This window comes from Triticum urartu, chromosome 7 (assembly GCF_003073215.2).
Source record: "Triticum urartu cultivar G1812 chromosome 7, Tu2.1, whole genome shotgun sequence".
In the NCBI taxonomy this organism is placed as follows: domain Eukaryota; kingdom Viridiplantae; phylum Streptophyta; class Magnoliopsida; order Poales; family Poaceae; genus Triticum; species Triticum urartu.
In genome coordinates, this window is record NC_053028.1 from 128,390,019 (window position 1) to 128,462,107 (window position 72,089).

The following is a 72,089-nucleotide window of genomic DNA, read 5'->3' on the forward strand; positions in this document are numbered from 1 at the left end:
CCTCTCGGTAATGCACATCACTATAAGCCTTGCAAGCAATGTGACTAATGAGTTAGTTGTGGGATGATGCATTACGGAACGAGTAAAGAGACTTGCCGGTAACGAGATTGAACTAGGTATGATGATACCGACGATCGAATCTCGGGCAAGTAACATACCGATGACAAAGGGAATAACGTATGTTGTTATGCGGTTTGACCGATAAAGATCTTCGTATAATATGTAGGAGCCAATATGAGCATCCAGGTTCCCCTATTGGTTATTCATCGGAGATGTGTCGCGGTCATGTCTACATAATTCTCGAACCCGTAGGGTCCGCACGCTTAATGTTCGATGGCGATTTGTATTATGAGTTATGTGTTTTGGTGACCGAAGTTTGTTCGTAGTCCCAGATGAGATCACGGACATGACGAGGAGTCTCGAAATGGTCAAGAGGTAAGGATTGATATATTGGAAGGTTAAATACAGACACCGGAATGGTTTCGATAAGGTTCGGGGATTTTTCGGAGTACCGGGAGGCTACCGGAACCCCCCGGGAAAGTTAATGGGCCTAATGGGCCATAGTGGAGGAGAGGAGGCAGGCCACGGGAGGTGGCTCCCCCCCTTTCCCTATCCGAATTGGACAAAGGGGAGGGGGCGCGGCCCCCCTCTTTCCTTCTCCTTCTCTCGTCTTTCCCCTTTCCCCCTCTCTGTTGGAAGGAAAGGGGGGATCCTACTAGGAACGGAGTCCTAGTAGGACTCCTCCCTCTTGGCGCGCCCCCCTTGGGCCGTCTCCTCCCCCCCTCCTTTATATACGTGGGCAGGGGGGCACCCCAAAGGCACAACAGTTGTTTCTTAGCCGTGTGCAGTGCCCCCCTCCACAGTTTACTCCTGCGGTCATAGCGTCGTAGTGCTTAGGCGAAGCCCTGTACGGATCACATCACCATCACCGGCATCACGCCGTCGTACTGTCGAAACTCTCCCTCGACCCTCTACTGGATCAAGAGCTCGAGGGACGTCATCGAGCTGAACGTGTGCTGAACACGGAGGTGCCGTACGTTTGGTACTTGGATCGGTTGGATCGTGAAGACGTTCGACTACATCAACCGCGTTAACCTAACGCTTCCGCTTTCAGTCTATGATGGTACGTGGCCACACTCTTCCCATCTCATTGCTATGCATCTCCTAGATAGATCTTGCGTGATCGTAGGATTTTTTTTGAAATTGCATGCTATGTTCCCCTACAACCCTGGCCTCCTGAGGTCCCCTGTCGAGGGGGTGAGCTAGCAGTGAAGACGTAGTGGCATCATCGAGAGCCTCACGAGGCCCTCTCGCAAGGCAGCCTCCCGAGGCACCCTCCCTGAGGCAAGCAAGTCAAGGGATGTTCAGCTCGATCGCGCGGCCCCGTGCCCACCACGTGGGTGACGCGCGCAACGCGATCGGCGGCAGAAGCTGTGCCAGCAGGCGCGGATGAAGAGGATTTCCCCTTTTGTGCTAAGGGAGCAAGGTGCATTCCAACTCCCAAAGCAACCCCCAAAGGTTGCCCGGTCAGTGAAAGAAGACCAGGACGACGAGCCGCAGTGCGGTGGTCATTCTCAAGCTCACCCGCGCGTCATGGATGGTAGCTTTGCAGTGAATACCACTTTTAGTCAGGATAGACTGTGCCCTTGTCCCCTTTCAAACTTGCCGTTGTGTGGCAATCCTTCTCGCCTGAGGTTTTCGGGGGAAGAGGACCAAGACAATATAAAAGGAGGGCAAGGTGCCACTGTAGAGGATATCGAACCGTCAACCACTTGAGCCCCAACCTTTGTACTCTCTCTCTCTCTCTTTCTCTCTCTCTAGCAATCCCAACCAAGCAGGAGTAGGATTTTACACTGCAAGGTGGCCCAACCCTGGGTAACCGCTGTGCCACCGGTTCATCCTAGCTAGCTCGCTCTCGCTATAGTCACACCATGGTTTGATTGTTGGTAAGGACAAAGAGGCGGAAGGAGCTTACCCCAGAGTTCGAACCTTAGGGTCCCCGGAGCCTGGTTTCCGACAGTGGCACACGATATTGCAAAATTCTTCCTTCCATCTGAATCTAATGAGATTGTAGAAACTTACTTTGAGTTAATATATGGTGGTTTCAAAAAAAAATATGTTATAAGCACTCCTATTAGAGAAAAAATCAATGTACTTATAATGTCAAACTACAAAATCCTCATTTGACAGAGAAGGTATATGAAGACCCAGAGACTGCATGTGCATCAAGAAGATAAAAAATGATGCTTGACTATTTCTTCATCTCATTTCCTTGTATTGGGAACAAATAATTCAGAAACCTATTTCAGCCTTAATCTATTCCTTTTATCTGTAATTTTGAGGATTGAATTCCCACTAGTAACAAGTTGTCCCTCCAAACATTTACATTTTATCCAATTTACAACCTCAAGATAACTCCTTAAGCAATAATAAGTGGGTGTATTTTCCTTTCCCTCACGCAAATGTGGCTAGGGCAAAATTCTCCTCTGCTCCAAGATCCACCGGCTACCCCGTGGATTCTCCTCCCCTTTGCCTGCCGCTTCAGCGGTTGGTGGCACAGAGGGGAATTCTGGTGCCTCGGCTCTAGCTAGTATCTTATGTGAGAGTATCTCCAACAGTGGCTGCAAAAAACGCGCGCGCGGTAAAAGGAGGTGTTAGCGCGTGCGGGGCGGTTTCGCGCGCTCCAGCGGTGGCGGGAAACTTAGGCGCGCGCGAAAAAGCGGCCGGTGTGCACTAGTTTTGGCGCAGGGCCTTCAGCGCGCCTTATAAATGCAGCGCTCGCCACACGCCCTCCTACCGCTCTCCACCTTGCCACGCACCCTCTGCCGCTCTCTCCCCGCTCCCTCTGCCGCTTTCTCACCTTGTCGCCGTCGCGCCACCATGCCGCCGCGCCGCCGAGGAGTTTTGGGCTACCACGACATCCGCACGCGCCCCTCCGGCGCCTTCTCCGTCGTGATCCGGTTCGGCGACATGCACCTCGGCCTCAGCACCTTCGACACCGCCCATGAGGCCGCCCGCGCATACGACGCGGCGGCGTGGTGCCTCCGGCGGCCTCGTAGGGACATGAACTTTCCAAAGGTGCCGACGCGGGAGCTGGCGCCTCTCCTGTGGCTTATCACCGACAAGGATCGTCGTGACAACCGGAGGTGGGAGCGCTGTCTCGGCCTTGCCGAGATGGACGGGGAAGCCTTGGCGCTATGGCGCGAACGCTTCCGGCGGGATGTTTGTTGGGGAACATAGTAATTTCAAAAAAATTCCTACGCACACGCAAGATCATGGTGAGCAACGAGAGGGGAGAGTGTTGTCTACGTACCCTCGTAGACCGGCAACAGAAGTGTTGACACAACGTAGAGGAAGTAGTCGTACGTCTTCCCGATCCGACCGATCCAAGTACCGAACGTACGGCACCTCCGAGTTATGCACACGTTCAACTCGGTGACGTCCCTCGAGTTCCGATCCAGCAAAACGTTGAGGGAGAGTTTCGTCAGCACGACGGCGTGATGACGGTGATGATGTTCTATCGACGCAAGGCTTCGCCTAAGTGATACGTCTCCAACGTATCTATAATTTTTGATTGCTCCATGCTATATTATCTACTGTTTTGGGCAATATTGGGCTTTATTATCCACTTTTATATTATTTTTGGGACTAACCTATTAACCGGAGGCCCAGCCCAGCTTTGTTGTTTTATGCCTATTTCAGTGTTTTGAAGAAAAGGAATATCAGACGGAGTCGAAACGGAACGAAATCAACTGGAGAAGTTATTTTTGGAAGGAAACACACCTGATGGACTTGGGCCCCACGTCAGAAGATACGGGAGCTGACTACGAGGGTGGGGGGCGCGCCCACCCCCCTAGGGCGCGCCCCCTGCCTCGTGGGGCCCCTGTGGCTCCCCTGACGTGCTTCTTCTGCCTATATAACTACATATACACTAAAACTTCCAGAACAGACAATAGATCGGGAGTTCCGCCGCCGCAAGCCTCCAGAACCATGAAAAACCAATCGGGGCCCCTTTCTGGTACCCTGCCGGAGGGGGATCCATCTCCGGTGGCCATCTTCATCATCCCGGCGCTATCCATGACGATGAGGGAGTAGTTCACCCTCGGGGCTGAGGGTATGTACCAGTAGCTATGTGTTTGATCTCTCTCTCTCTCTCGTGTTCTCTCTCGTGTTCCATCTATGGCACGATCTTGATGTATCCCGAGCTTTTCTATTGTAGTTGGATCTTATGTTTCTTCTCCCCCTCTACTCTCTTGTGATGAATTGAGTTTCCCCTTTGAAGTTATCTTATCGGACTGAGTCTTTTATGAACACTTGATGTATGTCTTGCCGTGCTTATCTGTGGTGACAATGGGATATCATGTGCCACTTGATGTATGTTTTGGTGACCAACTTGCGGGTTCCGCCCATGAACCTATGCATAGGGGTTGGCACATGTTCTTGATTCTCCGGTAGAAACTTTGGGGCACTATTTGAAGTACTTTTATGTTGGTTGGATAAATCTGAGATTGTGTGATGCATATCGTATAATCATGCCCACGGATACTTGAGGTGACAATGGAGTATCTAGGTGACATTAGGGTTTTGGTTGATTTGTATCTTAAGGTGTTATTCTAGTAAAAACTCCAGGGTTGTTTGTGACACTTATAGGAATAGCCCAACAGATTGATTTGAAAGAATAACTTTGAGGTGGTTTCATACCCTACCATAATCTCTACGTTTGTTCTCCGCTATTAGTGGCTTCGGAGTGACTCTTTGTTGCATGTTGAGGGCTCGTTATATGATCTATCTATGTTATTATTGTTGAGAGAACTTGCACTAGTGAAAGTATGAACCCTAGGCCTTGTTTCCTATCATTGCAATACCGTTTACGCTCACTTTTACCACTCGCTACCTTGCTATTTTTACATTTTCAGTTTACAAAAACCTATATCTACTATCCATATACCACTTGTGCACCTATACAATTTACCATCTTCATCCTACGCCTCCTACGGATTGATAAACCTTAGGTCATCCACTTGAGGGAAATTTGCTACTGTCCTATAAACCTTTGCACTTGGAGGCCCAACAACGTCTACAAGAAGAAGGTTGTGTAGTAGACATCACTAAGCACCGCTACGATATGACCGAGGTGGAATATGGTGGAAGGGGGCACCGCACACGGCTAAGGAACGATCACGAGGATCAACTTGTGTGTCATGGGGTGCCCCCTTGCCTCAGTATATAAAGGAGGGAGAGGGGGGTGTGGCCGGCCTATGGGTGCGCCTGGAGGAGTCCTACTCCAACCGGGAGTAGGACTCCCCCCTCTTGCCTTGTTGGAAAAGGAAGGATGAAGGGAGAAAGAGGAAAGGGGGGCGCTGCCCCCCCCCCTTCCTTGTCCTATTCGGACTAGGGGGGAAGGGGGCGCGCGGCCTGCCCTGGCCGGCCCTCCTCTTCTCCCTTATGGCCCATGTAGGCCCAATAACCCCCGGGGGGGTTCCGGTAACCCCCCGGTACTCCGGTAAAATCCCGATTTCACCCGGAACGTTTCCGATATCCAAATATAGGCTTCCAATATATCAATCTTTATGTCTCGACCATTTCGAGACTCCTCGTCATGTCCATGATCACATCCGGGACTCCGAACAACCTTCGGTACATCAACACACAAAAACCCTAATTACGATCGTCACCGAACTTTAAGCGTGCGGACCCTACGGGTTCGAGAACTATGTAGACATGACCGAGACCCTACGGACCCTAGTTCAATCTAGTTACCAGCAAGTCTCTTTACTCGTTCCATAATACATCATCTTGTAACTAACTTATTAGTTGTAATGCTTGCAAGGCTTGAGTGATGTGCATTACCGAGAGGGCCTAGAGATACCTCTCCGACAATCGGAGTGACAAATCCTAATCTCGAAATACGCCAACCCAATAAGTACCTTCGGAGACACCTGTAGAGCACCTTTATAATCACCCAGTTACATTGTGACGTTTGGTAGCACACAAAGTGTTCCTCCGGTAAACAGGAGTTGCATAATCTCATAGTCATAGGAACATGTATAAGTTATGAAGAAAGCAATAGCAACAAACTAAACGATCAAGTGCTAAGCTAACGGAATGGGTCAAGTCAATCACATCATTCTCCTAATGATGTGATCCCGTTAATCAAATGACAACTCATGTCTATGGTTAGGAAACATAACCATCTTTGATTAACGAGCTAGTCAAGTAGAGGCATACTAGTGACTCTGTTTTTGTCTATGTATTCACACATGTATTATGTTTCCGGTTAATACAATTCTAGCATGAATAATAAACATTTATCATGATATAAGGAAATAAATAATAACTTTATTATTGCCTCTAGGGCATATTTCCTTCAGTCTCCCACTTGCACTAGAGTCAATAATCTAGATTAACAGTAATGATTCTAATACCCATGGAGCCTTGGTGCTGATCATGTTTTGCGCATGGAAGAGGCTTAGTCAGCGGGTCTGCAACATTCAGATCCATATGTATCTTGCAAATTTCTATGTGTCCTTTATTTGCTGCTTCCGAAGCAGCTATGTACCCCGCTTCACATGTAGATCCCGCCACGACACTTTGTTTAGAACTGCACCAACTGACAGCTCCACCATTCAGTAAAAACACGTATCCGGTTTGCGATTTAGAATCGTCCGGATCAGTGTCAAAGCTTGCATCAACGTAACCATTTACGATGAGCTCTTTGTCACCTCCATATACGAGAAACATATCCTTAGTCCTTTTCAGGTATTTCAGGATGTTCTTGACCGCTGTCCAGTGATCCACTCCTGGATTACTTTGGTACCTCCCTGCTAGACTTATAGGAAGGCACACATCAGGTCTGGTACACAACATTGCATACATGATAGAGCCTATGGCTGAAGCATAGGGAACATCTTTCATTTTCTCTCTATCTTCTGCGGTGGTCGGACATTGAGTCTTACTCAACTTCACACCTTGTAACACAGGCAAGAACCCTTTCTTTGCTTGATCCATTTTGAACTTCTTCAAAACCTTGTCAAGGTATGTGCTTTGTGAAAGTCCAATTAAGCGTCTTGATCTATCTCTATAGATCTTAATGGCCAATATGTAAGCAGCTTCACCAAGGTCTTTCATTGAAAAACTCTTATTCAAGTATCCCTTTATGCTATCCAGAAATTCTATATCATTTCCAATCAATAATATGTCATCCACATATAATATCAGAAATGCTACAGAGCTCTCACTCACTTTCTTGTAAATACAGACTTCTCCAAAAGTCTGTACAAAACCAAATGCTTTGATCACACTATCAAAGCATTTATTCCAATTCTGAGAGGCTTGCACCAGTCCATAAATGGATCGCTGGAGCTTGCACACTTTGTTAGCTCCCTTTGGATCGACAAAACCTTCTGGTTGCATCATATACGACTCTTCTTCCAGAAATCCATTTAGGAATGTAGTTTTGACATCCATTTGCCAAATTTCATAATCATAAAATGCGGCAATTGCTAACATGATTCGGACAGACTTAAGCATCGCTACGGGTGAGAAGGTCTCATCGTAGTCAATCCCTTGAACTTGTCGAAAACCTTTTGCAACAAGTCGAGCTTTGTAGACAGTAACATTACCGTCAGCGTCAGTCTTCTTCTTGAAGATCCATTTATTCTCAATTGCTTGCCGATCAACGGGCAAGTCAACCAAAGTCCACACTTTGTTCTCATACATGGATCCCATCTCAGATTTCATGGCTTCTAGCCATTTTGCGGAATCTGGGCTCACCATCGCTTCTTCATAGTTCGTAGGTTCATCATGATCTAGTAGCATGACTTCCAGAACAGGATTACCGTACCACTCTGGTGCGGATCTTACTCTGGTTGATCTACGAGGTTCGGTAGTAACTTGATCTGAAGTTTCATGATCATTATCATTAGCTTCATCACTAATTGGTGTAGGTGTCACAGAAACCGGTTTCTGTGATGTACTACTTTCCAATAAGGGAGCAGGTACAGTTACCTCATCGAGTTCTACTTTTCTCCCACTCACTTCTTTCGAGAGAAACTCCTTCTCTAAAAAAACTTCGAATTTAGCAACAAAAGTTTTGCCTTCGGATCTATGATAGAAGGTATACCCAACAGTCTCCTTTGGGTATCCTATGAAGACACATTTCTCCGATTTGGGTTCGAGCTTATCAGGTTGAGGATTTTTCACATAAGCATCGCAGCCCCAAACTTTCAGAAACGACAACTTTGGTTTCTTGCCAAACCACAGTTCATAAGGCGTCGTCTCAACGGATTTCGATGGTGTCCTATTTAACGTGAATGCAGCCGTCTCTAAAGCATAACCCCAAAATGATAACGGTAAATCAGTAAGAGACATCATAGATCGCACCATATCTAATAAAGTACGATTACGACGTTCGGACACACCATTACGATGTGGTGTTCCGGGTGGCGTGAGTTGCGAAACTATTCCGCATTGTTTCAAATGTAGACCAAACTCGTAACTCAAATATTCTCCTCCACGATCAGATCGTAAAAACTTTATTTTCTTGTTACGATGATTTTCAACTTCACTCCGAAATTCTTTGAACTTTTCAAATGTTTCAGACTTATGTTTCATTAAGTAGATATACCCATATCTGCTTAAATCATCTGTGAAGGTGAGAAAATAACGATATCCGCCACGAACCTCAACATTCATTGGACCACATACATCTGTATGTATGATTTCCAACAAATCCGTTGCTCTCTCCATAGTACCGGAGAACGGCGTTTTAGTCATCTTACCCATGAGGCACGGTTCGCAAGTACCAAGTGATTCATAATCAAGTAGTTCCAAAAGTCCATCAGTATGGAGTTCCTTCATGCGCTTTACACCGATATGACCTAAACGGCAGTGCCACAAATAAGTTGCACTATCATTATCAACTCTACATCTTTTGATTTCAACATTATGAATATGTGTATCACTACTATCGAGACTCATCAAAAATAGACCACTCTTCAAGTGTGCATGACCATAAAAGATATTACTCATATAAATAGAACAACCATTATTCTCTGATTTAAATGAATAACCGTCTCGCATCAAACAAGATCCAGATATAATGTTCATGCTCAACGCTGGCACCAAATAACAATTATTTAGGTCTAATACTAATCCCGAAGGTAGATGTAGAGGTAGAGTGCCGACCGCAATCACATCGACTTTGGAACCATTTCCCACGCGCATCGTCACCTCGTCCTTAGCCAATCTTCGCTTAATTCGTAGCCCCTGTTTCAAGTTGCAAATGTTAGCAACAGAACCAGTATCAAATACCCAGGTGCTACTGCGAGCATTAGTAAGGTACACATCAATAACATGTATATCACATATACCTTTGTTCACTTTTCCATCCTTCTTATCCGCCAAATACTTGGGGCAGTTCTGCTTCCAGTGACCAGTCTGCTTGCAGTAGAAGCACTCAGTCTCAGGCTTAGGTCCAGACTTGGGTTTCTTCTCCTGAGTAGCAACTTGCTTATTGTTCTTCTTGAAGTTCCCCTTCTTCCCTTTGCCCATTTTCTTGAAAATGGTGGTCTTATTGACCATCAACACTTGATGCTCCTTTTTTATTTCTACCTCCGCAGCCTTTAGCATTGCGAAGAGCCCGGGAATCGTCTTATCCATCCCTTGCATGTTATAGTTCATCACAAAGCTCTTGTAGCTTGGTGGAAGTGATTGAAGAATTCTGTCAATGACGCTATCATCCGGAATATTAACTCCCAGTTGAATCAAGTGATTGCAGTACCCAGATATCTTGAGTATATGCTCACTGACAGAACTATTCTCCTCCATCCTGCAGCTGTAGAACTTATTGGAGACTTCATATCTCTCAATCCGGGCATTTGCTTAAAATATTAACTTCAACTCCTGGAACATCTCATATGCTCCATGACGTTCAAAACGTCGTTGAAGACCCGGTTCTAAGCCGTAAAGCATGGCACACTGAACTATCGAGTAGTCATCAGCTTTGCTCTGCCAGACGTTCATAACATCTGGTGTCGCTCCTGCAGCAGGCTTGGCACTTAGCGGTGCTTCCAGGACGTAATTCTTCTGTGCAGCAATGAGGATAATCCTCAAGTTACGGACCCAGTCCGTGTAATTGCTACCATCATCTTTCAACTTTGCTTTCTCAAGGAACGCATTAAAATTCAACGGAACAACAGCACGAGCCATCTATCTACAATCAAACATAGACAAGCAAGATACTATCAGGTACTAAGTTCATGATAAATTTAAGTTCAATTAATCATATTACTTAAGAACTCCCACTTAGAAAGATATCCCTCTAATCCTCTAAGTGATCACGTGATCCAAATCAACTAAACCATGTCCGATCATCATGTGAGATGGAGTAGTATCAATGGTGAACATCAATATGTTGATCATATCTACTATATGATTCACGCTCGACCTTTCGGTCTCCGTGTTTCGAGGCCATATCTGTTATATGCTAGCTCGTCAAGTTATGAAGGAAATATGCCCTAGAGGCAATAATAAAGTTATTATTTATTTCCTTATATCATGATAAATGTTTATTATTCATGCTAGAATTGTATTAACCGGAAACATAATACATGTGTGAATACATAGACAAAACAAAGTGTCACTAGTATGCCTCTACTTGACTAGCTCGTTAATCAAAGATGGTTATGTTTCCTAACCATAGACAAAGAGTTGTTATTTGATTAACGGGATCACATCATTAGGAGAATGATGTGATTGACTTGACCCATTCCGTTAGCTTAGCACTCGATCGTTTAGTATGTTGCTATTGCTTTCTTCATGACTTATACATGTTCCTATGACTATGAGATTATGCAACTCCCGTTTGCCGGAGGAACACTTTGTGTGCTACCAAACGTCACAACGTAACTGGGTGATTATAAAGGTGCTCTACAGGTGTCTCCAAAGGTACATGTTGGGTTGGCGTATTTCGAGATTAGGATTTGTCACTCCGATTGTCGGAGAGGTATCTCTGGGCCCTCTCGGTAATGCACATCACATAAGCCTTGCAAGCATTGCAACTAATGAGTTAGTTGCGAGATGATGTATTACGGAACGAGTAAAGAGACTTGCCGGCAATGAGATTGAACTAGGTATGATGATACCGACGATTGAATCTCGGGCAAGTAACATACCGATGACAAAGGGAACAACGTATGTTGTTATGCGGTTTGACCGATAAAGATCTTCGTAGAATATGTAGGAACCAATATGAGCATCCAGGTTCCGCTATTGGTTATTGACCGGAGACGTGTCTCGGTCATGTCTACATTGTTCTCGAACCCGTAGGGTCCGCATGCTTAAGGTTACAATGACAGTTATATTATGAGTTTATGCATTTTGATGTACCGAAGGTTGTTCGGAGTCCCGAATATGATCACGGACATGACGAGGAGTCTCGAAATGGTCGAGACATAAAGATTGATATATTGGACGACTATATTCGGACACCGGAAGTGTTCCGGGGAAGTTTCGGATAAAACCGGAGCACCGGGGGGGTTACCGGAACCCCCCGGGGGGTTAATGGGCCTCATGGGCCTAAAGTGGAGAAGAGGAGGGGCTGCCAGGGCAGGCCGCGCGCCCCCTCTCCCCCTAGTCCGAATTGGACAAGGAGGGAGGGGCGGCGCCCCCCTTTTTCCTTCTCTCCTTCCCCCTCTCCTACTTGGACAAGGAAAGGGAGGGGAGTCCTACTCCCGGTAGGAGTAGGACTCCTCCTGCGCGCCTCCTACTAGGGCCGGCCGCACCCTCCCCCCCTTGGATCCTTTATATACGAAGGCAGAGGCACCCCCTACAGACACAAGTTGATCCACGTGATCATACTCTTAGCCGTGTGCGGTGCCCCTTCCACCATAGTCCTCGATAATATTGTAGCGGTGCTCAGGCGAAGCCCTGCGACGGTAGTGCATCAAGATCGTCACCACGCCGTCGTGCTGACGGAACTCTTCCCCGACACTTTGCTGGATCGGAGTCCGGGGATCGTCATCGAGCTGAACGTGTGCTAGAACTCGGAGGTGCCGTAGTTTCGGTGCTTGATCGGTCGGGCCGTGAAGACGTACGACTACATCAACCAAACGCTTCCGTTGTCGATCTACAAGGGTACGTAGATCACACTCTCCCCTCTCGTTGCTATGCATCACCATGATCTTGCGTGTGCGTAGGAATTTTTTTGAAATTACTACGTTCCCCAACAGTGGTATCAGAGTCTAGGTTTTATATGTTGATGTTATATGCACGAGTAGAACACAAGTGAGTTGTGGGCGATATAAGTCATACTGCTTACCAGCATGTCATACTTTGGTTCGGCGGTATTGTTGGACGAAGCGGCCCAGACCGACATTACGCGTACGCTTACGCGAGACCGGTTCTCCCGACGTTCTTTGCACATAGGTGGCTTGCGGGTGACAGTTTCTCCAACTTTAGTTGAACCGAGTGTGGCTACGCCCGGTCCTTGCGAAGGTTAAAATAGCACCAACTTGACAAACTATCGTTGTGGTTTTGATCCGTAGGTAAGATTGGTTCTTGCTTAAGCCCGTAGCAGCCACGTAAAACTTGCAACAACAAAGTAGAGGACGTCTAACTTGTTTTTGCAGGGCATGTTGTGATGTGATATGGTCAAGACATGATGCCAAATTTTATTGTATGAGATGATCATGTTTTGTAACCGAGTTATCGGCAACCGGCAGGAGCCATATGGTTGTCGCTTTATTGTATGCAATGCAATCGCCCTGTAATGCTTTACTTTATCACTAAGCGGTAGCGATAGTTGTAGAAGCATAAGATTGGCGAGACGACAACGATGCTATGATGGAGATCAAGGTGTCCCGCCGGTGACGATGATGATCACGGCGGTGCTTCGAGGATGGAGATCACAAGCACAAGATGATGATGGCCATATCATATCACTTATATTGATTGCATGTGATGTTTATCTTTTATGCATCTTATCTTGCTTTGATTGACAGTAGCATTATAAGATGATCTCTCACTAAATTTCAAGATAAAAGTGTTCTCCCTGAGTATGCACCGTTGCCAAAGTTCGTCGTGCCCAGACACCACGTGATGATCGGGTGTGATAAGCTCTACGTCCATCTACAACAGGTGCAAGCCAGTTTTGCACACGCGGAATACTCAGGTTAAACTTGACGAGCCTAGCATATGCAGATATGGCCTCGGAACACTGAGATCGAAAGATCGAGCGTGAATCATATAGTAGATATGATCAACATAGCGATGTTCACCATTGAAAACTACTCCATTTCACGTGATGATCGGTTATGGTTTAGTTGATTTGGATCACGTGATCACTTAGATGATTAGAGGGATGTCTATCTAAGTGGGAGTTCTTAAGTAATATGATTAATTGAACTTAAATTTATCATGAACTTAGTACCTGATAGTATCTTGCTTGTTTATGCTTGATTGTAGATAGATGGCTCGTGCTGTTGTTCCGTTGAATTTTAATGCGTTCCTTGAGAAAGCAAAGTTGAAAGATGATGGTAGCAATTACACGGACTGGGTCAGTAACTTGAGGATTATCCTCATTGCTGCACAGAAGAATTATGTCCTGGAAGCACCGCTGGGTGTCAGGCCTGCTGCTGGAGCAACACCAGATGTTATGAACGTCTGGCAGAGCAAAGCTGATGACTACTCGATAGTTCAGTGTGCCATGCTTTACGGCTTAGAATCGGGACTTCAACGACGTTTTGAACGTCATGGAGCATATGAGATGTTCTAGGAGTTGAAGTTAATATTTCAAGCAAATGCCCGGATTGAGAGATATGAAGTCTCTAATAAGTTCTATAGCTGCAAGATGGAGGAGAACAGTTCTGTCAGTGAGCATATACTCAAAATGTCTGGGTATAATAATCACTTGATTCAGATGGGAGTTAATCTTCCAGATGATTGCGTCATTGACAGAATTCTCCAATCACTGCCACCAAGCTACAAGAGCTTTGTGATGAACTATAATATGCAAGGGATGAATAAGACTATTCCCGAGCTCTTCGCAATGCTGAAAGCTGCGGAGGTGGAAATCAAGAAGGAGCATCAAGTATTGATGGTCAACAAGACCACTAGTTTCAAGAAAAAGGGCAAAGGGAAGAAGAAGGGGAACTTCAAGAAGAAAAGCAAGCAAAAGTTGTTGATCAGGAGAAGAAACCCAAGTCTGGACCTAAGCCTGAAACTGAGTGCTTCTACTGCAAGCAAACTGGTCACTGGAAGCGGAACTACCCCAAGTATTTGGCGGATAAGAAGGATGGCAAGGTGAACAAAGGTATATGTGATATACATGTTATTGATGTGTACCTTACTAGAGCTCGCAGTAGCACCTGGGTATTTGATACTGGTTCTGTTGCTAATATTTGCAACTCGAAACAGGGACTACGGATTAAGCAAACACTGGAAAAGGACGAGGTGACGATGCGCGTGGGAAATGGTTCTAAAGTCGATGTGATCACGGTCGGCACGCTACCTCTACATCTACCTTCGGGATTAATATTAGACCTAAATAATTGTTATTTGGTGCCAGCGTTGAGCATGAACATTATATCTGGATCCTGTTTAATGCGAGACGGTTATTCATTTAAATCGAAGAATAATGGTTGTTCTATTTATATGAGTAATATCTTTTATGGTCATGCACCTTTGAAGAGTGGTCTATTTTTGATGAATCTCGATAGTAGTAACACACATATTCATAATGTTGAAGCCAAAAGATGCAGAGTTGATAATGATAGTGCAACTTATTTGTGGCACTGCCGTTTAGGTCATATCGGTGTAAAGCGCATGAAGAAACTCCATACCGATGGACTTTTGGAACCTCTTGATTATGAATCACTTGGTACTTGCGAACCGTGCCTTATGGGCAAGATGACTAAAACACCGTTCTCCGGTACAATGGAGAGAGCAACAGATTTGTTGGAAATCATACATACAGATGTATGTGGTCCGATGAATGTTGAGGCTCGTGGCGGATATCGTTATTTTCTCACCTTCACAGATGATTTAAGCAGATATGGGTATATCTACTTAATGAAGCATAAGTCTGAAACATTTGAAAAGTTCAAAGAATTTCAGAGTGAAGTTGAAAATCATCGTAACAAGAAAATAAAGTTTCTACGATCTGATTGTGGAGGACAATATTTGAGTTACGAGTTTGGTCTACATCTGAAACAATGCGGAATAGTTTTGCAACTCACGCCACCCGGAACACCTCAGCGTAATGGTGTGTCCGAACGTCGTAATCGTACTTTACTTGATATGGTGCGATCTATGATGTCTCTTACAAATTTACCGCTATCATTTTGGGGTTATGCTTTAGAGACGGCCGCATTCACGTTAAATAGGGCACCATCAAAATCCGTTGAGACGACACCTTATGAACTATGGTTTGGCAAGAAACCAAAGTTGTCGTTTCTTAAAGTTTGGGGCTGCGATGCTTATGTGAAAAAGCTTCAACCTGATAAGCTCGAACCCAAATCGGAGAAATGTGTCTTCATAGGATACCCAAAGGAGACTGTTGGGTACACCTTCTATCATAGATCCGAAGGCAAGACATTCGTTGCTAAGAATGGATCCTTTCTAGAGAAGGAGTTTCTCTCGAAAGAAGTGAGTGGGAGGAAAGTAGAACTTGACGAGGTAACTGTACCTGCTCCCTTATTGGAAAGTAGTGCATCACAGAAAACTGTTTCTATGACACCTACACCAGTTAGTGAGGAAGCTAATGATGATGATCATGAAACTTCAGAACAAGATACTACTGAACCTCGTAGATCAACCAGAGTGAGATCCGCGCTAGAGTGGTACGGTAATCCTGTTCTGGAAGTCATGCTACTAGATCATGATGAACCTACGAACTATGAAGAAGCGATGGTGAGCCCAGATTCCGCAAAATGGCTTGAAGCCATGAAATCTGAGATGGGATCCATGTATGAGAACAAAGTATGGACTTTGGTTGACTTGCCCGATGATCGGCAAGCAATTGAGAATAAATGGATCTTCAAGAAGAAGACTGACGCTGACGGTAATATTACTGTCTACAAAGCTCGACTTGTTGCAAAAGGTTTTCGACAAGTTCAAGGGATTGACTACGATGAGACCTTCTCATCCATAGCGATGCTTAAGTCTGTCCGAATCATGTTAGCAATCGCCGCATTTTATGATTATAAAATTTAGCATATGGATGTCAAAACTGCATTCCTGAATGGATTTCTGGAAGAAGAGTTGTATATGATGCAACCAGAAGGTTTTGTCGATCCAAAGGGAGCTAACAAAGTGTGCAAGCTCCAGCGATCCATTTATGGACTGGTGCAAGCCTCTCGGAGTTGGAATAAACGCTTTGATAGTGTGATCAAAACATTTGGTTTTATACAGACTTTTGGAGAAGCCTGTATTTACAAGAAAGTGAGTGGGAGCTCTGTAGCATTTCTGATATTATATGTGGATGACATATTACTGTTTGGAATCATTACTGTGTAATCTAGATTATTGACTCTAGTGCAAGTGGGAGACTGAAGGAAATATGCCCTAGAGGCAATAATAAAGTTATTATTTATTTCCTTATATCATGATAAATGTTTATTATTCATGCTAGAATTGTATTAACCGGAAACATAATACATGTGTGAATACACAGACAAACAGAGTGTCACTAGTATGCCTCTACTTGACTAGCTCGTTAATCAAAGATGGTTATGTTTCCTAACCATGGACGAAGAGTTGTTATTTGATTAACGAGATCACATCATTAGGTGAATGATCTAATTGACATGACCCATTCCATTAGCTTAGCACCCGATCGTTTAGTATGTTGTTATTGCTTTCTTCATGACTTATACATGTTCCTATGACTATGAGATTATGCAACTCCCGTTTGCCGGAGGAACACTTTGTGTGCTACCAAACTTCACAACGTAAATGGGTGATTATAAAGGTGCTCTACAGGTGTCTCCAAAGGTACATGTTGGTTGGCGTATTTCGAGATTAGGATTTGTCACTCCGATTGTCGGAGAGGTATCTCTGGGCCCTCTCGGTAATGCACATCACTAAGCCTTGCAAGCATTGCAACTAATGAGTTAGTTGTGAGATGATGTATTACGGAACGAGTAAAGAGACTTGCCGGTAACGAGATTGAACTAGGTATTGAGATACCGACGATCGAATCTCGGGCAAGTAACATACCGATGACAAAGGGAACAACGTATGTTGTTATGCGGTCTTGACCGATAAAGATCTTCGTAGAATATGTAGGAGCCAATATGAGCATTCAGGTTCCGCTATTGGTTATTGGACCGGAGACGTGTCTCGGTCATGTCTACATTGTTCTCGAACCCGTAGGGTCCGCACGCTTAAAGTTACGATGACAGTTATTTATGAGTTTATGCATTTTGATGTACCGAAGGTTGTTCGGAGTCCCGGATGTGATCACGGACATGACGAGGAGTCTCGAAATGGTCGAGACATAAAGATTGATATATTGGACGACTATATTCGGACACCGGAATTGTTCCGGGGAAGTTCCGGATAAAACCGGAGCACCGGGGGGGTTACCGGAACCCCCCGGGGGGTTAATGGGCCTCATGGGCCTAAAGTGGAGAAGAGGAGGGGCTGCCAGGGCAGGCCGCGCGCCCCCTCTCCCCCTAGTCCGAATTGGACAAGGAGGGAGGGGCGGCGCCCCCCCTTTTTCCTTCTCTCCTTCCCCCTCTCCTACTTGGACAAGGAAAGGGAGGGGAGTCCTACTCCCGGTAGGAGTAGGACTCCTCCTGCACGCCTCCTACTAGGGCCGGCCGCACCCCCCCTTGGATCCTTTATATACGAAGGCAGAGGCACCCCCTAGAGACACAAGTTGATCCACGTGATCATACTCTTAGCCGTGTGCGGTGCCCCCTTCCACCATAGTCCTCGATAATATTGTAGCGGTGCTCAGGCGAAGCCCTGCGACGGTAGTGCCTCAAGATCGTCACCACGCCGTCGTGCTGACGGAACTCTTCCCCGACACTTTGCTGGATCGGAGTCTGGGGATCGTCATCGAGCTTAACGTGTGCTAGAACTCGGAGGTGCCGTAGTTTCGGTGCTTGATCGGTCGGGCGTGAAGACGTACGACTACATCAACCAAACGCTTCTGTTGTCGATCTACAAGGGTACGTAGATCACACTCTCCCCTCTCGTTGCTATGCATCACCATGATCTTGCGTGTGCGTAGGAATTTTTTTGAAATTACTACGTTCCCCAACAAGTTAAACCTGAGTATTCCGCGTGTGCAACTGTTTTGCATCCGTTGTATTTTAACGTAGAGCCTATCACACCCGATCATCACGTGGTGTCTCAGCACGAAGAACTTTCGCAACGGTGCATACTCAGGGAGAACACTTATACTTTGATAATTTAGTGGGGGATCATCTTATAATGCTACCGTCAATCAAAGCAAGATAAGATTCATAAAAGATAAACATCACATGCAATCAATATAAGTGTTATGATATGGCCATCATCATCTTGTGCTTGTGATCTCCATCTCCGAAGAACCTTCATGATCACCATTGTCACCGGCGCGACACCTTGATCACCATCGTAGCATCGTTGTCGTCTCGCCAATCTTATGCTTCCATGACTATCGCTACCGCTTAGTGATAAAGTAAAGCATTACAGCGCAATTGCATTGCATACAATAAAGCGACAACCATATGGCTCCTGCCAGTTGCCGATAACTCGGTTACAAAACATGATCATCTCATACAATAAAATTTAGCATCATGTCTTGACCATATCACATCACAACATGCCCTGCAAAAACAAGTTAGACGTCCTCTACTTTGTTGTTGCAAGTTTTACGTGGCTGCTACGGGCTTAGCAAGAACCGTTCTTACCTACGCATCAAAACCACAACGATAGTTTGTCAAGTTGGTGCGGTTTTAACCTTCGCAAGGACCGGGCGTAGCCACACTTGGTTCAACTAAAGTTGGAGAAACTGACACCCGCCAGCCACCTGTGTGCAAAGCACGTCGGTAGAACCAGTCTCACGTAGGCGTACGCGTAATGTCGGTCCGGGCCGCTTCATCCAACAATACCGCCGAACCAAAGTATGACATGCTGGTAAGCAGTATGACTTATATCACCCACAACTCACTTGTGTTCTACTCGTGCACAACATCAACGCATAAAACCTAGGCTCGGATGCCACTGTTGGGGAACGTAGTAATTTCAAAAAAATTCCTACGCACACGCAAGATCATGGTGATGCATAGCAACGAGAGGGGAGAGTGTTGTCTACGTACCCTCGTAGACCGGCAATGGAAGTGTTGACACAACGTAGAGGAAGTAGTCGTACGTCTTCCTGATCCGACTGATCCAAGTACCGAACGTACGGCACCTCCGAGTTCTGCACACGTTCAACTCGGTGACGTCCCTCGAGTTCCGATCCAGCAAAACGTTGAGGGAGAGTTTCGTCAGCACGACGGCGTGATGACGGTGATGATGTTCTATCAACGCAGGGCTTCGCCTAAGCACCGCTACGATATGACCGAGGTGGAATATGGTGGAAGGGGGCACCGCACACGGCTAAGGAACGATCACGAGGATCAACTTGTGTGTCATGGGGTGCCCTCTTGCCTCAGTATATAAAGGAGGGAGAGGGGGAGGTGCGGCCGGCCCTATGGGTGCGCCTGGAGGAGTCCTACTCCAACCGGGAGTAGGACTCCCCCTCTTGCCTTGTTGGAAAAGGAAGGAGGAAGGGAGAAAGAGGAAAGGGGGGCGCCCCCCCCCCCCTTCCTTGTCCTATTCGGACTAGGGGGGAAGGGGGCGCGCGGCCTGCCCTGGCCGGCCCTCCTCTTCTCCCTTATGGCCCATGTAGGCCCAATAACCCCCCCCCCCCCCCCCGGGGGGGGGGGGGGTTCCGGTAACCCCCCGGTACTCCGGTAAAATCCCGATTTCACCCGGAACGTTTCCAATATCCAAATATAGGCTTCCAATATATCAATATTTATGTCTCGACCATTTCGAGACTCCTCGTCATGTCCGTGATCACATCCGGGACTCCGAACAACCTTCGGTACATCAAAACACAAAAACCCTAATTACGATCGTCACCGAACTTTATGCGTGCGGACCCTACGGGTTCGAGAACTATGTAGACATGACCGAGACACGTCTCCGGTCAATAACCAATAGCGGAACCTGGATGCTCATATTGGCTCCTACATATTCTACGAAGATCTTTATCGGTCAGACCGCATAACAACATACGTTGTTCCCTTTGTCATCGGTATGTTACTTGCCCGAGATTCGATCGTCGGTATCTCAATACCTAGTTCAATCTCGTTACCGGCAAGTCTCTTTACTCGTTCCGTAATACATCATCCTGTAACTAACTTATTAGTTGGAATGCTTGCAAGGCTTGAGTGATGTGCATTACTGAGAGGGCCCAGAGATACCTCTCCGACAATCGGAGTGACAAATCCTAATCTCGAAATACGCCAACCCAATAAGTACCTTCGGAGACACCTGTAGAGCACCTTTATAATCACCCAGTTACGTTGTGACGTTTGGTAGCACACAAAGTGTTCCTCCGGTAAACGGGAGTTGCATAATCTCATAGTCATAGGAACATGTATAAGTTATGAAGAAAGCAATAGCAACAAACTAAACGATCAAGTGCTAAGCTAACGGAATGGGTCAAGTCAATCACATCATTCTCCTAATGATGTGATCCCGTTAATCAAATGACAACTCATGTCTATGGTTAGGAAACATAACCATCTTTGATTAACGAGCTAGTCAAGTAGAGGCATACTAGTGACTCTCGGTTTTTGTCTATGTATTCACACATGTATTATGTTTCCGGTTAATACAATTCTAGCATGAATAATAAATATTTATCATGATATAAGGAAATAAATAATAACTATTATTGCCTCTAGGGCATATTTCCTTCAATTTATCAAAGAGCCCCAATTCTACGCGTAAAGGAGGGCGGAGAGGAGGGTGGAGCGAGCCGCCTATCACGAGGACAGGCATATGGGGAAGGTGGGCGCTCAATTCAACATCGACCTAGGAGTTGCGTCGTCCTGGGACTCCGACGATGATCGGTACCTTGACGCCTTCATTGAGACGTCAGAGGAGGACATCACCGAGGTGGAAGTCAGAGGAGGTGGAGGATGACGAGTAGTTTTTTATCTATCATTTTATCTATCATAGGAGGAGGCTATGAACATCTATGTATCGTTTTATCTATCTATCTATGTACCTTTTATCTATGCCTGTCTATCGTATCGAGTCGAAGCCGAATGTGTATCGAGTCGGAGTAGAAGGAGAAGAAATATAGCGCGTCTGCAGGAGCAGCGCGCGTGCAATTTTTTGCAGCGGCAGCTGGAGCCAGCGCTCCACGGCGCGCAAAAACTGGCTATGAAGGCTGTAAACGCTTTTTAGCGCGCCGCGCGTTGCGTGCCTGTTGGAAATGCTCTTAGGGATTTCAGTCTTCGTAGGGCGTCACTCATACATATGTCAACGCTTCATCTTCGAGTTGATATTTTCGGACTTCGATTGTGCTTAAGTGTATTCGTCAGGACGAAGTCAACGAAGCTCCAGCATGAATTCCTGCCGTCTCCTTTGGGCGACGATGTTAGGATTTCTGGCCGTACGTGCACAATGACGAGAGCTAGTGTTAGACACTTTAGATCAATTCAAGGGTTCAGCAGGGATGACCATTACTCCATGGTGTTGGCCCTTAGAGGCACGTGTATGAAGATTTCCGGTTGTCATTCACAATGTCATGCTGGCTCCAGTACAGAAACAACGATGGTAGCACCTCGGCGGCTCATTCTGGTGGCGGTGATAGTCGTTTGGTGGTTTAGAGACCTTGATGTAATTTGTACTATGTTTGAGGTGCTTTAACTTCCGATGAATTTTCATAAAAGATTTAGATACTTCGAAAAAAAAAACTCTTAAACAGATCAGTCCATGCATAATGCCTGACCATGAAAGAGAGGTGTTAAGCAGGAAAGCAATACCAAGAAGATGCTCATCAGGAAAGTATACTTTGCCTTGAGCAACCACTCTTTACGCCAGAAATTCCAGCTCCATCAATCGCTTTCAAAAAATTAATAATCGTTCTCACAGAAAAGCATACAATGCCTAGCACGCAAAGACGATATCTAACGGAGTTGACAAGAGAAAGAAAGAAAATTCGCAAGAGAAGCTTCAGCTGACAAGGCGGCCCTCCCTCCGTCTTTGGACTGTAGGGCATAGCTGTCCATGAGAGTGCGTGAAAAGCTCTGCCCTACTGTTTATCCACAGTGCTCACACGCCATGGCTAGGGGCGCTAGGCCAATGAGCATGAGAAAACACCGCACCTCTCGCGGCAAGAGGCGACGCACGCCACGGCCCCCCGCACAGAGATCCCCTGCACCCACGAATCCATCGGTCACCCCTCCTGTTCCCTCCACGACCCGTCCCACTCCACCACGTCCCATCAATCGGCACCACCCAACAGGCATGAGATTAGTAGTAAGATTAATTAATCAGCGCGACCCGACACCCCAACCAGCCGAGTGATTAATCAAGCTAACCACCCGCAACTGTTCACGGCGACGATGATAAGCCCGGGCCAAGCTGTGACGTGCAAAAAAAGCAAGAAAAAGCACCCGAATTGGAGGAGTACCTGCGCTGGCTGGGGGCGCGGACCCTGCCACATGCACGGCGATCCCGCGCCGGAACAGGGAATCTAGCCCGGCGGCCGCCGCACGCGCGCGGGCCTGCCACGGCCAGTACTGTTCCGACCCGCCCCTCCCCTCCGCCACCCTTCCTTTCCTAATCGGGACCGCCTTTAATTCGCTCCCACACCCGTCGTCGTCGTAGCTCCTGGGGGAGGAAAAGGACCGGCCGTGCCGACCTGCCGTGCGGCGGAGATTTTCCGGGCCTGTATAGGTATACCATAAAATAATATATAAACAACGACCGGCGCGGCCAGGTGGAGCGTGCGGGGGCACGGGCCCGGTCGCGCCCCCGATTTGTTTAACCGCCAGCTTACTGTTCGGGCTCCCCCCGCCGGCCAATGGGAGCGCACCGTACGCCGCGGCCCCGGGGAGGGGAGGCGAGCGGGCGGGCGAGCGAGACCTCTCCCTCCCTCCCTCACCTTTCCCGTCGCTCCCCCTCCTCCTCCCATTGGCGGGGCGCCGTTTATATACTAGGCGCACACACGCGGGCGCGGCAGAGGGTAAAAATCTAGCCAGCCGGTGCTCCTTTGTTTGTTTGTTTGTTTGTTTGTTCGTGCGGCTGAGCAGGAGGAGGGAGGAGGACGGCGGCGCCGGAGCAGCTGGGAGCGGTTCAGGCAGGGCGGATCGAGATGGCGCGGGAGAGGCGGGCGATACGGCGGATAGAGAGCGCGGCGGCGCGGCAGGTGACCTTCTCCAAGCGGAGGCGCGGGCTGTTCAAGAAGGCCGAGGAGCTCGCCGTGCTCTGCGACGCCGACGTCGCGCTCGTCGTCTTCTCCTCCACCGGCAAGCTCTCCCAGTTCGCCAGCTCCAGGCACGTACCCTCGCCTCTCCTCTCTTTCCTCCCCGCCCTCTCACCCCCATCTCCCATCTCACACACGCATACACATGTGTTCTTCTACCTTCTCCATTCTATCTTTTCTCTCTTACTCCAGATCTGTCCGTTCTTCTCGTGTCCCCGACTCGATGCGGATTCGGGATCCTCTTGCTGCACGGGCTAGCTAGGGTTCCCCACCCTTCCCGCACCGCCACCCACCGGCCTGATTTCCTCCTCCGCTTCTAGGTTTCGGATTCGGTTACGATGTCATCACATGATGCTACGAAGAGCCACCATTTTCTACTCATCATGGCTAAAGATCCTCACGGCCTCCGTCCTTTGCACCGATCCGGCCGGGCTCGATTCCGGAGAAATGGGGAATTTTTTCACTGTAGTTTCGGCACAGTACCAGATCGATCTCCACCTCTTTTGCTCGATCCGTTCGCGTGTCCTACGCCGGGGAACACGCTGGTGTCCTCCGGTCACTCGCGTGTTCTTTCGCCTTCTTTTAGTAAAATACTATAAGCCGGAAGCCTATCCGTGGCTCTCCGGAATCTGGATCGGCGCGTGGGGTGGCAGCAAAAGGCGTCTCTGCAGCTCGTGCACGCCCGTACGTACCTGTGATTTCATGTGGTGGCGGCATGCCGTATGCATACCATGCCTGCGTGCAAAGAGCTCCCCTCCCTCTGGGCTGAGCTCTCGTGCTCTGTGCAGCCGTGGATAGACTGATAGAGTAGTACGTACTCCTCCACTAGCAGTAGGATAAGAGTAGTAGTTTTTCTTGGGCTACTCCTAGGTTGTTGCTATTGGGTTACATTTATGGGATTTGGGCGCTTACCACTATTGTCTGTTCCGATACTACCAGAGAAAAATAACATTTCAAGTACTACCAGCATCGTGGCTCTGCTGCATGTGTTGCGTAATCATAACCTTGTGTACCGGCAGGTTGTCCTAATTTTTTTCTTGACAATTTCCTCTTGGTACTCGAAAGCAGGTTAATTATATATAATATAATTGTATGTACTTTCTGTAAGCTTGTACTCCCTCTGTAAACTAATATAAGAGTGTTTAGATCACTATTTTAGTGATCTAAACGCTCTTATATTAGTTTACGGAGGGAGTACAATGCAAGATGCATGCCTAGAGGAGATGCTTGTGAAAATGATCTGATTTTACTTAAGCACCTATTCTTATTTGTATAACACGGACGCTAGGCACCTCTATATATATAGAAAGCAATGGTGATTAAGAAAAAACCGGTTTATTTTTACAAGCACCTTGCATTGTACATGGTTTTAGGGAACGGTTTGTGCAATTCTTTTACGGCATTCATGTTGGAGCCGAATGCACTGTTGGGATTTGTTTGAGTGAGAGGTGATATTTGCCACTTGGCATGGTTTTGCCGAGGAAAAGGGAGAGTTGCATTTAACATTTAAGTATAAGCAGTGATGGAAGTGCTTATGGAACCATATGCTATTCCTTTGCCAAACTTTGACATGTCATTGGTGATTTCTAATAGTCTACCATAACTAGTCGAAGAAGAAAGGCACACACATTTTCTTATAATAATTTTTCGTTAATTGCGTCATCCTCTTATAATATTTGATTGATGCCTGGCAGTTTTGTCGCTTGGTGCTGTATGCACGATTGCACTAATGAAACTGGGAGGCTGTGCTCCTGTTATGAATAAAAATCTGCTATGCAATGTGTTATCCAATATGAATTTGAGAAGATCTATGTACCAAATTAAACAAACCCTAACCGAATCATGTATGCATAGAACAATTAAGTACTTTGAGTTTGTGGCTGTACCATGCACCTTAAGGACATGCTTGGAAGAGGAATATTTCTTGGTTAAAGTGTTGGTATTTAGTTTAAATTTGACTTAATACAAAAGTTATACCAAGAAGTATTATTCTATGAAAGTGCCCCTAATTAAGTCTTTACAATCAAGACTCCTATAGATCTAATCAGAAATTTGTTTACGTACCATCTTTCTGATGACATTACTTTCTCAGAAGTAACTCTGGCTTCTTCTTTTTTCCGGGGAAAAAGTAACTGTGCTAACATATATAAAGGCACATATATGTGCGGCCATGTATTTCACTTTAAATACAGGCATTCACATCTCTAGCTTTAAGCATATTAGATGCTATTGCATCCATTTTATGCATGGTACCCAGCAATGCGCAGCCTCCAATTATTTTATTGTTGTTATTGGCTTGAGAATACAATTTTATGTTTCAGATCGAACCATTCAAAATCCATCCATTTGTACAAGATGTTACACAGTTCCAAATAGCTTGAACATAACCCTTTTTACTTAAGAAGATAAACTAATAATTAAGTATCATGGATACTTTTTACATCATACTATAAAATGACCTTTGGAATGTTGGACACCCCTAGCTTCAAAAGAGGATAAGAATTCAGTGCTTTATATATACTATAAAAAAAATTAACTCTTTGAAATCCTCATTTCTATGCATGTGATATGAGATAGATTATATATGATATATATACGAGAGAAAAACGAGTTTATCAGTTCTGAACAAGTGGATAATATCTTAATTATTTCAGTTGGATACTTCTGGACAATTCACTACTATATATGTGTGTGTGATTTGCAGGTTATTCCTCTTATGTACTAGCTCCTTCCCAAAATATAAGGCGCTGATTGACTTTTCTGGTCTTCGTTACACAACTTTGACTATGATTTTCATGTATTATATGTCTGCAAAATTAGTATACAGACATATGAAATAAAATTGTTTTGAAAGATAAATACGACGATACCATTTATACATGTTTAATCCATGTACTTTGGGATATATTAGTCAAAGTCGTGCATCAAAGACCGTGCAAAGTCAATCACGCCTTATATTTTGGGAAGGAGGGAGTACCTTGAACACATGATACTGTATAAAGTTAATATGATATGCCCCTGATCAATTAATACTACATTATATGCTGGTGTACCTTCAAACACTTTTGTACAGAATCTTGCTTGTATTACTATTTTTATATACATTATTAATTTCGTGATAAACTGTATATTTGTGTAAATTCTGATGTGATTTTGGTTTGGTGAACAGTATGAACGAGATCATTGACAAGTATAGTACTCATTCAAAGAACCTGGGGAAATCTGATCAGCAGCCGGCTATTGATTTAAATGTATGTATAGCATTTTTTTTGTAAAAAAGAGAGCAAAAAGTTATGTAATTAACTAGGAATTATACTATTCCTAACGAAAATGATAACAGTTACAGATGTATTATCTTTTCAGTTAGAGCACTGCAAGTATGACAGTTTGAATGAACAACTCGCAGAAGCAAGTCTTGGACTTAGGTTATGTTCTGTTCCCATCCTGGATTTGTGTGATTAACTATAAGTTGTTAACTACAAAGCGGCTGAAATATTAACGGTTAATGCCATGCTCTATATTATAGACACATGAGAGGTGAGGAACTTGACGGACTGAGTGTCGGTGAGTTGCAGCAGATGGAAAAGAATCTCGAAACAGGATTGCAGAGGGTGCTTTGTACAAAGGTAGGGTGACATCTCTTTCTCCTTCAGCTTGGTTTTGATTGTGCAGGCACTATGCCAATTGTTTCACATGATATATGTGTCTGCAGGACCGGCAATTCATGCAACAAATTAGTGACCTCCAACAAAAGGTGAGGAATGATCTCTATTGTTTATTTAGGCTTTTGGCAGCAGATTGCGCAGTTCCTTTTTTGGATCATGTATGTCAGGCAAATTATCAAACTACTTACACATGTATATTTCTTTACAGAGGGAGTATTAGATATACATGTATGTAATGGAGTCGAATGGGTTTTATGGCAGTTACCTGAATTGTTGCAGGCATGTAGGAAATTAATTGTTTGAACTGGTTCAAAAAAATTTGTTTGAAAATGTTGCATGCTAAGAACCTTAATTTATAGTGAATAATATTGTGTATGACATATGTTGCTGATTGCTGAACTCTCAAGTGACCTTAATTTATATTGACTATTGCTAATAGAGCCCATTAGTAGGGAAATTAAATTGTTAATTCCAATTCTCATAGATTCATAGGGAATGCCCTTCCAGTATGCACAGAGATGGAGAATGATATGAATATACATGTGGAAGTAGTAGATGTGCATGTCATGTGCAACAAGACAATACCTAAAATTGGCACAGTACATGTTAAACAAGAGGCAAATCGACAAGTGGACTCTTTTTTCTTTCCCATATTGATAATGTCAAGAGAGGTTGGGGTAGACCGAACTTGACATGGGAGGAGTTCATAAAGAGAGATCTGAAGGACTGGAGTATCACCAAAGAACTAGCCATGGACAGGGGCATGTGGAAGCTTACTATCCATGTGCCAGAACTATGAGTTGGTTGCGAGATCTTGTGGGTTTCACCTCTAGCCTACCCCAACTTGTTTGGGACTAAAGGCTTTGTTGTTGTTGTTGTTGTTGTTGTTGTATATTGAATGAAATGTTATCAGCAATATATCCCTTTATGTGTGGTTTTAAAATTTTATTATTTATTTAAGTGGAAGAAATTATTCTTTTACCACCAACACAGTCAATGGAGTTGCTCCCTGATTGCATTATTTTTATTATAAACTATTCAGCAACACAAAATTGACTAGATTAAGTTTATTGGTTTTGAGAATATTTTTGGTGTACTTCTACAAGGTGAACATTTGATAATGTAATTTCTCTTTTCCTTGTAGGGAACACAGCTGGCAGAGGAAAATATGCGCTTGAAAAACCAAGTAATAAGATTTTAGATGCATTCGTAGTCCTGCACTTAATCAATCTTTATAAGAAGTGCAGCTTGAACAAAAGTCCAATAAAAGTTGAGGTGGCAGAGTACACATTTACATCATGTTCGTGTGCTTGGATGTAGATGCATGAGGTGCCAACTGCTAGCACGGCCGTTGCCGAAGCCGAAAATGTTGTCCCTGAAGATGCTCATTCATCTGACTCTGTGATGACGGCAGTACATTCGGGAAGCTCACAGGACAATGATGACGGTTCTGATATATCCCTGAAACTAGCGTGAGTTTCGTCCAGAAACCCTTGCTCATCATCTTTATCCTGATCATATGCTAGTCTCAAAATGCCTTCATAGAATCTGCGACATGAGAAAAAATATATATAGTAGTTACTCCCTCCGTTCCCAAATTGTATATTTTGTACTCCCTCTGTACTATACTTTTGGGACGGAGGGAGTACTATTATGGGACGGAGGGAGTAGTTAGCTCTGATAACTGGAGATGAGTCTGACAGCTCTAATTTCAATGTGTGTTTGTCGGTTTTTATTTTTGAGGGAACCAATGTGTGTCTGTCACCTGACTGAGTTACCAACAGTTTATATCATCAATTCTGAAATGTGGCAGATTCTTATTCACTGAACAGGTTACCTTGGAAGTAAGGACCGTGGGGAGGCCACCATGAGTTGCCTTGGTAGAGAGAAGATGTGAAATGCTATGGGGAATCACTCCAAGATAGGCTGGCTGGAATGGTCCCATAGTAGAAGCCAGATCAGTTTAACCCGATCGAGTTGTCGTTTTATGTCTCCGTTTGCACGGCGCAGTTGTCCACCTTTATGCCTGGGAATTCAGTCACTGAACTTGTAGCGTATCTTCTTGTCTTGCTCTGTAGCGACATGTATCATTCGTGCAAACTATGTATGTGCCTGCTACGGCTATGTGTACTTATTTTATGATGAAGCGTAAGCGTGTTAGTGAATTTGCAATTCGCTGAGGCAGGGCAAAAAAGCTTAAAAATATATTTAGAAAAATGTGGCATCGCCCGGGATTGAACCGGAGACCTTCAGTGTGTTAGACTGATGTGATAGCCAGCTACACCACAACACCATAATTAATTTTCTTATTGTAATGTTTTATTTATATATTTTAATAGATGATAGTGTCAATCCGTGATGAACACATGATCTACTTATCGAGCTATTTTTTTACAGTTTTGTGCCTTATGAAAGGAGAAATTGGAGGCTACCAAAATCTGAGATTTCACAGGTGCAGATCTTCGGTTTAGATTAGAATTCGCTCAAAGAATCAAGTGGCACTCTCGCTAAGCTTTTATTCATCCTCCATAATGTTTACTTGAAGCTCTCTAGGTTGACCTAACCAAACAGGGCGATCAAACCCGAGAGTTAAAGAATGCCTAGCGAGATTGTGATCCTCGAAATTCGAGATCCTAAACTCATGAACGATATTACAATCAGCAAAACCCGTAGATCGGTCTATGATTTCTTGTACGATAGTATTACTTTGCCACGAAATTTTGCTTGATGTCGTTCACCACCGTCTTTCAGTCACTTGCAATGTGAATTCGCTGGACCTGGACATACAGGTCCTCGGCAAGTGCTTGTCCTTCACGGACAGCCAGAGCTTCGAGGGTAGTTGGGTCTGCAACAAATCTGAATATAACCGATGATGCTCCTAGGAACTCTCCCCTTTCGTTTCTGCACACCACTGCTGCAGCTCCAAACGCATCCTCTTGTGATACAACCTCGTCCACGTTCATTTTTACTAGACCGCCCAGTGGAGGGATCCACGTAGCATTACGAACACTAGTAGCCCCGGATCCCACTGGTGCTTCTTTAGCAATAATCTGAAGGTCCTTTTGGAAAAAAATGATGAAAGATTTGTAGCAAATGGACTCTCGAAGATCTCCTCATAGATAGGTTTCCTTCTGGCTCGCCAAATTGCCAAAGTCACTGTCATACGAGTGGACTCATCCTGCGCCAATTTTTCATGCATTGAAAACAGCCAACACTTTGCATTCATTGACAAATCGCTGCACATGCACTCCACTGTCTCCTCTGAAGATAGAGACCAAACGCTCCTCGCCATCACAGAATCAATAAGAGCATGCTTCCAACTGTCTTGCGCAGAGCATAAAGCACATACTAGGGAGGTAGAAATGTTGCGGTGATGGAGTAAGTCTCCTATTGGAAGAGATTCATGGCACAACCTCCATAGAAAAAAATTCAGTTTTGAAGGAACCTTAATATTCCAAAGAGCTGTCCATGCCCGCTCCTCTCTAACTGAATCAAAGTGGCTTCCAGTATGCTGTAACAGTGACTCCCCTTGCAACTTTGTTCGCAGCAGAAATTTGTAAACTGAGCTGACTGGAAACACTCCTCGATCATCCTCTCCCCATGCCCAAAAATCATCCAGTCGTCTGGTACATAGTGGGAATCCCAAGATTAAATCTGCATCAACTGGGAGGAAAACTTCTCGGCCCCTGTCCTCACGCCATGCAGCTGACGAGCTGTCTATTCATTCTGAAACAAAAACTGGCTTATCATGTACCAAAGAAGTCAACGTCTCATCAGTCCAGACCGAGGGATCCAGTTGTGCTCAATTTTTTTTGTTTTCTCACCAGTCCCAATTCTGCTTATTAGGCCATGAGCCAAAGCATCTCGATCATCTAGCACCGCCCTCCAAATCTGTGATGGGTTAGAACCCAAATATGCCTCAAGAAAAGAATCATTGGGTAAGTATTTTGCTTTCAAAATTCTTGCACTCAAAGTAAGGGGTGCTTGGATCAGGCGCCAAGCTTGTCTTGCTACAAGAGATAAATTAAATAGCTTCATATCCCGAAATCCAAGACCTCCCAACGACTTTGGCTTGGTGCACACATCTCATGAAATCCAGCAAGGTGTTATTTTTCTTTTTTTGCACCCCACCAAAACCGGCGGATCATTGACTTTATACTCTCGCAAATACCCATGGGAAGCCTGAAGCATGGCATTGAATAGACAGGGATTGCTTGGGCCACCGCCTTGATCAATGCTACTTGTGAGCTGCGTTGGGATTTCCTCGAAGACGAAAGGATGATGCAATACAATAGAGATAAATATTTTCCTTAGTTATGGAACCAAGGTTATCAATGCAGTGGGAGAACCAAGCAACAGTATATAAACATTATCTGCACATAAACAACAAATACTTGCAACCCAACAAATAGAGGGGTTGTCAATCCCTCAACGGTTACGAGCGAGATTAAATGATATAGTTTTTGATAGATAGATCAAACCAAAATACAAAATAAAAAAATTGCAGCGAGATATTTTTGGTTTTAATATATGATAGAAAATAGACTTGGGGCCATAGTTTTCACTAGAGGCTTCTCTCATAAAAATAACATACGGTGGGTAAACAAATTACTGTTAGGCAATTAACAGAAGAGCAAAAATTATGACGATATCCGACACAATGATCATGTATATAGGCATCACGTCCGAGACAAGTAGACCAAAACTATTCTGCATCTACTACTATTACTTCACACGTCGACCGCTATACATCATGCATCTAGTGTATTAAGTTCATGAAAGAACAGAGTAACGCCTTAAGCAAGATGACATGATGTAGACAAGATGTTGTAGGGTGAAACCCTAGGGGGGATCTTTTCACACTTGGAGGGGGAAAAGTGATGAACACACAAGAACACAAGGGGAAAATCACTCAAACATACCCAAATCACACATCCACTAGAGTAGCATACATGAGATCCACAAGCATACAGGAACAATTCAAGGAAAATAGCACTAGGGTAGAGTTCTTCCCACTCCAAGGAGGTGAGGCCTTGATGTTGATCTTCTCCAAGAGGAGGCCTTGATAATCCACAAGGATTGTTCCCAAAGAGGGGTCTTGATCTCTAAGAGGAGGGGATACAAAGAGCAAAGCTCTCTCATGTCTCTCAAATACTTTGCTATCCCCTAGAACAAGCTAGGTGAGGGGTACTTATAGTCTAGGGACGAAATTGGGGGAAACATGGGTACATGGGTCTTTTAACTCTAAATGCGCGCAGGCATATTCGGTGGAGTCCGGGCACCCGAGGTAAAGTGGTCGGGGCACCCGGACCGGTCAGAGATAGGCGCCAATGAGGGGGGGGCACCTGGGGGTCGAAGGCCCGGGCACCCGGACGGGTCAGAGGAGGACCAGTCCCTGTGGTAGAAGAGCCAGGGCACCCAGAGGTGAGGGACAGCGCCCAGCAGGGTGGTCGGCACCCGGGGCGGCGGGCAGCACCCAAGCTGGGGAGGCCGGGCACCCGGGGTGTCCAGTGGCTCCACTCCTTCGTGCCCTTCTTCCTTCTCCTTCCCCTTGTATGCTCACGTCTCCCTCCTAGCTTCTTCATGGGCTTCTTCTTGGTACCCAATAATGCATAGAGTTTTCATTTGAGGTAGAATCCAACTCTTGTGTGCTCAGGTCTCCCTCCTAGCTTATTCATGGGCTTCGCCATGAATAGCAGAGCACTTATCAATGTGGCATGTCGGCCGAGGAACAACCACGAGCGCTTCCGGTCTTGAAAACGCCGTGTTCAGGTGACGCTCTCAAAGAAGATCGGCAGATTCGCCAACCATCAGACACAAACCCTGTACTGGAGAGGTCGTCACCTTCTGCTCGTCGCCATCACCATCCGAAGCGGCAGTCGCCGCCTCGCCGGCAACACCTCTGAATACCAGATCCACCACATGGGAGTAATGGCAGAAAACAAATCCCTTCAATCCATCGTTATCGTCACACATGAAACCGTCGAGATGTGGCTGGGATCGGGGAACAATTATTCCCAATGTCAACACCGCCGCCATCCAAAACACTAACGAAGAAATCTACAATCCTATCCCTAACTATAAACCAAGACAAAAAAAACTAGGGTTCCCTCCCCAGCTGTCGCCGGAGCGGCGAACGGAGGGGAAGAGAACCCTCGGCCTCGCCAGCGTAGTGAGGGGGGTTGTTGTTTCACTTTTCTTCCTGGAGAGAACGAGAGAAGGCACGAAGGAACCGTTCCGTCAAAGAAGGGCCGATTGTTTCAAACTGGGTAAAGGATAAAAGGAAAAAAAAAAGAGTAACATGACACAAGTAATTTGTTGTTCCAGTGGTTTGCGCTCTACTTTGTGAACTAGAGGTTGTGAGTTTGACCCGTCGTTCCAGCACAACTTTTTAAATTTAAAATAGCAAAAAAAAAATTAATGGGCCGGCCCAGCTCGGATAGGGCATGTGCGCCGGTTGACAAATTGCCTTTAACCCGAGGCGCTAAATAGGGTTTGCCCCTCCCTGCATGCCAATGCTTGAGTGTTGGGTCTATAATTCATGGGTGAGAGAAGTGGGTTATAGATTAGACATATATAATTCAACGCGGATATTCGGTAGGACATTATTTTTGTATTAATTATGTGATAATGTTAATATTTGGTATGTGATTAATTACACGCTAAACATATTCACCGCGTACCGTTTAGCGGAGATCCCTTAAAGCCCAAACTCGTAATACTACGATTCCGTATACACATCGAAGGCGAACTGGCAAACAAAATAGGCCCATCTTAGTTTACAGTCCGTCCTGGCTTAGGTTTGATCTTCCGTGTAGGTCGGGCTCTCGTCTGCTAGATTTGTCACGTTGAGTCCGTCGAGAATCGAAAGCAGATCGACCAATCTCTCTGCCGACTTGCTTTGTCGCCGCTCGCCGCCTCGTTGCTCCCTCGCTCTGCGCCGCCCGCCGGGGGCTAGGATTCCATCCAGACCATAAGCGGCGGTGATCGAAGCTCATGCTTCTGCCGTGCTAGCCATCCGCCAGTCTCCCTTTGTTTTCAAGGTACTCTACTACTCCGTCCGTAAAGAAATAATTTTATATTTAGATCATCAAAATAGTGATCTAAACGCTATTACATTTGTTTACAGAGGGAGTACCAGTCAGTGCAGTATTTTTTATGAAGAAATTATTACGACCTAGTATTTGTCTAGCAGTAGTTAACAATACACTTGGCAATAAAATCAATTCTTAGCTGCCTTTGCTGGGACTCATGTCGCATTCCTGATCATCTGGTCCGCCTGTTTAACCGAGTTGGGTGGTCTTCCTAGATTTTTTTTTTCAATTATGTAGTTATATATTTTTGTTTTTGTTAGATCATCTAACCATTATATTGCAGGGCAATCATACAATTGACATAGTATTAGATTGTACACATGTCCTAGGAAAGCATTAGATTGTACATAATTGTTAAAGAGTGCACACATACAATCAACAAAAATATGGTTATTTCCTTCAACACTTCACTTCTCAAAAGAAATTAATTATGGTTATTTTGCACACCTAAATGGCCACTGTTAGTATTATGCGCCAATCAGCCTAAAATATATAATCAGGCCATTCAAAAAAGGAAATTTTTTGTTCTGGGTATTTCATTTGAAAATTGACTCCACTTTTGGCTCACACTATATGCTCACTACATTACATGTTCTCTTATGGTCTTTTTTGGCTCGTAGATAAAGGGTATGAGCAGTTATCTGTGGGCTGTTGCAGGTGCCGCGTAAACGTCGTGTGTAAACCCAGCCGGAGCGCGTTGAACTGAAACGGCGAGCCGAAGCGTGTGCTCCGCCGGCGGTTGGGGTCTCCAAGCGTCTCCATCCAGTGCTCCTGGTGACAAAAAATCTAACCTTCTCCGTCGCAGGCCAAAAGTCTGAACCCCACGCCATGGTGGTGGACTCCATTTTCGCAGACTTCAGGCTTGACCCGAAAAGCGACTTGTATCTCTTCCAAACCCTCAGCGTAGGGCAGCACGTCCTGCGCATAGGATGCCATCCGCGCGGGACGGGGCACAGAGACGACGGCGACCTCTCCGTCGCCCTGCGGCTGGAGAGCAAATCCAGGAGCGTCAAGGTCGAATTCGACGCCTTCCTGACGGGCGGAGACGACGGCGCACCACCGCTCAGAGCAAAGCGGTCCACGTTTACGCAGGAGAAGACCTCCGATGACGTGGACGTCCATGGCTGGTTCCATTTCATGCGGAGCGACGTGGACCCACTTTTCGCGGCGCACGGCGCGGCCACGCTGGTGTGCGGGGCCGTGCTTGTGCGCGGCGACGACCCCGTCCCCGTCCCGGCGTCCGACATAGGCGACCATCTCGGGCGCCTGCTCGACCGCGCAGACGGCTCGGACGTCTCCTTCTCGGTCGCCGGCGAGACGTTCCGCGCGCACCGGGCCGTGCTCGCCGCCCGCTCGCCGGTGTTCAGGGCGGAGCTCTTCGGGTCCATGGCGGAGGCCGCGATGCCATGCATCACCCTGCACGACATCGAGCCGTCGACGTTCAGAATTCTGCTTCGGTTCATGTACACGGACGGGCTGCCCACGGACGAGGAGCTTCCAAGCTCTTCGGAGAGTTCGGAGACGACCGAGCTGTTTCAGCGTGTGCTTGCGGCGGCCGACCGGTACGATCTTGGCAGACTGAAGCTCCTCTGCGCCCAGAAGCTGTGGGAGAGCGTGTCGGTGGAGACGGTCGCTACTACCATGGGTTACGCTGAAATGCACAACTGCCCGGAGCTGAAGAAGAGGTGCCTCGACTTCTTCATGGCGGACAAGAACTTCAAGAAGGTGGTGGTGACCGACGGCTACTTCTGGCTCATCGGACGCTTCCCCTCCATTATTTATGATATAAGAGCACGGGTTGATGAGACTTGATTCACGGCAACATCATTCTAGTCTTGTGCAGAGTCTGACTGTTAATTGCAACAATTCTTTTTCAAGATGTGCTACATTTTATTTTTGTGGCTGCAACATATCAGAGAAAGCATAGTATATATTCACAAAAAAAAAAGAGATCATCATATATTTACAACATTTTCAAATTATTATCTCATCAAAATCAAAACATAATTGCAGAAGAAATATTATGTGTTTTCAACATAAACAAGTCTCTGGATCACAGAAAAACAAAAGAAAACTACAACGTATCAGGTAACAGTTGCAACAGTTTGACTCAACAACTCTAGAGAATAATTCTTCTACCGATCATGGGAGGTACATCATTTCTTCTATCGAGGGTCTCGACTCTGTGTCTTCTTCTTCAAGTTTCCGTGGCACATGACCAATTTTTTCATACTCCAACTATAAGGGAGAGCACACATATTTAAGGTCGACCGTCGCATCTCCGAAATCATTCACCACTTTGTTGCGGGAACTGTGGGACGAATGATCTGGTTTGACCCAATGCTTGGCGTGATGCCAGATTGATCAGCCGGGACAGAACATTTCCCTAAAATATATTGTTCTATATGTTTCTTCTCCATGTCTCGTCCATTATATATATATATATACAATTAAATAGCTACTTATCTTTCATTGATCGTATTCGCGGCAGCCGCGGCCAATGCCTTCATATGTTTTTTTTTCTTGAGAGTTGAGACAATGATGCATTCATATGTGCCTCGGTACAATTTCATCGGGTCATGGGTACCGGAGGAATGACAATCGTTCGTCCACTGAACAAGGGCACACGGAGCGAAACTCGAGCCCATGGAATTCCCTTTGAAAGGTTTAGGACACAACCCATAGAACAAAAGGCTCATTCATGATGGCCCAAATCTTGTTCTGCAATTGAATTGCAGGTCTGCACGGCAAACCCTATTTGGCGCCTTTAATGCCGGCTAAAGACAATTTTGCCAACTGACGCACACACCCCATCCGGGCTGGGCCGACCCATTTAGAATTTTTTTCTATTTAAAATTCACAAAATGTGTGCAGGAACGACATGTCGAACTCACGACCTCTAGTTCACATAGTAGAGCGCAAATCACTAGAATAATGTATCACTTGTGTCGTGTTACCCTTTTTTCTCTTTATCCTTTACCCAGTTCGTGGTAACCAGCCCTTCTTTGATGGAACGGTTCCTTCGTGCCATCTCTAGTTCTCTTCAGAGAGAAAAGGGCAGCAACGGTTTCCCCCCTCACTACGCCGCCAAGGCCAGGGGTTCTCTTCCCCTCCGTTCACCGCTCCGGCAACGGCTGGGGGAGGGAACCCTGGTATTTCAATCCTGGTTTCTAGTTAGGGATAGGATTGTAGATTTCTTGGTCGACGTTTTGGATGGCAGCGGGACGTTGGGAATAATTGTTCCCCGATCCCAGCCACATCTCGACGGCGTGTTGTGCGATGATGTCGATGGATCGAAGGGAGTTGTTTTCTGCCATTACTCCTGTGTGGTGGATCTATTGTTTAGAGGTGTTGTCGGTGAGGTAGCGGATACCGCTTCGGATGGCGATGGTGACGAACAGTAGGTGACAACCTCTCCAGTAATGGGTTTGTGTCTGATGGTTGGCGAATCTGTCGGTCTTCTTCGACAGCGTCGCCTGAAGACGGCGTTTTCGAGACGTGAAGCGCTCGGGGTTATTCCCCGACCGACATGCCACAACGATAAGTGCTCTGTTATTCATTGCAATCCTTTATTCGGTTCAGAAAGCTTCGATGCGATGTGGCGCCGACTGTCGTTTGTTTGCGGCTGCTATCTCGTCTACCTCTGATGGAGACGTCGAAGAAAGACGACAACAGGCTTGGATTTGGTTCAGCAATCTCTCCCTTAAGGACTTTGTTGTAATTTTTATTTTCTTGGGGGTGGATATGTCATTATTCCGGGACAGTTTTCTACTCTATTTCGGTGTGTGCCACACGCAATGTATGCTGGACATTTGCCTAATGAAAATGTGGTTACCCCTAAAAAAAGTTTGCGGCAACCAGCTGGTTTTGGGAAGCTTCCCAAACTGGTTTTTCTAGTTCACTGGGCGTTCTCCAAAACGGTTTTTATTCAGTTTTTTCTTGTTCATTTTTCTTTTTTATTTTCCTCTTTTTTGTCTTCTTAAATGCGCAAAAAATTTAAGTTCATGAAACATTTTTAAAACCTTTGAATTTTTTTTTCTTCAATCATTAACTTTTTTCCAAATTTCATAAACTTTTTTTCAAACTCGTGGACTTTAAAAAAATCAATGAACTTTTTTTTGAATCCATGATTTTTATTCAAAATCGATGAACATTTTTGCAAAATCAGTGAACTTTTTAAAAATTCATGAACTATTTCGAAAATCAATGAACTTTTTACAAAAAAATATAAGTGGATGAACTTTTTTCCAAAAACTAGTCAATGTGTACGTGCAATGCACGTTAATTTGGAAGTATATTAAGTGCATGTGGATATTAAATAGGATACTATTTACGTATTATTATGTGATTAGCATTATATTTGGCATGAAATTAACTGCACACTAAACGTGTTGAGCACTCGACATTGAAGCAGTCTAGATCGTTGGATTGACATGATTTGATGGCCGAGATTAATTGGATCTGCCCTTTTGGGTTTTTTATTTTCAAAAATGATGAACTTTTATTTGAAAATCGTTGAACTTTTTTTATATTTGTGAAAAATATTCGTGTTTTTCATTTAGTTTTTTTAGATTCTTTTTTGTGAACCATCAACCGGTCAACGGTTGACTTGTAAGAGGTTAACCTGTCAACTGTGAAATCTATCGATCGAGCACGAGCCGCACGAGCCGCACGATCGCAGCAATCGTTGCTGGGCCAGCCCATGGAGCTCGCACGTGAGCGCCACTATAGTAGCGGGCTCATAGCCGCACATTTCCCCTCTCGTTAGGGTTTCACGCTCCTCTCGGCGGCGGCGACTTTCGCCCCACATAGAGAACCAATCTCCCCTGCCCTCCTCTCCCCCGCTAGCGTCGGCGTGCCGATGGCGGGTGGCTAGGGCCTTAGGGACCCTACCGCTCGCGGAACAGAAACCTCGAGCAAGAGATCGATGGATGATCGAGCTTCGGGATCAGGATCGGGCACGCCCGCCTCCGATCTGGAGGCAATGATGGAAGAACTTGGCTTGAAAGAAGACGATCTTGAAGACGTCGTGATTGAAGATGAGGAGCTTCCGGCGGAGGCAACGCGCTGGATGGCCATTGCTAGGGTTCACACGGAGAAGACGTATAGCCAGTACTGGTTCTTCCGGAACATGAGGGCTGCTTGGGACTTGGCGAAGGAGGTAAAGATCAGGCCGCTCGAAGAGAATTTGTACACTCTGCAATTTGGATGTCTGGGTGATTGGGAATGGGTGATGGAGGATGGACCATGGACCTTCAAAGGGAAAACCGTGGTTATAGCTCATTACGACGGATTCACAAAGCCATCTTCAATTGAGCTTAATAAGATCGACATCTGGATACAGATCCACGATCTCCCTGATGGTTTCTACCCCAAGATCAAAGTGCTGTCAGCTACTGTAGGAGAATTTATCTTTGCTAAACCAAAATCCCAGGACTTTGAAGGGAATTTTACAAGGGTTCGAGTAAGGATTGATGTGACAAAACCTCTTAAGAATGCAGTTTCAATTGTTATCAAGAATAAAGAAGTCCTCCAGAGGGTGATATTCAGAGTTAAATATGAACGGTTGCCTGACTGGTGCGCCGTATGTGGATATCTGGGACATCTATATAAAGAGTGTGGTGATGGGGTACATCCACCAAAGTCCTTGGTTTTTAAGGATCTAAGAGCTTCATGGTTCAGAGGACCGGGAAGAGGCCCAGGGGAAGGAAGAGGGCAAGATGACAGTAATGGAGGAAGAGGAGGCCGTGGCAGAGGCCGGTCCGGAAGAGGGCGTGGTCGGGGCTTTTCTCAGGCAAATCCTATGGAAAAATACAACGAGGAAGATACAGCCAATATCGCTTCTGATGTAGCCATGAGTGAGGCTGAAAACAATAAGAATAGAGGGGTTTTGGGAAGTGAAACCAACCCATCCCTGAATCTGGCGCACGCAAGCAGCAATGCCATTCCGCTGCTACTTCCACCCCCACAGATACCGCCCAGCCCTTCCTCAGTACAAGAGCCAAAGAGAACCAAGCAAAACTCGAACACGGCTGAGAAGAACAGCGGTGACCAAAAATCTTGATGCGCGTTTGGTGGGCTCCCTGGCGGGGTCGTGCCTAGCGCAATGAGTCTGCTATGCTGGAACTGTCGCGGGATTGGCAAACCTGCGACAGTTAAAGAGCTTCGTGATCTAACGAGGCAACTTGCCCCCTTTGTAATTTGTATCCTTGAAACCCAAATAGAGGGAACTAGAGTCGAAAACTAGGCTGGTTCTTTAGGTTTTGGTAAGAGTTTTGCTGTCAGTAGTTCTGGTAGAAGTGGTGGATTAGGAATGTTTTGGAATGAAGAAATAAAGTTTGAGGTTATTGGGTACTCTAAGTATCACATTGATGCAATCATTAATGATATGATGGATGTTAAAACAAGGGTTACTTTCATTTACGGAGAAGCCCAAGTAAATGAGAGATATAAGACTTGGGACACGCTAAGGGGAATTGTCGGCTCTAACAATATACCCTGGCTAGTCTTAGGTGATTTTAACGAGGTACTTCATGCACATGAACATGACGGAGTAGGGAACAAAATTCAAGCACAGATGGATGCCTTCAGGGATGCTCTGGATACGTGCAGCCTATCTGGCATAGGTTACACAGGTACGGATTGGACCTTTGAACGGAAGGTGGCAGGTGGGTCGTATACAAAAAGTGAGACTGGACAGAGGCGTGGCTAATCCAGCCTGGTCCATCGCTTTCCCCACGGCCAAGCGTGAGCACAAACTAGCATCGACAAGTGACCACGTCCCAATTCACGTGAAGTATGTGCATGAGGTTGCATGCCAGCGGGCCCTGCGGTCCTTTAAATATGAGCTGGCCTGGGAAAGAGACCCCGGTTTGGCGCCGTTGGTGGAATCTGCATGGGCATCTGGAACGGGCGACTCGGTGCTCTCCATAAGCGACAAACTCTAGCCGATGTCATCTGATCTTGCGGGATGGGACAATGAACACTTTGGCAATGTACGGCGCGAGATCCAACAGCTCCAACGAAAGCTACAGGAGTTACGGGATATTCGAGGAAGATCTGGTCCTAGTCACATGGAATTAAAAATGGTAGAGAGATTGACTGAATTATTCCACAGAGAGGAAATTCTTTGGAGACAATGAGCACGTATTGAATGGCTTATGCATGGGGATAAGAACACATATTTTTTCCATCTACGGGCGAGTAGACAGAGGAGGAAAAATCAGATAAAGTCACTTTTAAAAGAGGATGGGTCTGCGACAGAAAATGTCCTGGAGATGGAGAGCTTGACTACATCCTTTTATCAACACCTGTACACTTCTGAGGGGGTTCAAGATAAGGCCCCTGTTTTGGGCACAGTTTCGACCAAAGTGACACAACATATGAACGATATGTTAAACGCTCCGTATAGCCAGAAAGAAGTGAAGAATGCCTTGTTTCAAATGTTCCCGACAAAGGCACCCGGGCCTGATGGCTTTCCGGCTCATTTCTTTCAACACCATTGGGAAATATGCGATGATGATGTAACCAAGGAGGTCCTGAAAATTGTAGAGGGTAACGAGTCAGCAGAATGCATCAATGAGACCATTCTGGTCCTCATACCCAAGGTGAAAAACCCTACACACTTGTCTCAGTTTCGTCCAATTAGCTTGTGCAATGTTCTATACAAAATTGCTTCGAAGGTGATCGCCAACAGGCTGAAAATAGTCCTACCTGACATCATATCTGAGGAACAATCCGCTTTTGTGCCTGGTAGATTGATCACAGACAATATCATTACAGCCTATGAGTGTTTGCATTTTATGAAACGCAGCAAGGCTAAGAAGAACCAATCTTGCGCCCTCAAGCTTGACATGATGAAAGCGTATGATAGGGTAGAATGGTCTTATCTGAGGGCCGTTATGATGAAGCTGGGCTTCAATGAAAGATGGGTTGACATAGTGATGAGCCTTGTAACAACGGTCAAATATTCAGTGTTGTTCAACGGTAAGAAGCTACAACAATTTGAACCATCTAGAGGAATCAGACAAGGGGATCCAATTTCTCCGTATTTGTTCTTGATAGCAGCAGAGGGCCTTTCGTGCCTCCTCAAATAAAAAAGTAAGTCATCCAAATTGAATGGCCTACATGTGGCGCCCACGGCGCCTCCGGTGAACCATCTCCTATTCGCAGATGACAGCCTGCTGTTCTTCAAGGCAAATAGTGCGGAGGCAAATGAGGTGTACCATGTTCTGAACACATATTGTCAGGCAACTGGGCAACGTATTAACTATGCCAAATCATCTATCTATTTCAGCAAAGGTGTGCCAGAAACGATCAGACAGGAGATAAAAGATATTTTACAGGTACCCAATGAAACTCTTAATGAGAAGTATTTGGGAATGCCTTCTGATATTGGTAGATCCAAGAACGGCGTGTTCAAATATTTGAAAGATGGGCTTTGGAGTAAGGTACAAGGCTGGATAGAGCGCACAGTGTCCACGGCCGGAAAGGAGGTTTTGGTTAAATCGGTGGCGCAAGCGGTGCCTGTGTTTTCAATGTCATGTTTTAAGCTCCCGAGGGGATTGTGCGAACACTTCAACATGCTAATCAGAAAGTTCTGGTGGGGGAGTAAAGAGGGCAAAAGGAAGCCTCATTGGGTGTCCTGGGAGACCATGACTCAACCTAAGGACACGGGGGGTCTGGGATTCAAGGATTTTGAGCTCTTCAACCTTGCCATGCTCGCCCGTCAAGCATGGCGACTGCTTCAACACCTTGATTCTCTATGTGCCCGAATTCTAAAAAGCATATACTATCCAACAAGTGACATCCTTGATGCGGAGCTGGGAAGCCACCCGAGCCAAGTATGGCGAGCTATGGTCGAGGGAAGGGATGTTCTAAAGCAGGGACTCATCAAACGGATAGGTAATGGAACATCCACGCATATATGGGAACAAAAGTGGCTGCCTCGGAAGGAGTTCCTTTGGCCCCTCGGTTGCCGTGTTCAGAACCCACCTACAATGGTTTCCGAGCTGATCGTTACGGCCATAGCGTCATGGAACAGAGAACTAGTTCAGGCAACTTTTTTGCATATGGATGCAGAGATCATCCTTGGTATACCACTTTGTACGCGTAACCTACCTGATTTCTGGTCTTGGCATTTCGAAAGGCATGGATCCTTCACTGTTAAATCAGCTTACAAAATGCTGGTGGCGACTAAACAGAGAAGAGAGGCTTGGTTAAACGGAGAAGCTGGTCCATCTAATTCAAGGGCAGAAAAGGGAGAGTGGAAGTATCTCTGGAAAACAGCAGTCCCTCGGAAGATCCGTATGTTCCTCTGGAGATTATCAAAACACTCGCTACCAACCAATGATGTACGAGCACATCGTCATATGTCCAACTCAAGCGCATGTGGTTTGTGTGGGGTACAGGACTCATGGCAGCACTCTCTCCTTGAATGCACTTCTTCGAGAAGCGTTTGGGCACTAGCGGATAAGGAAATCACACATAAAATCACAGCTAATACCGAACCAAAGGCGAAGAGCTGGCTCTTTACAATTATGGGATTGCTGACACATGACCAGTTTATCACAACGGCGATAACTCTTTGGTCCATTTGGCATGCCCGGAGGAAAGCTATCCACGAAGCAATATTCCGGAGCCCTCAAGCAACTGTTGGCTTCATCAAGAGGTATTTGCAAGATCTGGCTATCATACAAAATACATCTCAGAACCAAAACATGATTGTGCCACGGCCAGTTCATGCAATACCAAAAAAACCACCTCCGGGGCACCACAAGATCCATGTTGATGCGGATGTCCGCGTGAGGAGAGGTGGTTCAGCGGTGGCTGTGTGTAGAGATGAAAGGGGTAATTACATTGGAAGTTCGGCCCTTGTCGTCGAGGGAGTTTATGATCCCCCAACATTGGAGGCAATAGCATGTCGGGAAGCTTTGGCCCTGGCGGAGGATCTGGGCATTCATCACTTCATCGTGGCATCGGACCATCGACAAGTCGTCCTAGATATTAATAGAAGGGCGCGCTGGGCTTATGGCGCCGTCATCAACGAGATCAACACCCAAGCTTCTACTTTTTCGTGTAATTTCTCTTTTGAAAGCCGTGCTATTAACTATGAAGCACATAGCTTAGCAAAATTTGCACTATCTAGAGGTCCAGATCGCCATGTCTGGTATGGTGTTCCCCATGACCAAGTGTGTATCCCACTTCATGTGGAGTTTGATGAATAAAGCAAGTTCTTACCCCTAAAAAAAAGTAGCGGGCATAACGCGCTGATTAGGAGCTCCCGCACCACAGATCGCATTACTTCTACTCACTCTCGCCACTTGATTCTTTGAGTGAATCCTAATCTAAACCGAACATCTGCACCTGTGAAAATCTCGGATTTTGGTAGCCTCCAATTTATCCTTTCATAAGGCACAAAACTGTAGAAAAAAATAGCTCGATAAGTAGATCATGTGGTCATTACGGATTAACAACATTATCATCTATTAAAATATATAAATAAAATATTACCATAGCCTAGATAATTATGGTGTCATGGTGTAGCTGGCTATCACATCAGTCTAACACACTGCAGGTCTCCGGTTCAAACCTGGGTGATGCCATTTCTTTCATAGTACCTTTTTTGAAGCTTTTTGCCCTGTCTATAGTTTGCACGAATGATGCATGTCGCTAGAGAGCAAGAGGACATGCTACATGTTCAGTAACTGGATACCCAGGCAAAGGGGGGCGACTGCACCGTACACATGCATACATAAAACGACGACAACTCTGATCGGGTTAAACTGATCTGGCTTCTACTATGGGATCATTCCAGTCAGCCTATCATGGAGTGAGTCTCCATAGCATTTGACATCTTCTCTCTACCAAGGCAACTTCCTCCACCTCATGGTGGCCTTGACTCTTGCCATGGTCCTTCCAACTCCAATGTAACATGTTGAGTGAAGAATAATCTGCCACATTTCAAAATCGATGATACAAACTGTTGGTAAATCAATCAGGTGACAAAACACATTGAAACTATAGTTCTTAGATTCATCTCCAATTATATATCAGAGCTAACTATTGCAAATTAGTCGTCAGGATCAAGATGATGAGCACTGAATTAAAGATTTCCAAGAAGAACCTCCCGCGGGAGGATCTTTAGGGGAGACCTCCTCCTCGACGGGGTGTGTGGACCGGCCCAACAGCACCCCGCTCGGTTAATGGTTGAACTGGTGGACCATTGACCGCTGACTCGTTGACTGGCTGACTACTAACAAGTTGATTGTTGACCTCTGAAAAGCCTGCTGAAAGGGTTTAGGGTTTAGGGTTCGAAAAGCCTGCTGAAACTGGTCCCATGTGACAGTATCGACAGGGAAAGTGGCTGTGAAATTCTCCCACCATGATGCTGCGGGTCCTTCAAGCTGATGTGCGGCAAACTTCACCTTCTCCGCATCCGTGCATCCTGTTGTGGTCAACTCTCTAGCTGTCTTGCGGAGCCAATCATCTGCTACTATCGGCTCGGTGCTACTGGAAAACACCGGCGGGTTCAGCCTAAGAAAACGGGCTAAGTGATCAACAGGTAGTGGTGGTGGTGGGTTTTTGTTTTTGTTCCCTTGATTCTGATTCTGAACTAGTAACTGCATCAAGGTGTTCTGCTGCTGGATCAACTGGGTGAGCTCCGGTGGGAAGGTAAATCCGGGGTCACGTCTCGGAGGCATCTGAGGGTTTTTAGAAAATATGAGATTTAAGAATAGAGGGGGTCTAAAGAGAAAACACTACCCATATGCACATGAGGCAAAAGCAAACAATTCACTTCATTCAATCAATCAAACAATGGCATACAATCGATCTAACTATCGCAAAAGTGCTCGGACTATAATATTTACATGGTGGACTACTACTACTGATGAGGTGGTCTACTAGAAATATTCTTCGGTTGCAGACTCCATGATATCTGCTCCAGCTTCATCAACGTAGTCATCATCGCTATCAGATGGATCCGAGTCGGTGTCGTCGATGATGATGTAGTCTTCCGGGCGAATCTCCTTGGGTTCTTCATCTTCTTCTACTGGTGTAGGGCCTCCCATAAATATTCCAATCTTCATTGTTAGGTCGGCATTCTTATCCACTAATACTCCAATTTCCTCTTCATAATCTTCACGAGTAGCCTTGAGTTCTTCCTCCAGTTCCTGGATTCTTGTCCTTGCCTTCTTCAGATCTATCATGTCAGCGCATATCTGGTTCTCTTAACGTCGAATGTGCTGGTTTAATTCCTGGATAAAAGCTGCAATTGATCTATCCTTTTTGGTGCTGATCATCTCCCAGTGCTCATCTCGGCGCGCACAAATCTGGTAGATAGTATCCTTGAGATCATTGCGGTAGACTTCTCCAATACGTCCCATGGCGATGTGAGCTGCCATGCTCTTTCCTAGACTCCAAGTTGGTGCATCAAAAGAAAACTATACGGGCTCAGTGACTGGCATGAACGTCCTTCCTGGAACTTGAACTTGAATCATCCAGCGCTCTTCTTCAGGTAAAGTGGTGTTGTAGGTCCCGGTGAAGCTTGGTACTCCTATGTTCAGATATCTAGTGACTTCCTTCAAATGACGTCCAAAAGGTGTATCTTCATCCGGTTGCATGAACTTATTCCTTGTGTCCGCCATCCTAAAAGAGTAGAGAAGAGGAGGAGTCAGAAAGAGAAGAGAGTGAGTAGTGATCTAGGTCTTTAGCTTAGTGGTCGTGTCCTGCAGTCAGCGTGTGCTCTGATGCCATCTTGTAGCGACCAGACCTCAAACGGTCCAATCTCTGTGCTCCGGTGTCATCCCTGGATCAGTAATGCTGACACCACACAGTACTTGAAGGATTTATAACAGAGTAGCAATCACACACTTATTACATCGAGTGTCTCAATAGAGAACTTATTACAATAAATAAGGTTTAAGGCCTTCTGATAACGATAACAGTGGAAAGCTTGGAAGATAAGTGAGTCCATCAACTCCAACGGCATCACTGAGTATAGAACCACGACCTAAAACTACTTAATCGTCGTCTGAAAAGTCTGCAACATTAACATTGCAGCCCGAAATGGGTCAGCACATGGAATATGCTGGCAATGTAACACATAGAGAGTAATGGAATGAAACAGCTATTCTATATGCATATTTGGCTGGTGAAAAGCTCTATGGTTACAGTTTTGCATAAAGCCAATTTTTCCCTACTGCAAAGGAATAAATTTGTTTAACTATCATGGTGGTTGTTAAACATTGAGAATGGTTGACAGCATTCTCAATCCCAATTAAGCATCATCATTAAACAAACCCATCAAAGTTAATTTATAGTAACATGTTGAGATTCACATGATAACCCAGGTACTAGATACTCAAGATGTCCATAACCGGGGACACGGCTAACCATGATTAGTTTATACACTCTGCAGAGGTTTGCGCACTTTTCCCCATAAGACTCGACCTCCTCCGTTGGATTTCTCGCACTACATGGTGTTTGAGAAACGGATGACCGAGACATAGTCTTTCAGAAGCGCTAGCACCTTACGCTGGGTAGACCATACCATCTACATCTGCTAGTCTACCACTCTAAGAGTTCGCATGACTTAGTCAACTATGCTAGAGCCCATAATAGCTTGTGGCTGCACACGGAAGTTTCTAGCATGAATAATCTCATGATCCCTTTGAGCTTGGGTGGCGGTCCATAAAGAAAACAGGCAATCCTGGAATACCCAGGTACCTCAATCCACCCAGATGTGTGTTTAAGTTGCCACCTTAAATAAACCATTAATTAACATTCTCACATCTGTCATGGATACACTCACCCAATCCACGTCTACTAGCATAGCATGGCATAATAAGCAAACGTAGAAGTAACTCCCAAAGGTTTGATAATAAATAGGTAATAGGTACTACCACAACTACTTCCCAAACCCACAATTTAATTAGATCCTAATCATGCAATGTGTAAGGATTGATCTAATGCAATAAAACTGGGTAGAGGAAAAAACATGATCAAAGTGTTACTTGCCTTGCTGATGGTCCGGGAAACCTAGCGATTCGAAGTAGCAAGCGGCGCACTCCGGGTACTCTATCGCAAACAAAAAACCATACAATAAGTACTCAACTAATGCACAGGTAAAACTCAAATAAGAGATCTAACCAGAAAGTTCAACTTAAGAACTCTGGTTGGCAAAAGAATCAAATCGAACGAAGCAACAAAAGACAAACGGCAAAAGAAACAGGCTTTGTTTACTATTCTGGATCTAAGGCAATTCTTATAGTGGCAAAAACTTGTTTAAGTTGGCTAAGCGGAAAGAGGGTTTCGAAATGAAACTCCAGGCGCTTGAATCGCCTGATTCCGATAAACGAGCGAAAAGTTAGACTAAAACGAAAATCGGATCAGAAATCACGATCAGAAAAATCGCGGATCTAATCCGAGAAAAAGAAAAACGATGAACAGTTTAACGAACAAATGTTTTTTAACTGAATCTAAACGAAGAACGCGTTCGTTAAAACGAACAAACGAGCGAACGCTCGCTAATTAGCCTAAATCGAAAAAACCGATTTAAAGAAAAAAAACGGAACTAAAAAAACCGAACGAAACCGGCGGGTCAACCTCGGCGACTCGGTGGCGAGACGGGCGGCGACGGCTCCGGCGAGGCGGCGGCGTCGGCGGCGGGGGGGTCCGTGAAGGAAATATGCCCTAGAGGCAATAATAAAGTTATTATTTATTTCCTTATATCATGATAAAAGTTTATTATTCATGCTAGAATTGTATTAACCGGAAACATAATACATGTGTGAATACATAGACAAACAGAGTGTCACTAGTATGCCTCTACTTGACTAGCTCGTTAATCAAAGATGGTTATGTTTCCTAACCATGGACAAAGAGTTGTTATTTGATTAACGGGATCACGTCATTAGTTGAATGATCTGATTGACATGACCCATTCCATTAGCTTAGCACCCGATCGTTTAGTATGTTGCTATTGCTTTCTTCATGACTTATACATGTTCATATGACTATGAGATTATGCAACTCCCGTTTGCCAGAGGAACACTTTGTGTGCTACCAAACGTCACAACGTAACTGGGTGATTATAAAGGAGCTCTACAGGTGTCTCCAAAAGGTACATGTTGGGTTGGCGTATTTCGAGATTAGGATTTGTCACTCCGATTATCGGAGAGGTATCTCTGGGCCCTCTCGGTAATGCACATCACTTAAGCCTTGCAAGCATTGCAACTAATGAGTTAGTTGCGGGATGATGTATTACAGAACGAGTAAAGAGACTTGCCGGTAACGAGATTGAACTAGGTATAGGATACCGACGATCGAATCTCGGGCAAGTAACATACCGATGACAAAGGGAACAACGTATGTTGTTATGCGGTCTGACCGATAAAAGATCTTCGTAGAATATGTAGGAACCAATATGGGCATCCAGGTCCCGCTATTGGTTATTGACCGGAGACGTGTCTCGGTCATGTCTACATTGTTCTCGAACCCGTAGGGTCCGCACGCTTAAGGTTTCGATGACAGTTATATTATGAGTTTATGCGTTTTGATGTACCGAAGGTTGTTCGGAGTCCCGGATGTGATCACGGACATGACGAGGAGTCTCGAAATGGTCAAGACATAAATATTGATATATTGGAAGCCTATGTTTGGATATCGGAAGTGTTCCGGGTGAAATCGGGATTTTACCGGATTACCGGGAGGTTACCGGAACCCCCCCGGGAGGTATATGGGCCTTAGTGGGCCTTAGTGGAAGAGAGGAGAGGTGGCCAGAGATGGGCCGCGTGCCCCTCCCCCCCTTGGTCCGAATAGGACAAGGAGAGGGGGCCGGCCCCCCTTCCTCCTCTCTCTCCTCTTTCCCCCCCTCCGCGAATCCTATTCCAACTAGGAAAGGGGGGGAGTCCTACTCCCGGAGGGAGTAGGACTCCTCCTGGCGCGCCTCCTCTTGGCCGGCCGCCCCCCCCCTTTGACCCTTTATATACGGAGGCAAGGGGCACCCCTAAGGACATAAGTTGATCCACGTGATCATATTCTTAGCCGTGTGCGGTGCCCCCTTCCACCATAGTCCTCGATAATATTGTAGCAGTGCTTAGGCGAAGCCCTGCGACAGTAGTACATCAAGATCGTCACCACGCCGTCGTGCTGACGGAACTCTTCCCCGACACTTTGCTGGATCGGAGTCCGGGGATCGTCATCGAGCTGAACGTGTGCTAGAACTCGGAGGTGCCGTAGTTTCGGTGCTTGATCGGTCGGGCCGTGAAGACGTACGACTACATCAACCAAGTTAACGCTTCCGTTGTCGATCTACAAGGGTACGTAGATCACACTCTCCCCTCTCGTTGCTATGCATCACCATGATCTTGCGTGTGTGTAGGAATTTTTTTGAAATTACTACGTTCCCCAACAGTCCGGCGGGGTGGCGAGGGTGTGGGGCGGCGGCGTCGGGCGCGGCGGCGGCGAGGGTGCGGGGCGGCGGCGTCGGGCACGGCGGCGGCGGCGAGGGTGCGGGGCGGCGGCGGCGGGCGCGACGGCGGCGGCAGAAGGCGGCGGCGGCGCGGGCGCGGGGCTCGGGGCGGGCGGCGGCTAGGGTTTCGGCCCGGGGTGGGCCGGCAGCTTATAAAGGCTGAGGCCTGGAGGAGTCCGGGCCTAGCACGGCCCGTAGGTCGGTTCGGACGTTTTTTTAAAAAAAAACTTACGCTCGGAAAAAAACAAAAGGACTACTAAACGGACTCCAAAAATTCCGAAATAAATTTTCTCCGGATTCTAAAATCAAGCCGCACAGGATGAACATTTATTTGAGGCCTAAATGCAATTTTGAAAAACGCGCATTTTTCCTAAATTCAAATAAAATAGCAAATAAACCAAATAAAATCTTAAATGATTTTTTATTAAATCCTCAATATTTCTTTATTTTGGGAAAGTCATTTTATTCCCTCTCTCATATTTTTTTGTAATAGAAATAATTGAAGATAAAATAAATAAAATCAAAAGATCCTATTTTCAAAATTTGAGACAACTCAAATATGAAAATAACGAAATCCCCAACTCTCTCCGAGGGTCCTTGAGTTGCGAAAAATTTCTAGGATCAACCAAAATGCAATAAATATGATATGCAATGATGATCTAGTGTATAACATTCCAAATTGAAAATTTGGGATGTTACAAACCTACCCCCCCTTAAGATGAATCTCGCCCTCGAGATTCGGGTTGGCTAGAAAATAGGTGAGGGTGGTCTTTCAGCAATTCTTCCTCTCGTTCCCAGGTGGCTTCATCCTCTGTGTGGTGGCTCCACTGAACCTTGCAAAACTTGATAATCTGCTGCGGGTGACTCGACTGGCATACTCTAGAATCTTAACTGGTTTCTCCTCATAGGTCAAATCACTGTCCAACTGAATCACTTCCAGTGGTACCGTATCTCTCAGCGGTATGTCAGCCATCTCTGGGTGGCACTTCTTCAACTGGGATACATGGAACACGTCGTGAACTCCCGACAATCCTTCGGGTAATTCCAACTTGTAGGCTACTTCTCCCATACGCTCCAAAACTTTGTATGGGCCTACAAAACGTGGCGCTAATTTTCCCTTAACTCCAAAGCGCTTAACTCCTCGAAGTGGTGATACTCGAAGATAAACTCGGTCTCCGACTTTGTAAACTGTCTCCTTGCGTTTAGAATCTGCATAACTCTTCTGCCTGGATTGAGATACCTTCAGCCTGTCGCGAATTAATTTCACTTTTTGTTCAGATTCCTTTATCAGATCCGGTCCAAACAATTGGCGGTCTCCAACTTCATCCCGGGACAATGGGGTCCTGCACCTCCTTCCGTACAAGGCTTCAAAAGGGGCCATCTTCAAACTGGATTGATAGCTGTTGTTGTAAGAGAACTCCGCATATGGAAAATTCTCATCCCAACTAGATCCGTAATCTAGCGCACAAGCTCTTAGCATATCCTCCAAAATCTGATTGACTCTCTCAGTTTGTCAATCTGTCTGCGGGTGGAAAGCTGTGCTAAACTCCAGTATGGTACCCAAAGTTTCATGCAACTGATTCCAGAACTCTGAGGTAAATTGGGTTCCTCTATCTGATACAATGCTCCTTGGAACTCCATGCAGACATACGATCCTGGTCATGTATATCTTTGCCAGCTTTGCACTGGTATAGGTAGTCTTCACTGGAATGAAATGAGCTACCTTTGTCAAACGATCGACTACAACCCATATCGAGTCATAGCCTGAACGTGTTCTAGGCAATCATGTAATAAAATCCATCCCTAGCTTATCCCACTTCCATTCGGGTATCGGTAATGGTTGTAGCAATCCTGCTGGCTTCTGATGCTCTGCTTTTACTCTCTGACATACATCACAAACTGCTACATATTCCGCAATATCCTTCTTCATTCCCGGTCCACCAGAAAATATCCTTCAAATCCAAATACATCTTGGTATTTCCTGGGTGAATCGAATATGGTGAATCATGGGCCTCTTGTAAAATTAACTTCCTGATCTCCGTATCATTTGGCACATAAACACGGTCTTCAAACCATAGGGTATCGTGCTCATCCTCACGAAATCCCTTAGCTTTTCCTTTGCTCATTTTCTCCTTTATCTCGGCAATCTCCTTATCAGTCTTTTGGGCTTCTCTGATCCTATCCATCAACGTAGACTGAATCTCCAATGCTGCTACATAGCCTCTCGGAACTATTTCCAAACAAAGCTCTCGAAGATTTTCGGCTAACTCCCTTGGTAAATCTCCCGTCATTAAGGTGTTGACATGGCTCTTACGGCTCAACGTGTCAGCTACTACATTGGCCTTTCCAGGGTGATAATGCAATCTCATATCATAATCCTTGATGAGCTCCAACCATCTCCTTTGTCTGAGATTCAACTCCTTCTGTGTGAAAATATACTTCAAACTCTTATGATCCGTGTACACCTTGCAATGGTTTCCAATCAGAAAATGTCTCCAAGTCTTCAGTGCATGCACTATGGCTGCTAACTCCAAATCATGCGTAGCATAATTCAACTCATGAGGCTTAAGCTGTCATGAGGCATCTGAAATAACTCTTCCTTCCTGCATAAGTACTGCTCCAAGTCCTCGACGTGAAGCGTCACAATACACATCATAATCCTTGGTCTGGTCTGGCAAAATCAACACTAGTGAGGTAACCAAACGTTTCTTCAACTCCTGAAAACTAGCCTCACATTCCTCGGTCCATATGAACTTGGTATCCTTCTTCAACAACTCTGTCATAGGCTTCGCAATCTTTGAGAAATTCTCAATAAACCTCCGGTAGTATCCTGCGAGTCCAAGAAAACTCCGGATCTCTTCAACTGTGATTGGTGCTTCCCACTTGATCACGGTATCAACTTTATTGGGATCTACTGCTATACTTTCTCCGGATATAACGTGTCTGAGAAATCCAACTTCTTTCAACCAAAACTCACATTTGCTAAACTTGGCATATAACTGATGTTCTCTGAGCTTTCCAAGAACCAAACGCAAATGCTCCTTATGCTCCTCCTCATTCTTTGAGTAAACCAGGATATCATCAATGAACACTACGACGAACTTATCCAAGAACTCCATAAACACTTTGTTCATCATGTTCATAAAATATGCAGGTGCGTTAGTCAGACCAAATGACATAACGGTATACTCGTACAACCCATACCTGGTGGTAAAAGCCGTCTTGGGTATATCCTGTTCCCGAATCTTCAACTGGTGGTATTCTGATCGCAGATCGATCTTGGAAAATACCTTAGCTCCTTGCAATCGACCAAACAAATCATTGATCATCGGTACTGGGTATTTGTTCTTGATGGTTACTTCATTCAATCCTCGATAATCGACAACCATCCTTAACGATCCATCCTTCTTTTCTACTAGAAGTATTGGCGATCCCCAAGGTGAAGAACTTGGGCGAATGTATCCTTTATCCAGTAACTCCTTAATTTGTTTCTTAATTTCCATCAAATCCTTTGCAGGCATCCTATATGGTCTCTTTGATATTGGCCCTGTGCCTGGCAAAAGCTCAATCAGAAACTCAATATCTCTATCCGGTGGCATGCCTGGCAATTCTTCTGGAAATACATCGGGGAAATCCTTCACTACTGGTACTTCCTCCTGCACAACTCATGTTAAACAATTTGCTTGAGTCCTCTTTGGCACATGTCGGGATACATACTTGATCCTTCTCCCTTCTGGGGTGGTAAGAAAAATTGACTTACTGGCACATTCAATATTCCTTCATACTTTGACAACCAACCCATACCTAATATCACATCCAATCCTTGAGATTCCAACACTATTAGGTCTGATGGAAATACGTAGTTACCAATCCTTAATGGTAACCGACCACACCATAGACTAGCCATATATTCTGCTCCAGGCGAGGTTACTAACATGGGTGACCTAAGGGCTTGGGTTGGCAGTTTATACTTATCCACAAATCCCCTTGATATGTATGAATGCGATGCACCAGTATCAAAAAGAACGAGTGCAGTAAATGACTTAACCAAAAACTTACCGATTACTGCATCCGGCTGCTCTTCAACCTCTTCCACATTAACGTGGTTCACCTGTCCCCTGTTGAAAGGGTTCGGCTTCTTACCAGAGCTTCCATTGCCATTTCCATTCTGTGATTCAGGACATTCATTGGCATAATGTTCGGTCGTCTGGGCACTTAAAGCAAGTGACTTGGCTCAGGTCTCTCTTCGCTAGGGTCGATGGGTTGGGGCGGTTCTGGCCATTGCTTCCTCCATTCCCATTACCATTCTTGGTGCCATTGTGGTTGTGCGAGCTACCTCCTCCATGTGTATGCTGAAAATGTCCTCCTGGTCTAGGGGTAAAACGTGGCTTCTGCTGAGCTCCTGAATTGTGCTTTCCTTGTCCATACTTCCTCTTGCGATTCTCAATTTGCTGCTGCTTCCCTTCAATCATAAGAGCGCGAACTACCAACTCCTGGTAGTTGTTGAGGGTTGCTACCATCAACTGCATGCTCAACTCATCATTTAATCCTTCCAGAAACTTCTCCTGCTTTGCTGCATCCGTAGCAACGTCATCTGGGGCATAACGTGCTAATTTACTAAAGTCCTCCACATACTGGCCAACTGTCCATCCTCCTTGGCGCAAGTTGCGAAACTCTCGCTTCTTCATGGCCATAGCTCCTGCGGAAACATGGGCAGTTCAAAAAGCCTGCTGAAACTGGTCCCATGTGAGAGTATCGACAGGGAAAGTGGCTGTGAAATTCTCCCACCATGATGCTGCGGGTCCTTCAAGCTGATGTGCGGCAAACTTCACCTTCTCCACATCTGTGCATCCTGCTGTGGTCAACTCTCTAGCTATCTTGCGGAGCCAATCATCTGCTACTATCGGCTCGGTGCTACTGGAAAACACCGACGGGTTCAGCCTAAGAAAACGGGCTAAGTGATCAACAGGTGGTGGTGGTGGTGGTGGGTTGTTGTTGTTGTTCCCTTGATTCTGATTCTGAACTAGTAACTGCATCAAGGTGTTCTGTTGCTGGATCAACTGGGTGAGCTTCGGTGGGAAGGTAAATCCGGGGTCACGTCTCGGAGGCATCTAGGGTATCTTTAGAAAAGATGAGATTTAAGAATAGAGGGGGTCTAAAGAGAAAACACTACCCATATGCACATGAGGCAAAAGCAAACAATTCACTTCATTCAATCAATCAAACAAGGGCATGCAATCGATCTAACTATCGCAAAAGTGCTCGGACTATAATATTTACATGGTGGACTACTACTACTGATGAGGTGGTCTACTAGAAATATTCTTCGGTTGCAGACTCCATGATATCTGCTCCAGCTTCATCAACGTAGTCATCATCGCTATCATCTGGATCCGAGTCGGTGTCGTCGATGATGATGTAGTCTTCCGGGCGAATCTCCTTGGGTTCTTCGTCTTCATCTACCGGTGTAGGGCCTCTCATAAATATTCCAATCTTCATTGTTAGGTCGGCATTCTTATCCACTAATACTCCAATTTCCTCTTCATAATCTTCACGAGTAGCCTTGAGTTCTTCCTCCAGTTCCTGGATTCTTGTCCTTGCCTTCTTCAGATCTATCATGTCGGCGCACATCTGGTTCTCTTGACGTTGAATGTGCTGGTTTAATTCCTGGATAAAAGCTGCAATTGATCTATCCTTTTTGGTGCTGATCATCTCCCAGTGCTCATCTCGGCGCCCACAAATCTGGTAGATAGTATCCTTGAGATCATTGCGGTAGACTTCTCCAATGCGTCCCATGGCGATGTGAGCTGCCAAGCTCTTTCATAGACTCCAAGTTGGTGCATCAAAAGAAAACTATATGGGCTCAGTGACTGGCGTGACCGTCCTTCCTGGAACTTGAACTTGAATCATCCAGTGCTAGTCTTCAGGTAAAGTGGCGTTGTAGGTTCCGGTGAAGCTTGGTACTCCTATGTTCAGATATCTAGTGACTTCCTTCAAATGACGTCCAAAAGGTGTATCTTCATCCGGCTGTGTGAACTTATTCCTTGCGTCCACCATCCTAAAAGAGTAGAGAAGAGGAGGAGTCAGAAAGAGAAGAGTGTGAGTAGTGATCTAGGTCTTTAGCTTAGTGGTCGTGTCCTACAGTCAGCGTGTGCTCTGATACCATCTTGTAGCGACCAGACCTCAAACGGTCTAATCTCTGTGCTCCGGTGTCATCCCTGGATCAGTAATGCTGACACCACACAGTACTTGAAGGATTTATAACAGAGTAGCAATCACGCACTTATTACATCGAGTGTCTCAATAGAGAACTTATTACAATAAATAAGGCTTAAGGCCTTCTAATAACGATAACAGCAGAAGGCTTGGAAGATAAGTGAGTCCATCAACTCCAACGGCATCACTGAGTATAGAACCACGACCTAAAACTCCTTAATCGTCGTCTGAAAAGTCTGCAACATTAACGTTGCAGCCCGAAACGGGTCAGCACATGGAATATGCTGGCAATGTAACACATAGAGAGTAATGGAATGAAACAGCTATTCTATATGCATATTTGGCTGGTGGAAAGCTCTATGGTTACAGTTTTGCGTAAAGCCAATTTTTCCCTACTGCAAAGGAATAAATTTATTTAACTATCATGGTGGTTGTTAAACATTGAGAATGGTTAATAGCATTCTCAATCTCAATTAAGCATCATCATTAAACAAACCCATCAAAGTTAATTTATAGTAACATGTTGAGATTCACATGATAACCCAGGTACTAGATACTCAAGATGTCCATAACCGGGGACACGGCTAACCATGATTAGTTTATACACTCTGCAGAGGTTTGCGCACTTTTCCCCACAAGACTCGATCTCCTCCGTTGGATTTCTCGCACTACATGGTGTTTGAGAAACGGATGACCGAGACATAGTCTTTCAGAAGAGCTAGCACCTTACGATGGGTAGACCGTACCACCTGCATCCCCTACATCTGCTAGTCTACCACTGTAATAGTTCGCACGACTTAGTCAACTATGCTAGAGCCCATAATAGCTTGTGGCTGCACACGAAAGTTTCTAGCATGAATAATCTCATGATCCCTTTGAGCCTGGGTGACGGTCCATAAAGAAAACAGGCAATCCTGGAATACCCAGGTACCTCAATCCATCCAGATGTGTGTTTAAGTTGCCACCTTAAATAAACCATTAATTAACATTCTCACATCTGTCATGGATACACTCACCCAATCCACGTCTACTAGCATAGCATGGCATAATAAACAAACGTAGAAGTAACTCCCAAAGGTTTGATAATAAACAGGTAATAGGTACTACCACAACTACTTCCCAAACCCACAATTTAATTAGATCATAATCATGCAAATCTAATGCAATAAAACTGGGTAGAGGGAAAGACATGATCAAAGTGTTACTTGCCTTGCTGATGGTCCGGGAAACCTAGCAATTCGAAGTAGCAAGCGGCGCACTCCGGGTACTCTATCGCAAACAAACAACCATACAATAAGTACTCAACTAATGCATAGGTAAAACTCAAATAAAAGATCTAACCAAAAAGTTCAACTTAAGAACTCTAGTTGGCAAAAGAATCAAATCGAACGAAGTAACGAAAGACAAACGGCAAAAGAAACAGGCTTCGTTTACTATTCTGAATCTAAGGCAATTTTTACAGTGGCAAAAACTTGTTTAAGTTGGCTAAACGGAAAGAGGGTTTCGAAACGAAACTCCAGGCGCTTGAATCGCCTGATTCCGATAAACGAGCGAAAAGTTAGACTAAAACGAAAATCGGATCAGAAATCGCGATCAGAAAAATCGCGGATTTAATCCGAGAAAAAGAAAAACGACGAACAGTTTAACGAATGAACGTTCGTTAACTGAATCTAAACGAAGAACGCGTTCGTTAAAACGAACGAACGAGCGAACGCTCGCTAATTAGCCTAAACCGAAAAAATCGATCTAAAGAAAAAAACCGAACTAAAAAAACCGAACAAAACCAGCGGGTCAACCTCGGCGAATCGGCGGCGAGACAGGCGGCGGCGGCGGGGTCCGGCGGGGCGGCGCGGGGCGGCGGCGTCGGGCGCGGCGGCGGCGAGGGTGCGGGGCGGCGGCGGCGTCGGGCGCGGCGGCTGCGGCGGAAGGCGGCGGCGGGGGGCGGGCGTGGGGCTCGGGGCGGGCGGCGGCTAGGGTTTCGGCCCGGAGTGGGCCGACGGCTTATAAAGGCTGAGGCCTGGAGGAGTCCGGGCCTAGTACGGCCCATAGGTCGGTTCGGACGGTTTTTTTTAAAACTTACACTCGGAAAAAAAACAAAAAATACTACTAAACTGACTCCAAAAATCCTGAAATAAATTTTCCCCGGCTTCTAAAATCAAGCCGCACAGGAGGAATATTTATTTGGGGCCTAAATGCAATTTTTAAAAACCCGAATTTTTCCTAAATTCAAATAAAATAGCAAATAAACCAAATAAAACCTTAAATGATTTTTTTATTAAATCCTCAATATTTCTTTTTTTGGGAAAGTCATTTTATTCCCTCTCTCATATTTTTTGTAATAGAAATAATTGAAGATAAAATAAATAAAATCAAAAGATCCTAGTTTCAAAATTTGAGACAACTCAAATATGAAAATAACGAAATCGCCAACTCTCTCCGAGGGTCCTTGAGTTGCGAAAAATTTCTAGGATCAACCAAAATGCAATAAATATAATATGGAATGATGATCTAGTGTATAACATTTCAAATTGAAAATTTGGGATGTTACAGCTCTACGCTTCCGTGTGAAATACACCCGCGCTTTCCCAAAAAGTGAGAAGCACAAGTGTGCTTCCTTGAAAAAGTGAAAAGCACAATTGTGCTTCATGGTTTATGTTTATTTTCGTGTTTTATGTTTTTCTTTTTTTCTTCTGTTTTTACTTTTTGTATTTCTAGTTTCTTTTGGTTTTTTTAGGGAAGACAGTTCATCCAAAACCTATTAATGTAGGACCTAGTTTCGAATATCTCGTCCAGAAAACCCAACAATGAAACCCTTTCATGATTTGAACGCATGGTTCGAGAGATAATTTTAAAAAACTATAATAAAAGCGCAAAACTCCTAGGTTGTGGCAAGTGTCGTATATGTAGTGTGTCATTTATCACATGCACACAAGATGAAAGTAATTTTCGCAAGGGCTACCCCTTAACTAGTGATTTGGCTAGATCTTGCATGTAGCAAGTCCCACGGTGGTCTCGCCTCTACCGGTTTTATCCCATGAGCATGTCTTATTGCTAGTTTAGTTTTTGCATACTATGTAACACATCTGATTTTGCTGGTCTTTTATTTCATCATTTTTATACATCTTATAAAATGTTTATGAAAAATATGTTTTGAAAACATATTACTGTACTAAATTTATTAAAAAGGTTTAGCATGTACTAGAAAAATTATCAGGTGTTTAATGTTTTTCCCAACATAAAAAACCCCATTGTGTTTTTATAAAGTGTGTTCTGTTAAAATAATACTAGTCATATATTTAAAATGTTCATCATGTATTTAAAAATGGTCATGAAATCTAAAAAATGTTTACTAATTTATTATTGGGATAATAAAACAAATGGCCAAGAATTTAGAAAGTATTCACATGTTTTAAAATATGTTCATCATATTTTTCTAATATGTTCATGAAATGCAAAGAAACGTTTGCATAATTCTCAGAAAATGTTTGTAGCATTGAGAAAAAAGTATTTCATGGCATTTAAAAAATGTTAAAACATTTTTAAAAAACATGTTCATTAAGTTAAAAAATGTTCAACATGTGTATAAAAATGTTCATAGTGTATTTAAATAATATTTATTGTGAATTTGACAAAGTTTTGACATGCATCTGAAAAATACTCAGCGTGTATCAAGAAAATATTTTATATGTATTAAAAATGAACTATGTTTTAAAATTATCAATTTTTTACATAAGAAAATAATGATACTAATAATAATAAAGATAAAATTGAAAATTAGGAAAAAAGAAAAAATCAAACAAAAAAAGAAATAAACCAAAAACCCGAAATAAAAACCAATAGGAAAAACATAGAAAAAAGAAAAGTGAAAAAATAGACGGATGAGGGTCACCATCCGTGGCTTTTACACCCTTTTAAAAACATAGAAAAAAGAACAAGTGGAAAGGCCTTCTTTTTCTTCCTCAACAAGAAAAGATCCCACGCTTTTCTCCTCCTCTTGTCAGCGTCGCTGCTAGTCCGCCTCATCTCCAATGGCCTCTAGGCCATGGAGGCGCGGAGGACCTTGGTCCCCTGCCGGCGGGAGGGACCCTTTTCTTGTTCTTGTTTGGTTCAATGTAGTGATTGGGCTGTGTGGCGGCGGTAATGTCCCTCTGTAGGCATAATGTCTCACGCGTTCTATCCCCATCTCGATGGTGCGCCTGGTGTCATCAGAGGGGGTGTGGAGGTGTGTCTCCTTCGGATCTCGTGGGATTCGATTGATGCTGGTATTCGATGGATCTGTTTAGATCCGGTCTTCATTCGTTGGTGTGGTGTTTGCAGGTTTGATCCTTCTTATCTACGAGTTTCTTCATCGGCGATTGTTGTTGCTCTGGTGCGCTGGTCCTATGGGGTCTTAGCAAAACGAACATTCCCGATTGATCCTTCCCGACTGTCTACTACAACGAGGTTTGTCCAGCTCCACCGACGGAAGGGCGATGACGGCGATGCACCTTCGGGTCGCTCCATTGTTTGTAGTCGTCGCTAGGTGGTCTACAAACCTGGTTGTTTTTTTTATCATCTCTGTTGTGCTTTGTACTGTTATGATTGAAAATGAATAGACTGAAAGTTTCTCAGAAAAAAAATCTAACCAAGTTTACTTGTACATCTTTAGCTCAAGGTAGATACGCTTTGGTTGCTATAAACTCATGATATGACTATCACTCATGTACAAACTACTCCCTCTGTAAACCAATATAAGACTTCTCAGATCACCAAGTACAGAAGAGTATTTCTGAGTAATAAAGCTTGACGAATTGTTCTAGAAGAAACTTGTAGACCTTGATCGTGTGGGGTGGGGCCAGAGCACCACCTACTCGCGCTTTTGTTGCAAATGGGAGAGGTTGTGTTTCCAAATCTTGTATGCTACGGTGATACGAGCTCCTCTGACCTTATTTTTTTAATGAAAAAGCCTTAAAGAGTTTCGAAATTGTGCACAAGTACAAAAACTGTTTAGTTGTCATTGGATCAGAGATCTAATAGCCTAGAAACTTATATCACCGTAGCATCTAAAGCTTGGAAGCACCTGATATTTTCCTGGCACTTGCGTCGTCCATTAGGTGGCTCATTCCGAAAAATATACTTCATTCGTTACATGATGTAAGACATTTTTAACACTATATTAGTATCATAAAACGTCTTATATTACGAGATAGAGTCGGCGAGGCGTTCACTGCTTCATCTGAATCTCTTCGCGTCAAGAACGAACCAGACAATACGATAACTGCAACCCTGCAAGTCTGCAACCGCACCGAGCTCCCGGGCCACCACGATAAGTCGATAACTGCACTCAACAATGGCCTTGACTCTCTCGACTGTGCGCGGCCAAGAAATCCAAGCCAGACCCCAATAATTGCAGGACGGCCGCGCGTGCCCGCCGCATGGTCGATCGCGCCGCGGCGCAGGAACCCGAGAGAAAGGCTGGCGACGACGGTCTACGCTACGCGCCGCGCCGAGAGTGGCCACCACGGGGTGGGGGCCCGGTCGGTGGGGGCGCCGACCGCCGTGTGCCGTCGACGTCCCGCGCCGCTCCGCCAGGCGACGGGACAGCGACCCGACGTGGGCGGAGACCAGATTTGGGGGAGGAGGAGGCAGAATAGCTTGGGAAGTCAGGACAGCGTGAGGCCAAATCACGGCGCCCGAGAGGCAGGGGCAGCCGGGCAGGCAGGGCGGGCGGTGGAGCCGACGCGGGCCTTTCTCCGCCGAGTGAGACTCCATAGAAAAAGCCATGGGAACGACCGAACGACGGTGGCATGGCAGGCCGGCCAGTGAACGGGGGCACGGGGCGAAGTTCTGCGTTCAAGGAGGCTACGACGGCGCGAATGGGATCTAGAGACACACACGCCACAGAGTTTTCACTTTCTCTGGGGGTTGTTTTAGACAGAGAGAATATGCAGACGGCAATCTCTATAAGCTAGCAAAACGGTCTGATATAATAAATCCTTGTTTGGCAACTCTAACTAATCCGGAGATACAGACAACTTGGCCAACCCTGTTTGCAGACGAGTCACCATCGAGCGCGTTACACATGACTGTACACAGGACACGTCATCGAAGGAGCTTCACCAGAAGCGCAATAGCCAGACACGCCGGCGAGGTCTTGTGAGAACTTTGAATCATGCGCGCCCGGGAGGGATCCCGTCAGGATGCGCTGCAACTATGGGCTACCCTAGGTTGACCGGATCATCCCTAGGGCTTCATGAAGCGCCGTTGTTGGACACGAAGAATGAAGAATAAGAAAACTAGGATAAAAAGAAGGTAAAAGATTGAAAGTGCTGGACGGATTGATCGACTATGTGTTGTTCAATCGACCATCACATCTCATTCATAATGAGGCGGCTGGACTCTCGTACAAGAAAAGGGCTTGAATTTTCGTACAAATTGCCAAACTCAACCTAACTCGGACTGGTTATGACCCTCGGGTAAGACGTCCGGCTTCCAATCCGGCCATGCCTAGTTTTTCCTACAACAACACCGTTTTCGATCTGTAGAATTCGCATATGACCTCGGATGAAGACGACCCCAAAAGCATATTTATCCGTTTGGCTAGACTAACAACTTACATGTTGAACGTTTTTCGATTTGAGATCATCTTGGGTGTGTTTTGTCCCATTTCCTAACTTTTGCAGCAAAGAAAACGGAAGCTTTTGGCCGGATGTTTGGATTCAAAGTCATATGATTCCCGAATTGTTTGGGTTCCAAGCCGTACCACCCGGTCAGTTTTCAACCTTTTGTTGTTCTTCCGGATAATACCCCGGATGTACAGACCTTTCATCAAGCCTTGGGCCAGACATCGGTCCGGTCGTCTGCTACTGCAGCGCATAGTCTTAACTGTAAATTTTGCATATGTTCTCGAACGAAGATGATTAAAATATCAAAATTGTTCGTTTCGACGATACAAAGATTTTTCATGTTGAGCACTTTTTCATTGAAGTCATCTTAATTGTGTTCTCTCACATGCCATAATCTAGTGCCAACACATGCATATATGATTTCATCACAATTTCTGCATCAAAGCTCCGTTTTGGACCATCTTTATATCTGATTTTCTCATTGCATAGAGGGTTTTCCAATCTTCAAATTGATCTCATCTTTCTATGGCTTCAAGCCATTCTTTACAATTGTGCCACTTTTCAGCATCAGCATATCCCCCCCCCCTTATTTTGGCAAAGCTAGCATGACAAAAATTACTTCCACGGAGTTTGTTCTAGGCCATTTTATATGTGCTTAAGACGATCGGTCTATACAGGCCATATTTATACTCAGGGTGATAATTGTATACCGACCTTGCTTCCTTGAACCTTTTTTGATGCAAACTTGGGTGGAACTTCCTCAAGTCCTCACTTAGTTTTCACCCAAGCACTTGAAAAGAATACATTTAATAGTCCGGCAATAAAATTAAAAATAATAATGTGCATCACAAGGTCATCCACCAAATTGCATGGTATACCCTTCCGTAGGATTTCGTAGGTAATCGATAATGAGCTTCTTTTAATCATGCTTTCACCTGCACATTTTTTTTTCATTAGTGGCTTAGGTGGTGGGCTCCGGTTCGGCCTTACATATGTCCACGAGACCAAGCATTCACTATTGTAGATATGCAATACATCATGATCAACACGTTAGCCAGATGCTTGTCGTGCCAACTCATTCGCTCTTAAATTTGCATATCTAGATATATGAGCAATCCTAAATATATCCAAGGTGGAAATTATATCTAGACACATATTAAGATAAATAATAAGTGATTTGAAAACACTGATAATCCTTGGATAATTTTTGTACTACTAAAAACAAATCAACGGGAGTCTCAATATTTGTAGCACTTATAGCAAGCAAAAACTTCAAAATGAACAAAACAATGCATATTCAGCCACTGATTGCTGCAAACTGAACCATTAAAATATAATCTCCATGATACTAGAGAGACAAGTTTAATATCAATATCATGCATCAAGTCAGTTCGATGCTCAACAATAAAACTATCAACGACTTGGCCTTTCACAGAATCTAAAAATTAATGAGCCAAATTCATATTCCGCCAAAGCATAAACCCACTCATGAATTCCGCAACTCTGAATTGGTCTATGCAACATATATTGAATGGCATCGATTATAATTTCTCAACTCCATGCAAATGATATAAGCATAGTTTTCAATGGATGCATACCTTATCTTAGTCTCTGATCAAACTAGCGACGATGTTAGAATGTCACACCAGCCATGCTTAGATATATTCTTAGGATGATAGATAAATATCGGTCATTACCATAAGGTTCACGTAAACTTCATCCACCAAAGCATGTATAGCCAAAAAACAAATGAAATAATGAATCAAGTATTTTGACCCTTTGGATCAACAATAAAATTGTAGCTGATCAAATGTATAATGATTTGGCAATATAATTTCATAACGTAAGAAATTGTATTGCATACATGGATCAAAATAAACTCATGAAAGATAACCAATCATACCTGAGAATGAATTCCATGGCCTTTGCATAAATGTCATGGTTGAATAATATGGATGATGCGCTAACCGAATACTTTAATTTGGTAATGCAAACCTTCATCTTAATAGTTTATCACTTCTATTCTTATCCTTCTTTATTTTTGTTGCACTTCTTGAAATAGAAGCTTGCGCATCATTCTTGTTTCGACCGCTTCCCTTAGGAACCCATGCCAAGTTCTTCTTTTCCAGTTCTTGTGCACTAAACTTTTGCAATCTTTTGTTTTACCAAATTGATAATCCGATTGGGTTCCTCGCTCTTGATTCTGTTTCAACCAATGGCAATTCTTTTTCGACATTGTGCACTCTCAACTCCTCTTGTTCAGATTTGGCATCTTGATGTTCAACAATTGATTGCTTCACTCCTTTGCCTTTTGTAGACAATGTCAACTCTTTCACTAGCTCTTATCTTTTAACATCAAATCTAAATTAGTACTCTTAATACCATCTTTTTTAATGCAATATACTTGCTTGACCACATCTTTCCTCTTTCGTGTGCTCCAGATCGATTCTTGCTTGAAACGGTCTCTGATATTTGATTGCTCATCAAATCTTGGTTTTCTTGGAGCTGCATAATTCCGACTGTTGGGAATCATTGCATGGAAAACAATTTTTTTGTACGCACACGCAATGATCTATCCATGGAGATGCATAGCAACGAGGGGGAGAGAGTGTGTCTACGTACCCTCGTAGACCATAAGTGGAAGCGTTTCTTAACGCGGTTGACATAGTCGATGTAGGATCGAAAGTATGTCTAGAGGGGGGTGATTAGACTACTTGACCAAATAAAAACTTAACCTTTTCCCAATTTTAGTTCTTGGCAGATTTTAGCTAATTTAGGACAAGTCAAGCAATCATCACATAATTCAAGCAAGCATGCAAAGAGTATATAGGCAGCGGAAAGTAAAGCATGCAACTTGCAAGAATGTAAAGGGAAGGGTTTGGAGAATTCAAACGCAATTGGAGACACGGATGTTTTTCCCGTGATTCGGATAGGTGGTGCTATCCTACATCCACGTTGATGGAGACTTCAACCCATGAAGGGTAACGGTTGCGCGAGTCCACACAGGGCTCCACCCAAGGGTAACGGTTGCGCGAGTCCACACAGGGCTCCACCCACGAAGGGTCCACGAAGAAGCAACCACCCACAAAGGGTCCACGAAGAAGCAACCTTGTCTATCCCACCATGGCCATCGCCCACACAGGACTTGCCTCACTAGCGGTAGATCTTCACGAAGTAGGCGATCTCCTTGCCCTTACAAACTCCTTGGTTCAACTCCACAATCTTGTCGGAGGCTCCCAAGTGACACCTAGCCAATCTAGGGAGACACCACTAGAAGTAACAAATGGTGTGTAGGTAATGAACTCCTTGCTCTTGTGCTTCAAATGATAGTCTCCCCAACACTCAACTCTCTCTCATAGGATTTGGATTTGGTGGAAAGAAGATTTGAGTGGAAAGCAACTTGGGAAGGCTAGAGATCAAGATTCATATGGTAGGAATGGAATATCTTGGTCTCAACACATGAGTAGGTGGTTCTCTCTCAGAACATATGAGTTGGAATTGTGTGTGTTCTGATGGCTCTCTCCACGAATGAAGAGGAGGTGGAGGGGTATATATAGCCTCCACACAAAATCCAACCGTTACACACAGTTTTCCAATCTCGGTGGGACCGAATCAACAACTCGTCGGACCGAAAAGTAAACCTAGTGACCGTTAGAGATTTTCGGTGGGACTGACATGCAACTCGGTAGGACCGATATGGTTAGGGTTTGGGCATAACGTAATCTCGGTGAGACCGATTACACAAACTCGGTGAGACCGAATTTGGTAATTAGCTAACCAGAGAGTTGGTCAGGCAAACTCGGTGGGACCGATTTGCTCTTTCGGTGAGACCGAGTGGAACTCGGTGAGACCGAAAAGTTACAAAGGGGAAACACTGAGTTTACATTGCAATCTCGGTGGGACCGATTCGCTCTTTCGGTGAGACCGAAAAGTTACGAAAGGGAAACAGAGAGTTTGCAACCCCATCTCGGTGAGACCGAGATCCCTATCGGTAGAACCGAATTGCTAGGGTTTGGCAGTGGCTAATGACAAGTGAAACTCGGTGGCGCCGGATAGGAAGAATCGGTAGGACCGAGTTTGGCTTAGGGTTTAGGTCATATGTGGATATGGGAAAGTAGTTGAGGGTTTTGGAGCATATCACTAAGCACATGAAGCAAGAGGCTCATTAAGCAACACCTCATCCCTCCTTGATAGTATTGGCTTTTCCTAAAGACTCAATGTGATCTTGGATCACTAAAGTATAAAATGAAGAGTCTTGAGCTTTTGAGCTTGAGCCAATCCTTTGTCCTTAGCATTTTGAGGGTTCCACTTTCACATCCATGCCATGCCAATCATTGAGCTTTCCTGAAATAATCATCTTGGAATAGCATTAGCTCAATGAGCTATATGTTGTTATGAATTACCAAAACCACCTAGGGATAGCTGTCATATACTCCTGGGTAGTGTTCCTCCTTCTCATGTAGGTCCAGTCGACCCATCTCATGTCACAGACAATTGGCTTCTTATCTAGCAAAACAGTCTCATAGAAATCCTGCTGCTCCTTGGTGTGAAACCTGTAGTCAACTGCTGTCCTTCTCCTTGAAGCATACGGGTCTGCTTCTCTCCACTTCCTCAGCCCTGAATCTCTCCTGAGCTTCATATCCTCAGCCACAGGATGAGCATCGTTGTGGTCTGGGATCTTGGGCTTTAGCTTTCTCAGAACATTCTCTTCCTCTTCTTCAGCAACAGTCTCAGGCACTGGGGCCTTGTTCTTCTCAGCTGCAGGAATGCTCCTTGTATTTTTCTTAGGCTTTGGCTTTGGAGCTGGCTTGGCCTTGGAAGCAGATCCCCCTGATTTTATGGCATCTCCCATTAGCTTGGGTGCCTTGGGCGCTGGTGCAGCCACCTCTTCTTCTTCTTCCTCTTCCATGATGGAAGCTTTGCCAAGCACTCTAGCCACAGTCTTCTTCACCCTTTCCTTTCTTTTCTTGCCCTCAGCTGCAACTGGCTCTATGGGCTTCTCAGTTGACATTCTGGCCTTTGACATTGGCTGCCTGCCTGCTGGCCTTTTGATTTTCAGGCCTGGCTTAGTGCCTTGAGTTGGCTCAATTCTCTTGGAAGTGGCCTCTTCCTCTGCCACATAGTCCTCATCTTCGGAATCTGAAGTCCTCTTCTTCCTCTGTCTCGTGGCAGCCTTTGGCAAATTGCTAGGAGTGCTCCTGCTGCCTTCATCAGAAGAACTTGAGGGACTAGTGCCCTCACTCATGTGCACCTGCTTCTCTGACATGTTTTGGCTATCACTTTGATCAGACATGCTGCAAACTGACTGCTGACCCTGTGAATAGTTTATAGATGAGGTAGAAAGGATGAGCATCACAAAATGCAGAAATTTTTGCAAAAGAATGATCCAAAAACTTAGTTTTAGTTTCCCACTGAAATCATTTCGGATCTACCGATTTTTAAACTCGGTGATACCGAAGCAGTTTTGGCACCTGAACTAGTGAACTCGGTTGGACCGAGTCACAGTTCGGTGGCACCGAGACTGCTAGGGTTTCACAGAGTTCCAAAATCGGTCACACCGATAAGTAATTCTCGGTCAGACCGAGTCTCACTTGTGCAATGGCATAAGCCAAATCGGTGGGACCGAGTTTTTCAACTCGGTGGGTCCGAGATGGTTTCGGCGGAAACCTAACCCTAAAATTTTTGAATCAAAGCTAATCTGCGGGCGCATTGATTGGATAGGAGTGTTTCAATTGTGGCAAGAATCATGAAGAACACAATGTGCTAGGAATTGGACGGGGAATAGCACTGTGATCAAGTCCATACCCTAGTTCGGCGGAGACTTACTACGACGGCAACGGCGGGGCAGAATTCCCGTTGACGACGACGGAGACCAGCGACTGGAGGCGGCTGGCGGCGAGAAGACGATCCGGAGACCACGAGGGCAGAGCAGGCTATCGCGCGGGCGAGGGGTTCGGAGAAATTTCCAAAATTTTGTCCGTGACTATATATAGCCCGACCCTGTCGGTGTGACCGAGTGGAACAACTCAGTGGCACCGAGATTCATAACTGCAAGCAGTTACTGAAACTCGGTGTGACCGAAAGGTTCAAATCGGTTGCACCGAGATCGAAAACCTAGATCAACTTAATGATCTCGGTAGGACCGAAAGTGGAGTATCGGTCAGACCGAGAATCATAAAGAGGTTTTGGAAGTTTAAGTCTATGACAAATCGGGGACTCCGAGCGCTCCTCACACAGAGTGGTTCGAATCTGACTTGATCAAATTTTGTGATGCAGCATGAATAGAGTTTGAGACGAGAAAAGCATAGATAGCTAGAGGAGGTTCTTAGGCATTCTTGTCCATCCACTTGGCAAAAGAAGATAAAACCAAACAATCAAAACAACAAGTGGATGTCCTCGAATGAGTAAAATATGCAACCAGCATGCTCACACAATAAGATGGCAAATGAAATATGTGGCAAGGCATGCACAACCAATTCTAGCATCTATCAAGCAATTTGCGATGACAAGGTCATCTATATATGAGTATATTGACTTAGGAGTCAAGTGAGAGCACTTGATCATAGGTCATACTCATCGTTTAAGCTCAAGTGGGGTTACCACTTTTACATAAAGCATTGTTTTGTTCACATCTTTAGAGTTGCTTTAGTTCAATTCTTAGAGTAAAGCTCCCCCTAGATGTGAGATCCCCCCTAAGAGGGATGAACTAACCTTGGGTTTTGTCGATGATGACTTCATGTAGATGTTGAAGATGTGGATGCTCAATGTTGATGTAGATCTCTTGGAGCTATCCATTTGAGTGAATTGCACTTTCAATACCTACATGGGTTAGTCCCACAAGGAACAAACAAGGATATCCATAGACATAGAGTGATGCACACAAAGATGATGTCTATGAAAGCTTTAGGTTACCTTGTCCCTTGTCTTACCAACAAGAGGGTTTGTGACTCCTTGAACTAGTGCAAGATGTGGAAGTTGATTGCACTTGTTCTTGCCAAAATGATAAGAGTGAAGTATGTTGGCGGAGTCACCCTCAAGAACTCTCTAGTTCTTCTTCTTTTGGATCCACACCATCTTGATGGGAATCCTTGGAGTTGTAGTCGTACTTGATGAAGTGGAACTTGAAGTAGTCTTGGGAATCCACTTGACTAAGGTCTTTGGAGCTTCTTCAAATGCATCAATTTCCTCTTGAAGCTTGTCCTTGCCTTTTTGCTTGTAGTCTTGTGGTGGAAGATCATCTTGAGCTTGTGTCCCCTTGAAAGAAGTATACTTCTCTTGTTGAGGGACAAACTTTGTCTTGGGGTATTGATCTTCTTCCCACTCAACTCCATTGGCACTGAACTTTCATTCAAAACCAACACCTTGATTCTTCCGGTGCATTCCTTGCTTGCGCACAATTTCCTCGAATTGCTTACTCCCGGCAAGGCTTTTGTACACTCCTTTCTCTATAATTCCCTTCAATAAGCTATTTTCTTGCTCAAGTGTAACTTGGCTAAGAGAATCATTAGTGGAATCAAGAGAGCTACTAGAAGCAACAATATTGGATTTAGCATGATCATTGTTACTACTAGAGGAAGAATCTTTCTTGTTCTTGTTACTAGACTTGACTTGAGGCATGTAAGTGGATAAGAGTAAACGCTTGGCAACGTAAGAAGAACTTTTCTTGCGGAGATCATCATTGATTGCTTTTAAGAACTCATGCTCCTGCTCAAGATTGAGCTTTTCAAAGCGTAATTTCTCATGAGCTCTTAAAAGTTCTCGATGATCTTCGAAGATGGTTTCATGAGCTAACTTAAGAGTGTTTAGTTCTTTAGTTAGGGCCTCAATCTTCTCCTTATCATTGTCATTCGTTTTATCTTGATTAGCATGATTAATTGGTCTTTCATCATAATATTCATCACTAGAGTTGTCAACAAGCAAATCATCTCCTAACAAGTCATCTTCATCACTATTGAAATCAACATACTCGGGGTGTGTTACCTTAGGACCTTTGGCCATGAAGCATCTTCCAATTCCTTCATTTGGTGAGTCAAATATGTCGTAGGAGTTGGTTGACACAAGTGCTAGACCGGCAACACCTTCATCTTGAGTATCTTCGGAGTCGGAGTGATAACTTCTCTCGGAGTGGCTGTCGGAGTCGGAGCCGGATACCCATTCACCAACATGAGCTTGATGTCTTCGTCTTGTGTAGCTCCTTGATGATTTTTCCTTCCTTTCCGAATCCTTGCTTCTCCGTGAGTATCTTCGTTCATAACGATCATCTCTACTCCTTCTCTCTCTTGGTGGTGATCCTTTGCTTCTTCTTTTTGGAGAATCTTCTCTTCTCTTGTAGGGAGCCGTACACTCATTGGAATAGTGTCCGGGTCTTCCACAATTGTAGCAGTTTCGCTCTCGACTAGAAGATCTTTTGTCATTGTAGGACCTTGACTTGAAGCTTCTATCTTTGCTTCTACTCTTGTAGAACTTGTTGAAGTTCTTCACCATTAAGCTCAATTCTTCATTGAAGTCTTGTTTCTCACTTGATGATGTAGGGGCTTCACATGAGGCTTT

At 44.9% G+C, this 72,089-nt stretch overlaps 2 protein-coding genes and 1 non-coding gene across 3 annotated transcripts; 2 read left to right on the forward strand and 1 right to left on the reverse strand.

Moving 5' to 3' along the window:
- Positions 1–23,011: 23,011 nt before the first annotated feature.
- Positions 23,012–29,315, forward strand: LOC125521265 (MADS-box transcription factor 55-like). The gene is made up of 8 exons (XM_048686329.1): positions 23,012–23,556; positions 26,655–26,736; positions 26,849–26,910; positions 27,012–27,111; positions 27,198–27,239; positions 28,295–28,336; positions 28,471–28,622; positions 28,983–29,315. Exons 1-8 carry the CDS (start codon positions 23,375–23,377, stop codon positions 28,996–28,998), a joined length of 678 nt encoding a protein of 225 aa, XP_048542286.1. The 5' UTR covers positions 23,012–23,374; the 3' UTR covers positions 28,999–29,315.
- A 54-nt stretch (positions 29,316–29,369) lies between these two features.
- TRNAV-AAC lies at positions 29,370–29,443 on the reverse strand. The gene has a single exon. It is a non-coding gene; the product is annotated as a tRNA-Val (tRNA).
- Positions 29,444–35,072: 5,629 nt separating this feature from the next.
- On the forward strand, positions 35,073–36,056 carry LOC125518542 (BTB/POZ and MATH domain-containing protein 1-like). The gene has a single exon (XM_048683354.1). The coding sequence runs from the start codon at positions 35,073–35,075 to the stop codon at positions 36,054–36,056; it is 984 nt and encodes a 327-aa protein (XP_048539311.1).
- Positions 36,057–72,089: the final 36,033 nt, after the last annotated feature.

What these genes read in the sequence shown, in the direction of transcription:
- LOC125521265 (XM_048686329.1), top strand. Translation starts at nt 23,375, where the DNA reads ATGGCGCGGGAGAGGCGGGCGATACGGCGGATAGAGAGCGCGGCGGCG. An exon ending in GAAGCAAGTCTTGGACTTAG is followed by an intron (nt 26,911 to 27,011) that starts GTTATGTTCTGT and finishes TCTATATTATAG; the next exon opens with ACACATGAGAGGTGAGGAAC. An exon ending in TTAGTGACCTCCAACAAAAG is followed by an intron (nt 27,240 to 28,294) that starts GTGAGGAATGAT and finishes TTTTCCTTGTAG; the next exon opens with GGAACACAGCTGGCAGAGGA.
- LOC125518542 (XM_048683354.1), top strand. Translation starts at nt 35,073, where the DNA reads ATGGTGGTGGACTCCATTTTCGCAGACTTCAGGCTTGACCCGAAAAGC.